Below are 72,089 nucleotides of genomic sequence, written 5' to 3' on the forward strand. Positions count from 1 at the left end.
GCATGTGGAACAAGCTATTTTCCATATATTTTCAATATCTATATTAGTTTTTATTGCAGTTTATATAGATAATTTAAATATCATTGAGGTTCCAGAAGAGTTAATGAAAATTGTATATATTTGAAATATAAATCATAAACCCTTTTGGCTTTGAGAGGGATACGAATGAAATTATTAATTCTGAAATATTATATCTTAAATGCAATTAGTATTTTAGATTTATATTACAGTTTTGTAAGAAATGTGCATGATTAAAGGAGAAATAAAATGGAGTACACATAACATCTACCAGAAGATAGAAACACAACATGAATATTTGTGAAATATTATTTTATTATCTCGAAACAAAATTACAGAAATTTGAGACTCTTCGCCTCATTCTTTAAATGATCTTTCTTTTCATAAATTTGCAAAGCATCCACGTCTAAAGGAGTAGGCAATCGAAAACAATAGTCAAGCAAGGATTTTAAATTCCTATTCTTTTACTTTATTGCTCCTACATTCATGTTAGACTCTAGAAGAAGTTGTTGAAGGATAGAAATTTTCTCGTTCAGTTTGTCAACCTCACAAGTTTTGAATTGTAGTCGCTGAGAAAACGCGACAATGGTTTATGAGTATCGGGTACCGAAACTTATAAGCTCGTAAATAGTATCATCATCTGACTTATTAGTCAGATTACTTTTGTATTGCATTATAGTACCTATGGTAAAAACATAAACAACTATTGAATGAGGTGTATAATACCTCATATATTAATCACGAGAAGATTGCTGGGTTATTGCAGAGTAAGAATGCAGACTAATTACAGAAAAGTAAAAAAAATAGAATGCGAATGAAGATGAGCTGAATATTTCTTTTATAAAGAAAATTATGAAAGCAAGACAAAAGTACATATGTTGATAGAAGATACACTAAACACAGATATCCTACAGTTATTTACTAGGTCGTGAAATTAAAGCCGCTTGCCCCTACTCTCTTAGAAGTTGGACTTTTTCAGATATCCGCGGCGAGATTCAATGAAGCTTGTCCTTATTCTCTAAGTATTTGGACTTCTTTAAATATCCGTTACTATTGATCCTGAAGATCACGGGCATACTGTTTTAGCGTCTTATTCTCCTTATTTAGTTTTTTGTTCTTACGACTCTTTGCAAAGAGTTTCAAACGCAATTAAGATATTTGATTATTGAATTGGTTGACCTTATTCATTTTAGTTAATAACATTCAAGACATGGTTATAACAGAGGTAAAATATTGAGAACTAAAAAATCTTGATTCTGAAACGACATCAGAATAACTCTTTCTAAAAAAATGAATCTCTGCTCCTATCATAAGAGCAACATTCTCAGGTGAGTAAAAGGAAGGACAAAGCATCTCTATTGCTTCATAGCATCTCTCGTGAATTATCTCTCTATAAGAGACAATAGATGTACTATCATAACTCTGCGGCACCTGACAGCTCTTCTGGAGCTGTAAAATCCTGCGGTGCTTGTCTGGTCTAAAAATGTGATCACCGTTTTTATTGAATATGGAGGTTGGTGGCTTAACTTTGATGAATTCTCCACTAATTATGTTATTCACAAGAATTCCAAAAGAGCACAATTCTAGAAGAGTAGTGAATTTAATGTTAAAAAAATCTTGAATCAATATGGCGAATTTGTTTACCAAAACATTACCAACTGCATCATTTAAAGAGTTAGTACACACTATTGAGATGCATAAATGCAAAAACATTTTACTATAAAGTCTTGAAACACTTTTATACGGACAAAACTCATCCCCTGAGTACTCCAATGGTTGTTCAATCACTTGATATGTAGAAAGACCCATTTCATCTTTGTGAAGACGATGAAAAAATTCTTGATTCTGAAGTACCTTATCTCAGTGCAATTGGAGCCCTGCTGTATCTTGTAAATTGCACTCGATCTAATATTGTATTTTCAGTCAATTTACTTGTAAGATATAGTTCCGCACCAACTCGAAGATATTGGAATGGTATTAAATTTGTCATTCGTTACCTCTGATGTACGATTGATATGAGATTATTTTATCAACATGGATCAAATCCACAATTAGTTGGATATGTGGATGCAAGTTATCTTTCAGATTCACAGAGAGATCATTGCAATTCATGAGAAGAAATGTGAAATTGATGTCAAGCAGATACGATCAAGTGATAATTTGGCAGATTTATTCATTAAGGCATTACTAACTGCAACATTTAAGAAAATTGTGCAGAACATTGGAATGCGAAGATTTCAAAACTTGTCATAATCCAATTTTCAGGGGGAGTAAATGTTTTGAAGACTAGTGCTGATTGTACTCTTTTTTCTTCGCTAAGGTTTTTTCCCATTGGGTTTTCGTTTACAAGGTTTTAATGAGGTAATCCTAAAGCGCTTAGCGGCATACATGAATACTGTACTATTTTTCCTTCACCATCGATTTTTTTTCCCATAAGGTTTTTCCTTGGTAAAGTTTTAACGAGGCGTATTCTTTATATATAGTCATCCAAAGGGAGAGTGTTATAAACCGACTTGTATAACCACCCTTAGGCGTCATAATTGACTGTTCTTAGCCATAAATTATGACCACCCTTAACCGTCAATTATGACTGTCCTTAACCGTCAATTATGATTTAAGCTATACATAAACTGTTTTTGTACTTCTATATATATGGATATCATTTACTTATATAAGTAAAAGGTCTTCGTTATTGAATTATAACACTCTCTCTTGTAATATCATTTTTCTTTTAGTTTCATAACAATATGAGTGTTTTAAGATTTTTAGATGTTGAACTGCACAAGATTACAATTGTTGTCTTTTGGTTGGTCAAGATGATGATAACCATAACCATAAGTTAATAAAGTCTTTCAGATTTTGCTACTCATCATTCTACACATCATACATCACACTTATTTTTATTTTTGATATTTTTAAAATTTTATTCTTCCTAAACTAATGAAATTTTTCTAAAATTGAATTTATTTTTAATTAAATTATATAATTAGTTAGTCGATTAAATTTATTTTCTTCTAAATTATACAAGAAGATCATGTTTTGGAGTTTTTAATTCAAATTCAAATATTAAAAAGAAAAAAAAAATAACTGTAAAATAAAATTATAGTAAAAAAGATGTAAGTATATCATTACCCTAGATAAAAACCCAATACTCGAGAACTGATTTCTATTTTTAAAATAACTCCACCTTAAATAAGAAACAAAGCCTTCAATATGCAGGGCTGCTAGTCTTGTGTGGGGTTGGGTGGTAGTATCGTCTTCCCCTAGTTTAGTTGTATTTGAGATGGTTAAGATTAGGGGTGAGCACTGATTCAATCGAAGTCGATATACCTTAAATCCGACTCCAACTCTAATTTATTGGAGCTGAGTAGGATTTACACATTGTAACTTGCTTATGATGATTGAAAAAAAAGAAAAGAAAAAAGAATAGAAACCAATCAAAATCCAAACAAAATTAAGAAAAATTACAAGAAGCAATCAATCGGGTTGAGGAATCTAGAGAATATCGCCTTCAACAAATGAGGAAACGACGACAAGGGATGCTTTAGATAAGTGACAGTGCGATGTTTTAGGGTGGCTTGAAATTGAGAAAGTGACAGTGCGATGTTTTAGGGTTTATTTAGAACAAATATGCAAAGAAAAATGATATACATACAATATTTTTTACAAACTGTTGTATAACTATGTTTTGAATGAGGAATATTTTCGTAAAATAACTATAAAAATAACATCCCTTTACATAAATATTTTTATTTTAAAATATAGTTGTATAAAAAGTTGTAAAAAGGATTGTACATGTATCACATTACTCATATATGTATATAGCATAAAGCTAGTATGCCGTTTGGGCAATTCCACTCAAGTGTACTGTTCGGTAATGTTTTTTTTTTTTAACTTAGTGATTAAAGAAATGATTTTAAGTGTATTTATATATATTTTTTATTTTTTAAAAATATTTAAATATATTAAACAAATGTGAAAAAAATTGAAAACAAAAATTGGCCTGGGCGGCATGCCTAGCAGTAAGAGTTGGGCGACACAATATCCCGACCTATGTATATAACATGTTATGGACTTTTAGGGCCATATGCTCATGAGTTATAACTCAAAAATTAAATTACATCATACAGACCTGTATGGTCCATAGCTAATATGTTAAGATTAGTAAGCATATTTATAGGATATACTCATAGATTATTAATTAATTAGACTTTTAAATTGTACCTATATGATTAATAGATTATGAAAATATTCCAATTACTGACTATACTTACTGAAAGCATATTAATGAACAAATATTTTTTGTAAAAACTTTAATTATAATTATCAGTATATCATTATTATATATATAACTCTTACCTATTACTCTAGAATGTCCAGTAAATTCAACTGTTAGTATTGATTATTAATAAATACTAACTCACTAATGTCTAATTAAATGCTATAATGCCATATTTTTACAATTTAGGTGTTATTAACTTATTATTTTAAACTTATTTCTATACTAATATTTAACTTATTTTTATAATAAACTGATACTATAGTGTCTAATTACATGTTATTATATCATAGTATTATAAATTATTTCTAGTGTCTTATTACATGTTACATGTTATTATACTATAGTATTACATTTTATTAACTCAATGTAATATTTTATACTAATATCTAACTTATTCTTATGAATAATGCTAGCTCCACCGCTCCCAACTCCCGCTAGGAGCTACCGCTAGCAATTGGTTTTTTTTATTTTTTTGGTTTTACTTCAAGATTAAGGAAGTGTTTTTTTAATGATATTATGTTTTTTTTTAAGAAAAATATTTACAAGTGTTAAAAAAATACATATAAAAAAAAGTAAAAAAAAAAAAAGAAACCAAAATAACTAGCATCCATGGCTCCCCGTTACAAATGTTGGCTGTAGTGCCACCCTATTCCTATTATAGACTTGTACTTTAATTAGATATTATTATGTTAGTTTCTACCTTAGTTCTTATCTAATTATATAATAGACTTAGTATTATATGGTATTATATATTAGTATACATTTTTTTTTTTTGATGGAAAATGCTTCAATGCATTCATTCATAATCGAAGTTACAACTGTGACTTATCAATACAGGAAACCAGACTATAAGTCAACTAACGCAAACTGCTCAGGAGCTTCCCCGTCAACAAATTACTTTGTGACGGACATTGTCTAAACTTCTACACCTTCTCTCCTAACAATAGTCAAAAGAGAAAGCGCTCTGTCAAAACAGAGCTAAACAACCTTTCTTCCAAAGAAGAAAGATACACCCACACTCCATCCTTCCAAGGAGGAGGAGTACATCCACACTCTCTCCTCTCCAAAGAGGAAGAGTACCAACACCTACCATCCTCCAAAGAGGAGTAGGACAAAAACCCACATTCCGACAAAAAGGAGTGGGACTCCAACCTATTTATTATTAACAACCTAAAACAGAACAACAGATTAAAAAACAAAAGCTAAAAAACTGATAATGGCTTGTATGCACGTGGGGGCCCAGCCCAAGCCCAGCCCAGCTTATGTGCACGTGGGGGCCCAGCCCAAGCCAACCCGTTAGGGTTGCATCGCCTGCTTCTCCCGCCGCCACCCCCGTTACCCATCCTACACATGAGCCGGCCGCTCCACCACGATGCATGGAGAGCACCACCGACCCAGGTGAAAGCATGGCAGCCGTGGGTAAGCAGCCCATAAAAACCACACGCCAAAAACCAGATCAGCAAGCTCCTTCGCCCCGGCCAAAACCTATACCAGGTTCATCCCCGTCACCATCGCCAGCCCATAACCACCGAAACCATCCTTCCACCACTTCGGCTAGACTAAACAGAAGCCGAAGACAAAATCAATCGAGCCGGCGAGAGGCTTATTCCAGACACCCAAACCAAAGACCATATCTAGCAGATCTAAATACCCAAAACGAAAAACAAAAACGAAACGGAAAATAAAAAACAAGGAGAACACTGCGACACCCGATTCCGGCCACCATCCCAAGGAGTGAATCGCCATGAGTTACATCCGGACTCCACCCCAAAACCCCTTTGAAACCTCCATGCAGCTCGGCATACCACCCGAAAAAACCCTCTGTTTTCCATGGTTAAAACAGAGATCCTTCACCCCACGGGAAATACCCAAAACTAACATGCAAAAATCCTCTCCAGGAAAAAAAATCCGATCAACTCACACCGTAATCCTCTGAGCAAACCCCACAGAAGACTATACCACACTAGTCAGGAGCATCACCCAACACAGAACCGAGAACCTCCACCCCCAAAAAAACCAATCTCCGCCCAGCTAGGTGTAAAAACGGAGAAGAGGCCTCGGGACGGAACACATCCTCTGGTGGAGGCCATAGGACACAGATTTTCATTTTAGAAGAAAAAGAAAAAGCAAAAAAAAAGGAAGGAAATGGTTGGAGGAGGAGGGAGGGAGGAGGCGAGCCCCTCCTCCCTCGGACGGTATTCAGCTTCTTTTGCCTAGAGAGAAGATGGAGATTCTCTCACTAGAAAAACTTGTGAATTAACTTTTTTACAACTCTATATATTAGTATACATGTTATTATATATTAGTACTATATGTTTTATACATTGGTTATTATACATTACTATTATATGTTATTATATTTTAGTTATTATACATTAATATTACGTGCTATTATAAATTTATATATTAGTATTTATGCATTAATATAACATGTTATTATACATTTGTATTACATGGTAGTAATAGTATGATGTTTATATATATTAAACTATTGTTAGTCAATATAGTCTATTTATATTATAGTATAAATATGTTTATAATATTTAGCTCATACTATTATTGAATTGAACTAATTTTATAAGTTATAGTTATATAAAATATATATGATGAATGTATAGATAAACACATATATTTCTATAATATATGTACAATATCAAAGTCGGAGTTGAAGGACAAAGTTAGTGTCAGAGTTGGAGCGAATGATGTTTGTTCAACATCTCAATTTATTACTATTCATAAAGAATTGGGTTAAACTTATGTCAACTCAACATCTAAATGTAGCCTACGAAGGTGCCAAAATTCATCGGTTAGTGTTTCCTAATACAGTGTCAAGTTCTCAATTTCCTTTAGATCTTGTGTATGCCAATGTTTGGGGTCCGTCTCCTACTATAATTTTAGTTGTTTTTAATATTTTGTTTCCTTTATAGACTATTTAATTCGTTATGCTTAGCTTTATCCCATTACTAATTAATAACTTTGATGTCTTTTTCGTTCTCTCAAATTTTGTGCTCATTGAAATTTTTATTCTTACTTAAAATCAAATTTTTGCGAACCGATAAAGATGGTGAATTTCATAAATTATTATTATTTGCAGTATAAGCATTGGCCAATATTGTCTACTATGTCAGGAATCAGGATATACATCAACAAAATGACACGGTTGAGGGTAAACGCATGCATCTCCTTGAGCATAAACACATGGCATAGTTGGCCATTGTCTATAGATCATTTTTGGTTGTTAATGCGCCCAAAATTGATTTTCGAGCCACAAATGTTTGCATCATCTCTCACGATGCAGTTCTATTTTCAGAAGTGTAGGAGGTTTTCAAAGAAGATAAGTTTGCTTTTTAGTTACGTATACTATCTTCATTCTATTCAAGTTTGTCTTCTAATAATTAAAAGAAAATCCTATCATTCCTGCTGCTGGGAGTTACTGTTGAGATTTATTTATTTAATAATTAAGGAAGTATTTTTTAATAATATTATAAATTTTTTATTTTTTAAAAATATTAAAAAAATGCACGTGAAAAAAAGTATAAAAAAAACAAAAACATACAAAATATACTAGCGAGAGTCCGAGAGCTCAAGATTTGGGTTCACTAATTTGTAACCACTCACGTGTCATTGGGCCGAATCAGGAATTTTTTCTTGGAGGGACCAACCGACGTAAATACAAGAGCATTTATGCACACATTGCTAAAGATATATTCAAAAGCTTTAAGTAAGGGTGCATTATTGAACTCAAATGCCTTTTTTTTATAAAATAAATCTTGAAAATGTATCTGCTTGATAGGTTCCAAAGAAAAAGAATAAAAAATATTGTCAAAAGAGACCAAATCTTCTTGGCTATTGAAATGTAAAAAAAATGATGAAATTTAATTAATGAAAAAAATAGGTGCAAGTATGGAAAAGTTGTTGTGAAAATTAAAGAAAAGGATCTTAGAAGATTGAAAAAACAAATGATGTTAAAGGCAAAGAAAGGGCGGAAAAAAACTTGTTAACAAATAAAAATATTTCAAATTGAGATTAATATGCTAAAAAGGAAAAATAATCTGATAAGGCTTGATATAGTTCGTTAGATTGTAAAATTACTTTTATTATAAAGTAATTTAATAGATCAGATGAAGCAACGTTAGTTTAAGAAATTATTTTATATAATTCATTTGTGGATATAGCAATATTTTTTTAAAAGTTTAGCAATTAACTCCATAGTATAAATGGAATTGTTGATGTCATCTCTCGTACATTTTTTGGCCAAGTCCTCAGTAGCTCTAGTCTTCAATTTTAGGCTGAGAGGGGAGAATGATCCATCTTTGACAGTGCAAAGGTTGAGCTGGGCCTGGATTAGTACTGTGTGGGCTCCCGGCTGATCTGGTGCGGCTATACGGCGTCGGTGTATATATCCAAGGCAGTGAACAATAGATAAATATAAGAAAAATAAAAAAGAGATAGACACGCAAACTTACGTGGTTTGGCATTAGGCCTATGTCCACAAGAACTCGGGTAGGGGAAAATATACTATAATAAGCTTGATTTATAGTCTCGCATGATCTCTCATCTTTATTGTACAATAAATTTTATAGGTCTCTCTTATTGTTCTTGACTCTATGGTTGAAACTCATGTCTGGAGGTTGAAGAAGTCTTCATGAGAAGTCTTGCCAATAAAACATATCAAAAAGTCCGCCAGAAGGCCTATTAAGTCGTAAGTCCCTTGCCTTTTATCTCTTGCCTTCCATTACTTCATGTCACATTACCCATCCTTTATGTTTTCTCCCCTCTTTTCCTCCTTACATCACCTTACTTTCTCTTCCTTTTTTGTCCCTTTTCATTTTCCATTCTTTTGTCCTCTAGTGATGGCCCTTTTATGGGCTAGACCTTGAGAATCATTTTGGACCCTGTGATATTTTACCCTTAACAGGAACAACCAGGGCAACCTAAAGCTTAAACATGGAACACAAATGAAGCATATTATATATATATATATATATATGTTATAAAAAGGCAACAAACAATTGGTCAAAGTGAGCACATTTTGAGTTGTGGTTGTTTTTCTCATGAAATCAATCCTACATGGTCTGAAACATTATAAGGTATTGTCCCGAAATCACATTCTGAGCAGTCTGCAAGCAAAGCTTTTGCAACCATGAGAAAACCCATAAAGAAAGTAGTGTCATGATTTTGTATAGGTATGGTGCATAGAAGTATCAACTTGGCCGAGGGGACAGCAACTTGACGGCGGCTTAACTTGCTTAGGCGACGATGATTGGCGCTTCATGAACTGAGGAGACAACGACCATGGCAGCCGAACTTTACAGCAAGTGGTCATGGCTGAAGAGGAGTGAGAAATAATTTTGTAAATGATCATAGAAATCGAGAGAATTTATGGGATGATAGCGACTTTTTCATCAACTTCCTGAACCATTCTCACAGTACCACCGGCTATTATGACAGCCTAAACAGCACCGAGCTGGATTGCCATATGTCACTGCAACCATTCAAGTTCTTAACTTCTTAAATCTCAGTTGCGCCTATATAAGAATGCACTGTCAAAATCGTAGGGTTCTGGTGTTTCCACGTCATCTTCTGGCTTATCTGATGACCCCACCCTAACCTTTATTAGCCTTCATGCCATCTACCACCTTCTTCCCAACAAACACTTCAGTTCATCCGGATAACTATCCTCTATTACTTCTGCATCTGAGTCTTCCTCAAGACAAATGCGTATGCAAATAATTATACTCGAGTTACTTTTTGGTCTAGAAAAGATTTTCACAGTTTTAGAATAGAAGAAGTAACTTGAAACCTACATTTAAAAAAAAAAAAAAAAAACCTACTTTTAACGGCTTTATTATTTTTCAAAAATAGTACACAGAACTTATATATTCTAAAACTGTATATAGCATTATTGTAATATCTAATGCAACATTATTAGCCCTGCACTTCAATAATTACGCCATCTAAACAAGCAAGAGACAGCAAAATTAGCTAATTTTCACCAATTTCACAATGAATGAACAATATTATTACACTTAGAAGAAATATAAAATGCAACTACAGCATAAAAAAACTGAAGGGGGGAAAAACCCAAATGGAAAAAGGTTAAAAAAAAAAAAAAAAAAAAAAGGAAAAGAATTGAACACCCAGCATGATGTTGCCAATTCCTACTCTACAATTTTCTTGAGAAAGAGTGCTGATGCAGCTGCTGACAGGTGGTTCAAGCAGAAGCTTGTTCAGATGCATCAGCAGCAGCAGCTCTCTTCTTGGCGAAGTACTCTTCGGCACGTGCTAAGTTCTTGGCAACTGATGGCTTTACCCACTTCTTTCGGCCAGGAAGCACAGTGAGGGAACAGCCAGCAGCCTCAAGCTTCTCCTTAGCTGCCACTGAAAAGGCACGGGCCTTTATGTTCAGCTTCATTCTTACTTCCCCATCACCTAGAACCTGAAACCAAGAGGAAACATATGCAGAAGCCATAAATTCTCATCTATTATTAGAGTGAATCTTGCATCACGGTAACCCACGATTGGTAGGTTCTTTGCCAGCACAAATGATGCAATAGTGATGTTGTTGTCTTTGAGTAGAGGAGAGTGATTCTTGAAATTGTGCAACTGAATTTGCCAACATGATGAAAACTAGGCAGGAGGCATGACAGATACTGTAGATGTATAAATATTAATAGTTTAGCTGTATACACCCAGTCTACTTGGTTAAACGTATTGATCTTAATATATTTTTACTTAAAAAAAAATATTAATAGTTTAGCTGATGAGAGTCGGGGCTATTTGAGCACACAACTAGTATCTAGCACATCTACTCCCACCACCCATAACTACCAGCCCACTCAAATCTACCAGGTAATTATCAAAACAAACACCTCAAAGATGGCCACCAAAGGGGGTTGTTGAAGAACTCAGACCTTTGGGTAAGTGCATCAACTCTCACATGCTAGCAAAAAATAATCAAATCCAGTCATGCCAGCTAAAAAAGGTGTCAAATAACTGATAGGGTTAATCAAGAGAAAGAAAAGCTGTTTCCCTTTAAAATCCCAATCTCAGGGGTAAACGAAAGTTATACATTAACAGGTAAAATGTGGGATACAAAGAACAGATAAATTACAGGGCTTCCCTAGAGAGAGTGATACCTACCATAGGAGCGTCATAATCTTTAGTCTCTTTGAACTTAGTAAATTCCATGAATTAAACATGAAAGGGTGGTTTAAGTAATGTCCTATATTATTGTTGATCAGTTGGATAGCCAAATGGCCTACACCTCATTTGTCAGATCCTAATGCTATAGATTGCAAATTATTGTCTATAAATCCAGAAGATTTTAAGTCTTGAAACTCGTAGATACAAAAGAATGTTCTACATCTGGTCAAAAAGAAATTACATTTGGTAGAGGACAACTTGAAGTGCACCAATATATGAAATGCTATCCTAGTGCCCTTTCTGAATCAACCGAGCCCTATCCCAACCAGGTGGTACTCTATGGATTGCAGTACAATCTATAAAGGTGTAGTAATATCATTTTAAAAATTCCTCTCAACATAGCATCGATACTCCATAAAAGCAAGTCTGTTAGTTGGAGGGCAGCAGCCCGCAGTATAGTATGATTGAGAATAGTTGTCACATAGGAAAATCTATTCTCTTGCTTGTGTTTTTCAAAATTATACAGCAAAGGAAAAACCCACACAATTTTTCATAAATTTTTGGAAGGCTAGTCAGAACAAAAGATGGTAGAAGTTTGGGGTGGGCTCTAACTCAAATGAAGTCGGAATCTATAATGCCGAACTTGGACTCTGAACAGGGTTGTGTCAGTTTTGGTCTCCAACTCCAACTTCAAGTAGGATCTAACTCTGCCTTTGCTCCCCATGCTCGGTGTCAGAGTACAGTTGGAGTTGGTGAATGGAGATCAATATAATACTGATCCCAGAATAATAAAAATGATAAATTCTATTAAAACAAACAAAATAAAAATATGGAAACCAAACATCAGAAGCCAGAATTTTTACTCATTTGCTTGTACATAGAGAAAAGGTACTCTCATGGGTTCCACCAACACAAGGTAAAGTTAACCTTAATTTTGATGGTGCTTTATTCCGTTCTTCTGGTACTGTGGGTCTTGGAGTGAGAGTGTGCAACAAAAAGAGTGAGGTTTTGCCAGCTATGTGTCGAAAAGAGGTTGTTATGTTTGAAGTTGATGACGCTGAAGCTATGGCTGCACCGAGGTCTACAGATGGTTTTACATCTGGGTTTTTCAGCTTTGATTCTGGAAGGGGATTCTTTGGGGGTTATTGATGCTATTTACTCTCGGGGATCTGATTTATCCAGTCAGAATTCTTTGATTCTGCAAATACAACTTCTCCTTCGTTGGCTAATGGATCATGAAGTTTCTCTTGTAGGCCATGAAGGGAATGAGGCGGCTCACTTGTTGGCAAGACATGCACGAATGATAGATGATACCGTACAATGGTATCAATGTCTAGATTTTCTGCTTTCTAGAGTCTTGTTAGATGCTGCTGTGTAAGTTGTCTTTTGTACACTTTCTTTGGTTATGAACGAAGTATTTTCCATTATAACATATATATATATCAGAAGCCAGAATCAGAGTGATACTTGATTACCAGAAAAAGGAAAATATAAACTGATTAAATTGAATGGAAAGAACTCCAGTGATAGGGCTTGAACAAAATTGAAGAGAGATTTGCCACAAGAATGAGGCTAGGGAGAGAAGCCAACCACGAGAGCCATATCAGTAGCCATTAAACTGAGCCAAAGCAGTGGTGTTGAGGATGGAGTGCAAGGAAGTGTGAGAGAGAGGGCAAGAGTCTGCTGCATGAGAAATAAGTGTGGCTAACGAATAAGGGATTTAGGCAGTGAGTTAAAACAAGAGATTGTGAGAGAAAAAGAACAATGATTAAAAAGTCAAATGGCACCGTTTTGACTTTTGAGGGTGAGTAAAAAGGCGTGCAGTAATGGGGTGAGGGAGTCTCGAAACCTTAAACTCAGTAATATAAGAACTTACAGATAGACCAGATGTGCTGAACATCATATAGATTAAAAAAATGGTTCTTTTGATTAAAACATGAAATGAATTGATTTTAAAAAATAAAAATGGTGTCAGAGTCACATTTTTTTTGGCCTTGATTGGACGACTCGGATTCTAATATTTTTAAAATTCTCAACTTAAACTTGATCTCCAAAAATTATGGTTATGATCAAAGTGGAGTCAAAGGTGAAAGATTTAAAGTCAGAGTTCGAGATTTTAACACAACCCTAGTAGAATTTCACTTTATGGGAAAGACAAACTCTATACAAATACTTTTTGAGTGTTGGAGAGGTCTTCGGGGTAACATCCATATTGCTGCTGTGTGCAAAATTATTCCTCTTTGTATTATGTGGTGTCTTGAGATGGATAGAAACAGTTGATGCTTTGAACATCGGGAATGTTCCTTGGATGAGCTTAGGAGATTCTTTTTCAACACACTTTTTTTCTTGGGCTTCTGTTATCGATTATAATGGGGTTAGTTTTCATGATTTGCTTGCATCCATTACTAGTTCCTAGTTGTCGTTAGGTGTATTCTTTGTATGCTTCCTGTGTACTTGGGCTATGCCTACTTTTCTTTCAATTAAATTTTTATCTTAACTATTAAAAGAAGAAACTATATACAAAAAATATAAGTATAATTTGTACCTTTAGAGGGAGTTTCCGTTCTCTTCCTGATGGATTAATTAAACCCTTCTTCTTCAATGTCTCCAAAGACACCTCTTCTCCTTCTTGAAACCCAGCGGCTTCTATGTCCTTTAAATTAACTGGGACATACTTAGGTAAACCAGCATGCATACCTTGTTAAAAAAAATAGAGAAAAGAGAAATACATCAATGAGACGTTATACTTATGCAATCACGCTCACCCACACACATGGAATTGTATTTCTAAACAAAAAAAAATGTTATCACCCCACTCCTAAGGATAAGAAAAGAAAAGGGATGGTAGCATCACACAGATTTCAACGACAGTTGACCAAAGAATAAAGTCTCACTGCCTTCTTAGAGAAAGATGGCATCACACCAGATAAAAGAAGACTTATCTCGGTAAATTTTGTTCTCAATTCAATATACCTCTCTTAGAGGCCTTCCACTGGTTTTCTAGTATTCTAAATCAGAGAACTGGTTGAACTAAACTTTCTGACCTGACCAAAGACTTGTAATCCTAATAAAATAAGAGACAAACAAATGAACTGAAAAAGACTCCTAATTCTAGAGATAACAAGCTGTACTAATATAAACAAATAAAGATAAAACAACAATGCATCATAAAAGATTCCATTTTCAAGTAAAATCACTTTCCATTTTGCGTTATCAATGCTATTACTTTTTTTTATGGCCATAATTCATATTTTGTGGCTGGACCATAGGAATCTCAGTATATGTAAAGTAATGTGAAGGCACGTTACATAATTGTCATATTGCATGGGAAGGTCTTTCTTCTAAGGTTCTGCATATATTCTCAGTACACTTACTAAGGGGTGAAGGCATATTACATGTACAATGGGAAGCTAATTGAGAATAAAGCAGCATAACATGGTGGAAAATGACACCCTGTTTAATGAATGGTATTACTGCCTTGAACATCACTAAGTTGAAAATATCAAAGTTTTGAATTCCGTTCCGGTGACCGTTTCGGTTGAGGCACTGGAACGGAATATTTCGATACCCGTACATTTCGGTGTACCATTTCAGGATAGACATTATATAGATAAATTATATTTTTTTTGATAAGTTATATAGATAAATTATATATATATATATATTTATATATAACTATATTCCAAAATAAAATCACTACAACTACAAGTCTAAAAATCATACATACAAACTTAAAAGATGCCTGGATTCATCATTGCTCATAGAGTAAATATGACATGAATCCAGTAAACAGTCCTAACAAAATTGCCCTTCTAAACTATCCCATCCACGGCAATTCCATTATTCCACTGTAGAAGATAAATGCAATAGATCAATTAAGGCAACAAGGCATGCCTCATGTAACTTTATCATCGCATAAACTACCTTCTTAGATAGTGATGATAAATACAACGAAAATGATGATAAAGAAATTCAGGAATAAACAAGGCCAACTTTGCGCTAAAAATTCACAACATTTAATCTTAAAGACTCTACAGATCAGATATTTGTTTATTGTGGCATTATTGGCATCAAATGATTACTCAGGATAAGAGGTTTCCACCAAAGTATATTGGTTATGCATAATTAACATAGAACTCTGAACTGTCATTCTGATCAGCTGCTTCATTTTCATTACTGCAGAAGTAATTTCACAAATAATATGAGATCAATTGCTTCATTTTCATTCTGCTCCTGGATTTTTATACAACAATAATCTAATATCTGCATTGAAGTGAAAGGGGATCTACGTTTCTAAAAGTTACGGTAGAGGAAAGGCAGAGGAACACGAGGGAGCTGCGACGTTGTGGAGGTGGCATTGTCACATAGACGCCGATTTTCGGTCACTGGAGATTGGTGAAGTGGGAGAAATAAGAAAACCTAGGTCTTGATATGTTTCTTAGTTTCTGAGATGTTTGAAATGGGAGGGTGAGATCGCAGAAATCATAAAAGAAATGAGAGAAAAATATGAGATGAGGCAAATTACGGATATGCCATGGGTTTCTAGACAAAAAACCATCAGTATTTAAATTTTGGACCGAAATAGTCATTTCGGCCTGAATGGCCCGAAGCACACTGGAACGACCGGAATTGAACCCCGTACGAAATGTTCAGCGCCACCATTCCAGCTACTGTTCCGGAACGGCAAATTCCGGCCTGGAATGGAACAGTTTTCAAAACTTTGGTTGAAATGAAAGCTTAAGGCACAAAGTTCCCTGGGAGAGGGTACTTGTGAACTGACATTTCAGAAACAACATGGTAGACTATTTTTTCCATCTCTATAGCTGGGTTAGAACTCAACTTATCACCAAACAAAGAAATTAAACGTATCCCTTTCGGCCATAGCATTAATTGGAACCCACCAACAAAAAAAACCACCAGGCCTGTACCCATGTTAATGAGACTAGGCACAATGTGTAATACAGAAAGATAGCCCATGAATCTTTTGTACTTAGCAATCTCTATTCTCCAACTATATCGGTTCCTCAAAGCAGCAAAGTTTTCTCTCACTAAAACACAAATTACTCATCAAGACAACACGAGGAGATACAAAATATGTAATCCACAAAACACTTCTAGTTCACTCCTACAAAGCTCTGATTGTATCTACAAAGAAGGATGGGAAATAAAAGGATAACGAAATAAAAGGCTTCTCCCCTTACGGATTAGCCTGAAAGAGAACTAAATCAAGGGTAGAAGTTGAATTGTAAGCCTGCCATTCATGAGAAGTGGTCAAGATTCGCGACACAATCGGTTTTACCAAAGCCCAATACAATACAACAATTCCCCCATCCACGCCAAGTTTGCCAACACAGCATGGAGTTTTCTGTAACTCCAAAATGTCGTAGTACTAGACACCCAAGGACGGATTTTTTATTTTCAAAACTTACAATGCAACATAATTCTACCTAATTTTACACACGCAAATATACCAAATTTAAAACACTAACATGAGCCCAACATTGATTTCAATCAAAACACGAAAATTCAACCATAAAAACCAGCAGAAGCAGCCATTATACCTCCCGCAATTCCCTTCAACTTGGGTATTCTCCGATATAGCGGCATTTGGCCACCCTCAAACCCCTTCCTTACTCCGGGCCCGGACCTCGATTTCTGACCCCTCATACCGAACCCGCAGCTGTTCCCTTGCCCTGCCGATATACCTCTCCCCTTTCTCTTCGCTTTCTTCCTCGACCCCGGCTGCGGGCCCAGATTGTCAAGCCGGAACCGAACGCTGGACAAAGGAGCCTGCGCAACAAAAGCATCTGCCTGGTTGAGAACAATTAATGGTCGCCTTTCTCTGCTCCTGAGGTTTAGCTTGAGCGATTGGAACCGACATGGACTTGGCCTCAACTTCGTAAAACTTCCCTACAACAGACAGCAGAACGACTATTGCGGAGGAATAAACAATGGAAATAGCTTCACAGACAGACAGACAGAAAGAAAGAAAACCTTGAAAGAGGAGGGAGGCAGTGTTGTTGATAGACAGAGGAGAGCTGCCATGGAAGATAGGTGTGTGACGTTGGTTGCGTTCCTCAGTCTCAGTGCGAAGGCACGGTTTAAACGGATATGGGTAAGGGTAAGGGGAAGGGGAAGGCTCTACGGTCGATACGTATACCTTCTTCGTATCTTCCAATGATATCAAGCCACGTTGTGTGGCAAACTTCTTCACATAAAAATAAAAATAAAAAAGCAGAAATAAGCCAACGTCGTCGTTCTGTACCCCAGCTACATCTTTGGGTTCTAACTTTTTTTTTTTTTTTCTTTCCTTCTTCCAAAGATTGAAAATTACTTCATTTATATACCTTCACTTATGATGGAGAAAACCTTATTACTACCAAACACCTTAAAACCAAACAAAGAATAATTAAAGCAAAACATCTCAAAATTGCTAAAACAATTAAATTCTAATGCTTGGAAGACCAATCTTGTCTAAACAAATCATGCTTTTTTAACTTTAGTGGTAAAGAGTCAATTGTAGTAAATCATCTATTAAGAATCTCCTCTCCCATCCTAACAAGAAAATTTGCCAAACTATTCCATTCTCTGAATTGATGCTCGATGGTAAAATGAAGGCCATGTAAAGAAATCATCAACTCATTCCAAAAGTCCCATAGGTACCAACCCATGCACTTTTGATTTTTTTATCCAGCTAACCAAAAGCCTAGGGTCGCATTCGATCGTAACCTATAGGAAACCCATCTCTTTGGAAACTCCAATACTAACTATTAAGTCTCACAGTTCCACTTCATTGTTAGTATCATGCCCAAAACATGTAGAGAAAACGCTTATAAAATTCCCTCCATGGTCTCGTAAAATATCCCTCCACCACAATCACCAGGATTACCACAACAGCTTCCATCCACATTTGGTTTAATCTAATTTTCTCCAAAAAATGAGCTTTGGTCTTCTCTTTGAATAATTAATAAAAGGCACCTCGAGTGTTGATAGAATGGACTCATTAGTAGAGGAAATAGACAATTTTTGAATCATAAGTGAAGAGATTTACGTAGCCATACCTTCACCATCAACCACACACCCATTGCCGACTCCTACACTCCCACCATCTGAGCTTTACATCTCCTTAACCATAATCGCCAAGTAATGAGAGACGATAATATGCCAATTAAACTTCCATGATGACTTGATTTTTTTGCATAAGAAACCCACAACCTTATCGTCGCCCACCATGTTGAACCCTCAAAACTAGGAAAACCAAGTGTGATTGATGCCAATGCCTAGACCTAAGACACAATATCGCTTGACCTTAACACATGTTACACCGACTCTTCTTCCCGTTTTAAACAGTAGTCACAACGAGATGCAAGTGGAATACCCAACGATTGGACTCGAGTATCCACTGCTAGTGCACCAAACTTGGCTTTCCACATATAACTGGATATTTTCTTTGGCAACAACGGATTCCAAATCCAGTCCAAAACAGGCTGCTCAACTCTCTTTATGTGAATTAAGTCCCAAGCATTGCTTCAAAAAAATTTTCCATCAACTGCAGGATTCCAGATGGTAATATCCTCTCCCTCTTTGCCAGTAACTATTTGTTGCATAATTTTCCTAGCCTTTTCAAGACCAACCAACTTCATAAGCTTACGTTCATCCCAAGAGCCATCAACCCATACATCTTTAATTTTGAGTCCCACAACTCTCGGCTCAAAGTTGCTGCATAGGGGCCCACTTTTTATTTTTTTTAGGAAGAGCCAGTAGCCACACAACGGCTCCGTCCCAAATTTATTAATAAGCTCTTATTTATGACGGATGAATACCATAGTTACAAGTGAAGTATCTGGGAGATTACAATTAGGCAAATCAAACTCTCCCAAACACAAACCAACCAAAACATAAAGAAGGAAAACAATAAAACAAAACAATAAAACACAAGTCTAAACAGGCCTATGTAATAAAACCAAAGAACTCTAAACAAGCCTAACGAAACCTAACATCCAAACAATAGCAAATTAACGTCTAATAGCTAGCAATTCGGACTTATCAATACAAAGAATGCCCTTTAATAATCTCGGTAACTCATGTAAGTCTTCATAGTTAACATTATTGCCACTTTTGCCTAGCTTAACCAAGAAATCTGTCGCTTGATTACTCGCATGTAATTGATAAACAATCCGAACATTCATCTCTTGCATCTCTTTAATACACTCATCCCAAAAGTCCTATAAATACCATAGGGTGCACTTACTTGCTCTAAACCAGTCCATAATGATTTTAGAATCACTCTCAACAATTACATTAAAGTATGATAGCCTCTTGAAAAGCAGCATGCCATCAAACAAAACCCTCAACTCTGCTCTATTTTTGGAGCCAATACCGTAGTGATTGGAAAATGCTTCTTTGCAATCACCATTAGCATCTCTCAAAATACCACCATCCCCTAATGAACCTGGGTTACTTCGAGCACTTTCGTCACAATTTATTTTAACTCATCCACAAGGAGGTTTAATCCACCGCACTAGCCTGCATTTCCGGACAGTTGCAACGTTGGGTGATTCCAAATTAAATTCCTTCAACAAGCGAACATCCTGAGTAGAAAAATTTTTGAGCACCTTCAATTTTGTAGCTAGGATTTTAAGCCACATTTGACCGACCTCCATACTTGTTTTGCACTAGCTTTCAACCCCTCTATTCTAGCTTCCCCTCTATTCTAGCTTTACATCTACTATTCCATAGACACCATGTAATGATGCATAGAAACATACCAATTAAATTACCAGATAACAAAGCCTTCTTTGCCGCTAGCATCCATGTTGAGATTCTAGCCTTCCAAGTATAAAAAAGCAAGCATGGCACATTCAACAATTTACTCACACGATCCCATATCTGAGTAGCAATATTTCCATTGGCCAAGACATGATCAATGGATTTCCTTCCTTACGAACAACAGCAATCACAAGCCAACGCTAGTGATATCCCCTTCTCCTGCACTCTTTCATTCATTGCAAGACTATTAAACCAAGCTCTCCAATTACATATGGATATTTTATAGGCATAATTCTTTTCCAGAACCAGTCATGCCACAACACAATCTCTTGTTGTTTCCGAAAAACCTCCCAGGGAGAAGCTGTAGTGAACTTACCATCAGGAAATGGCTTCTAGATACAAATATCTAAACCATCACGCCCATTAATTCTAGTTTGAATAATTTCTTCCATGATCTCATCCCCCACAAGATCCCTCAAAATCTCAATATTCCAATTATTATCCACGCAACATTCTTTAATCTGAAGTTTTTTATTAGGATCATAAGTAATCCTAACTGAGAGAGGCTCTGATGCCAACCATCTGTCATATCAAAAGAATTAATTTTCGCTTCTCAGTAGAACCTGGACATTCTCCATGACTTCCGGACCACAAGCCATAACTAATCTCCAAAATTGTGAATCAGAAGCTTTCCTAGTACAAGACATAGGGTGGCCATCTTGTAGATACTTAGATTTGAAAAAATCTGCCCACAAATCTTCAGACGTCAGAATCTTGTAAGCAAATTTCATGTGGAGTGATTTTTGAACTTCTTGTAAATCTCTCAAACCCAAACCTCATTACTTAGTAGGCTTGCAAATTTTTGACCAGGCTTGCCAATGCAATTTCCTCTTACCCTCATTTTCACCCTAGAAAAAAATTGGCCATAATAGAGTTTATCCAATCTATGGTGGTCTTCGGTATATTGACCACAGATAAAATATGAATAGGCATACTAGATAAAACATGCCTCAGTAATATCATACGAGTACCCTGGGAAAGCAAACTGCCCTTCCAGCTTGCCACCTTTTTCCTAATTTTCTCAACAAGTGGCTCAACAGTACGAGAAACCAATCTGCCAGTAACCAGAAGTGCACCCAAATAAGTCACCGGAAATTTTGCTTCCTTAAAACCTATACTCCTTAACAACTCACGTTTTCAAGGTGGGTTACTAAGATTAGAAGGAAAAATTGCTGAATTTTCTTTACTGATTTCCTAGCCCGACCATCTTTCATACATCACAAGAGTGTCAATAAGTCCCTTCATAGACATTTTTTGGCCATTAGCAAAAATTAAAAGACCATCAGCATAAAGTAAGGGTGAAATCAATGGCACCCCCATGGATGAGTGAATTTTCCAATCCGACCTACCTCAAAATTATTTCTAAGTAACCTTGTCAAAAGTTCTTCCATAATAATGAACAAGTAGGCTGATAGGGGATCGCCTTACCTCAGACCCCGGGCTAATTGGAAAAAATCTCTAGACAAAGCATTTTGTTCTCTTCTTCCGTAATAACATGATCAAGGATATCGCCTAAATTGTCCTACTCCATATCAATGGAAGTAGTGAGGAAATTTCAGAAATATTGTGCAGCTCCTTGGTGTACTTCTTTAGCATTACTACTAAATGGAAGAGTTTTGTGTTTTAATCCCCTTCAATCAGCCACTTCTTTTTAGCTATTTGACCTAAACAAATAGCCTCTCTTTTCTCCCAAGCATTAATTTCAAGTCTAGTCACCATGTAATCCTCTTCGACATAACCCAATTGTAGCTAGTTTTCTAAATTTTCTAGCCTCTCCTCGAAAGCTTTTAAGTTACTATCAACATGTTCGAACACATTCTTATTCCAAGCTTTTAAAGCAAGTTTAGTTCTCTTGAGTCTAATAGCTAATTTCACCAATCTAGAACTCGTATATGGTTGATGCCATGCTTCTTGAACACAAGACAAAAAATTCTCACGAAGACACCACATATTCTGAAAACGGAAAGGGGCCATACCATAAGCTACAAATGGCCTCTCTGAATTCACAATCATGGGACAATGATCGGAAGATTTACGACTCAAATACTTTAAATGAGCCAACGCGTATTAAGCTAAAAAACCATTATTAATCACCGCTCTATCCAACTTTGCCTAGCTCCTAGGCACTCCTTCATGCCCATTACACCAAGACTAGCTTGTCCACTACTCGAGAGATGAAAAAGCCCACACTTGTCTAGGCAGTCAGTAAATTCATATATAGAAATTAATGGTCTCAGATGACCACCAATTCTTTCAGAATCCATACGAATAGTATTAAAATCACCTAATACCATCCAAGGGCAATCATTCATTTGGCTATGTCCCAAATCAGCCCATAGCGCCCTTCTTTCCGCATACGTACATTTGGCATAGACAAAGGTGAGAAGCACTCTTTGATTAGCCAACATCAGCCAACCAGTGATCATTTGGGCAGTGCAAGACAACACCTGAAAAACATCCGAAACCTTCCAAAATATCCAAAGAATTTAAAGACAAAAAATTATCCATTGTAGTCATACAGTTTTCTCTAGCAAAGGGTCCAGCAATCGCATAAATCGAAACATTATTCTTCATGAGTAACGACTTCAATCTCTTCTTTGAACTCCCCAACACTCTAACATTCCAATATAAAATTGTGTCTATCATAAATTTAGTTTCTGAGAATGGGTGTGAACCCTTTGAGACTTCCTCACTGTTCTATCTCCATTATTATTATTATTTCCAAAAGTCGAAAGAGCAACTCCATCAGAATCACATGCTTTTTCTTCACCCTTCAATCTCGTAACTTCTCATTCTGCCTGATCCGAAGAGAAACCCAAAGCTAATTTCTCTTTCTGTTTTTCAACATCATCATCAATTTTTTGCGTCAAGTCCGAATTCCCAACTAACACTAGAGATTTCTCAATAGGCACATGTGTTTGCACTGTTTTCGGAACCACCTCCAATTGCTCATCACGCCAAACTTCCTCACACTCTTCATCACTATATATCTTCCTTTTGGTTATCTACAAAATTTTGAACACCTTGATTTAGCTCATTTTCTTTCTTGGCATCACCAGGAATAATGACTTCCTCATTGTTTTCTACAAGCACAAAATTATTCTGCTTGTCATAGTTTTCTTCTAAAATGTTTGGCAATTTTTCATTGGCCAAAACCATATTTTCCTCTGTATCGAGCCCATCCTTAGACCTGGAAGCTTCCCCCCTTATGGTTTTATTTTTCCGCTGCCAAACTTTTGTCTTTTCTTTCTGTTTCCCTTCTTCTTTACGTCCCTCCTCGACCCTACAAATAGCTGTAGTATGTCCTTGTTGATGGCATTTCGCACAATAGAAACCTGGCTTCTCATAGCTACCCAAAATGTCAAAACCGCCCAGAATAGGAAACCGTAAGACACGGTCTTGCCAACATAGACTCAAAATTTGAAAATGGCAAAAATCTCTCAAATCGTCAAATCACATAAGGGCCCACTTTTCAACCACCTATCATACTAGAAAGATGATCCGCTGTTCTTAACTATCACTTGAACATTGTCAACCACGTCTGGTAGCACATGAAGAACTGATTTCCAGAAACAGGACGTAGTAGTACTTAGTTTGGCAATCACCACATGTCCCTATTTGACATATTTAGCCTGGAAGAAACTAATCCATAGATTATCAACCGTCAAAAGTCTCCAAGCGAATTTCATGTGTAAGGATCGTAGTACTTCTAAAAAGGTTCTAAGACCTAGGCCACTCTCTTTGACTGGTTTGCATAAACGGTCTAAGGTGCACCATTTTCTTTTCAGTTTACCTCCAATCTCCCCTCAAAGAAAAGTAGACAAGACAACATTAATTTTTTTAAAGACCACCATAGGCACATGGAGAATAGCCAAGAGATAAGTAGCCATGCTTGAGAGGATGTGCTTAAGAAGAACAAGTTGAGCACTTTGAGAAACTAACCTTAATTTCCAGTTGGCGACTTTATTTCGTATCTTTGTTATTAGAGGCTCTAAATCTTGGGATGTTAGACGGCCTGACACTAGGAGAACTCCCAAATATGTCACTGGAAATTTCCTCTCCACAAACCCTGTCAATCTCATTAAACTCTATTGTCTTGATATATCAATTTTCTTCAAAAAGAAAAGAGCCGAATTGTCTTTATTTATTAACTGGCCTGACCATTTCTCATAAATCGCCAAAATATTAACAAGTCTCCACACTGAGTTTTTCTTGCCATTAACAAATACTAGGAGATCATAGGCATAGAGAATATGGGACACCAAAGGCGCACCCACTAGATGTGAAAAGCAACGTATTCAACCTTCCTCAAAATTCTTTTGTAGAAGTCTTGACAACACTTCTTCCATAAGAATAAATACATAAGATGACAAAGTTTCACCTTGCCTTAATCCCTAGGAATGTTGAAAAATTTTTTTATACGTCCCATTCATCATTATGGAAAACCATGAAATTGTCACACAGCTCATCACCAACTTGCAAAAATGATAAGAAAAATCAAACTTGTCCAGAACCCAAGCCAAGAAAGACTAATCAATACGATCATATATTTTGGCCATATCATTCTTTAGCATAACATTTATGCCCTTCACTTTCTTATTTAAGGTTTGTACTAATTCTTGGGATAAATTAATGTTATAAAAAATACTTTGACTCATTATGAAGACTCCTTGTTCAGGCAAAATCAAACAGGGTAAGAACCGAGTCATACATTGAACCAATATCTTTGAAAAAAATCTTATACACCATAAAACAAAGACTAATTAGTCTGAACTTGTCAAAGCTCTTTGGTTTCTCGATTTTTGGGATCAAAACAAAGTATGAAGATGTATAAAGCGAGGTAGAGGAGTACCCAAGAAAATATCCACAACAACCTCCTTAATAAACTCCCAACAATGTAAATAAAAAGCTGAGCCGAACCCATCAGGATCCAGCGCACTCTCCTTCGAAATTGATTTCAAAGCAGCCTGAACCTCTTCAATTGTTGGAGTACGGACAAGTTTGAGATTTTCAACTATCGATATTTCTTCAGCCAGCAACTTGGATAAATCCCCTTGTACAACAGAATTTGGTGACGTGAGAAAACCCTGGAAATAATTTGTAGTAGCCTTATGAACTTGCTCTGGTGTCTCCAATAACTTGCCATCTTCAAGAATCATCTGAGTAATTAGTTTTTTACTTTTTTGGTTAACACTAGCATGAAAAAAACTAGTGTTTTGGTCACTCTCTGGCAGCCATTTCTTCTTGGCCAACTATGATAAACGAGTTTCTTCCTTGTGCTCTGAAGTATCCAGCTCAATTTTAGTGGTAAGATAATCACACTCAACATTCAAATCATATTTTGGTTGTGACTGATTTTCTAATATCTCCAACCTCTTCCCCAACATCTTTATATTCTACCCCGCATGCCCAAAAAAATTACAATTATAGGCACGCAGTGCGGTCTTCACCTTCTTCAATTTGTCCGCCAATTTTAACAAACCATAAGTTAGGACCAGTTCACTCCAAATCTCTTCAACACATTGCCAAAAACCTGCATGAGAGCACCACATATTCTGAAATTGAAAAAGGATGAGGACCATGCTTACTTACCGCCATTTTTTGAAAGCTAATGATCATAGGAGAATGATTTGAAGACTTCTGCTCCAAATATTCAAAGTACACCATCGGGAAGAAATTTGCAAAAGAAGAATTTATGAGAGCCCGGTCTAACTGAGCCCAGCTTCTCATGCGACCTTCATGTCCATTACACCATGACATTCTCTGTCTCACCATGGGAAGATCTAGTAAACCACAAGAGTCCAAATAGTCATTGAAATTTGCCATGGAAGATAAAGGTCTTGGATTCCCACCAATTCTCTCCCTATCCTCTCTTATGATATTGAAATCCCCAACTACTATCCATGAATCAGATATACATACTTCTTGTAAACTATGCTATAGCTCACGCTGCTCCACTTGATTGCACTTAGCGTAAACAAAAGTGACTATAATTTTTTCTGCACCATTCCTGAACCAAATTGTGATCCTTTGATTAGACACATGGACCACCTCAAATTCACAAGAGGCACGCCAAAAAACCCATAACTTACCATCTATCTCTGAATTGCTATAGAAAGATTGAAGACTTAGAGATACACGTAAATGCTCCATTTTATTAATTTTTGAAAAAGGTTCTAAAATAGCCACAATCGCCACCTTGTTTTTTTTTTTAACCAAATGACACAATCTTCTCTTGGAACGACCTAAATCTCACACATTCCACACCAACATGGTTCCTATAATATATTAAATTTAGAAGGATGGGATAAAACCTGTTGGGACTACCTCGCAAATTGTTTCTTACCACTTAGTTATGTTGAAACAGTATCTTGCTTCTTAGGATCTGACTCATAGCATTTCTCCTTAGCAAGCAGTTGAAGTCCAATTTTTTCTTCATTGTTTGAGTGCACATCAGGTTGCCTTTCTTCTGATACAATTTCCTCAACAAGAATATCATTGGATCGACATTCTAATGCCAATAATTCAGAAACCAGTGCTGTATGACCTTTATCAAAGGCATCAACAATGTTCTCTCCTCCTAAAAATTCCAAACTAACAACCTGTAAACCATTTGAAAAGATTACACCAGCAAGACCCCCTTGTGTCTCCATGGATGTAACATGTCTTATTTCCTGGTTAACATTCTGTCTTGCCTTATCCAGATTTTCAGTATGTTCAATAAGACTTGCATGACCTACCTTAATCATATCACTGCTCAGCCTCCCAGACAACTTGTCCACATGCAAATCAAAATCACAATAGCTCTCATAATTCATTCTTTGTGTTGCAAGCCATGCAACAATAGTTTGAACGGTTGAATTTAGTGTTGGGGGAGGTGAGGGATAGGATGGATCGACAAGATGTAGTGATTAGAAATTTGTAAAAGGGGTGAGATAGGAGGAGACGTGAGCCTAACGTTGAAAATAAGTATGAAAACGAAGAAAAAGATGAGGATGAGGAAGACGTAGCATCTGAGGTTGGCATGGGGGAAATGGGCAGACCTAGAGAAGATAGGCATGGAAGAGGATTTAGGAGAAATCCAAGGAGTCAAGATGGGGTAGATAGGCACCTTGGGAACATCAAAATGAAAATATAATCTTTCCAAGGTGGAAATGACCTTGAAACCTATTTAGAGTGAGAGAAGAAATTAGAATTGATTTTTGATTTTCACAATTATTCAGAGGAGAAGAAGGTGAAGTTGGTGGTAATTGAATTAACTGATTATGCAATTATTTGGTAGGATCAATTAGTGACTAATAGGAGGAGGAATGATGAGAGGCCTGTAGAAACATGGGGCGAGTTTTCAATTTGATTGTGGGTTCAAGAGATTTCAATCCCATGGGTTCATATCACAATGCTTGCTTAAATGACTTCAATCTTGAAACCCCATCCATCGAGGGCCCCAATGGTGCCTAAGGTGGGGCAAGAGAGCCGCCATAGCCAAATCCTAGGCCTTGCCAAAGGAGAAGATTCCAAAAAGGAAAGTCTGAGAAACATGGAGCGTTTTTAAAAAGTCAGAGAGCATTTCAAAGCGAGATGATTGGTCGACCTAGACTTTAGCTATAATTAATTTAGTGGAGAAATCCCACCATGGATGTATTTGATAAACAAACTTCAAATATTGTTTCTCAATAGTAACAATTTCTCTTTGGGTTCCAACTTGTAAAGAGCAAAAAGCATTGCAAGACTAAAGATATATTTGAATGTTGAGATAATCTCAAATGATTTGTGAATGGTAATAAAAATGTAGTGAATAGTTTGTAAATAGTTGTGTGGTCGGTGCAAAACTGCAAGTACACAGTATCATAGTTTTATAATAAAGTGATAAGAAGAGTATCGTCCTCAGGGATTGGTACCTTACTTTTGCCAAATACCAAAATTATACTAATCTCAATTTTATCTAGAGGAATCACTAAGATTTTTGTAGTTGCCAATTAAACTAAGATCAACTCAGAAAGTAATACGCAAATGAAATAAAACTGACGTTCGAAGATCAAATTAATGGGAAAGAAAACTTCTAGGAAATCGATTTCACCTCATTCTTCACTATGCTTTTCTCATCCAGCTAACTTAATTTAATTCTTTTTGTTCATTAGCAAATCTCTAATCCATTCAACAACCTCTTTCGATAGTCAATTGGAAATTATTCTCGTTCATCAATTCACACAAGAATATGCAAATTTATAAAGCAAGAAAGCAATAAAACCAATGATTTAATTACTACATAGGTTTATACAAGTGTTTCGATCTCTATACTTACCTATGCTGAAATATTCAAGATCTACCCTATGATTCCCTCTTTCGATAGCAAAACACAAGATTAAATATCATCTAATCAATGGCCAGTTAATTAGAAGCAATAAACTCAAAATAAATCAGATAAACAAAGAGAGAATTGCCTTAAATTAGCATAGACAATCAAGTATAGTTCAGAAATAGGTTACATCGTTTTCCTAGAATGAATAAAATTTAGCTCATGCTAGAAATGGAATTCAACATAAACGAATTCACCATAATTGTTCTGAGAAGATTGGAAGAAAATAAACGCTGAAAAATACTCCTCGAGCTCACTGTCGAGCAGCCAAGGAAACGATTCAATGCTTTTCTCCCGTCTGTGCTAGTGTATGATTCCAACGTACATGCAAGAATTGGAATTCCCTTTCCAAAACAATTGAATCGAATCCTTCTAGCTGTCTTTTTCAGTCCCAAAAGGTGTTCTCCAGTCAAAACGTATGACCATAGAGTGAAAAATCCATTTTATATCATCTGACGGCGGAAGACCCTAGATCTGTCAAAATACTTTGTTCGCTCGAGCGGCCAATGTCTCCGCTCGAGTGATTTTGGTTTTTCAGCAACCCGCTCTAGCTCCCTGTCGAGCTGCAGTCGAGCGTTTGAATCTGCCTGAATTCGCTCGAGCGGCCAAAAGCCTCCGCTCGAGCGAACTTGTAAAATCTGCAATACAAAATTTTTGCAAGTCATCAAATACCCCCAAACTTACAACTTTGTTTGTCCTCAAACAAAAGAAAAGCAAATGATAGTTTAGGCAATATCAACTCGACCCGACAGAGAAGTATCATCACTCACCAAACTTTTATGAATTTAGATTTCATCTCTAGTATCTTACTCTTTTAACATCAAAGATAGTAAGAAAATCAATCAAAAATTTGCAATTTGTCAAGCAAAAGTTAGGCGTTTACTTCAACCTAAAGCTAAGACCTTGAGTGTGTGTGTGATATAGTCAATTTAACCTCAAACCACCTGCAAACTCAGATAAAAGTAGAACAACCAAAATCAGAAAAATTCTCTTAAAACTTAACCCCATAAGTCCAATTTTTAGAAATCCTCTCCACTAATGTAGTCAACACCAAAATCAGAGATCAAGAGGTCTTTAATAAGGTTGTAATGATAGGCCACAGGGTGAGGGTTAAGAAAGAACTGGATATGAAAAATCAAAGCAAACTGGGAAAATACTTAGTGAAAAGAACACTAAAAGAGATATCCACATGATTCAAATCATAGCTCTTTCTTGACAATATGCTCATACTTGTGGCATTATTATTGCTGTCATCACTGATGCAATACCAACAATTCCCTTAATAAAATCTGAGGTAATTCACACTCCATTTAACGACTTCTTTTTCTTTTTCTTTTCTTTTTCTTTTTCTTTTTTTTTCCTTATTATTATTTTTTTTTCAGTCACTTCCTTTCTTCTTCTTCTTCTTCTTTGATCAAACAGAGCAAACATAATACGGTTCATCATTAAACCAATTTTCTCTTTTAAATGTACTCTCCACCAAAGTATTTTTCCAAACTATCAAAGGTAGATTCATTGTGTTTTAGGCTTAGAGCGGGCATGGTTTATGTAGTTCAAAGAACAAATAAAGGCTTATGAAGGCTCAAGGGGGTTGACTATGGAAACACACCATGTAATAATGGCATGATATTAAGGACGACTGGAAAAGCTTTTTGGTTATGCCAAAGAAATGCCTAGATCATTTCTCTAATATTTGGTCTCAACTAGGATTTCGCCTCAAGGACCCATCAACGGATTCTAGAGTAAAGCAAAATCGAACTTCCATCTTTCAATTAATTCAACTTCTTCTCTTCATAAGCAAAATGGAATAAGAGAAAAACGACCATGTGCTCAATTATGTTCAAGGTCAAAGATTTAAACCAAAGTACCCACAAAACTCCACTTGACATAAAAGAAATTTTTGAAAATTTTTCTCAAAACCATCTTCAATCACAAATTTCAGAGTCATAGAGAATTCAATCTTACTATAATGCATGCTTAGTAAGAGAATCAAACAACCCATCAACAACCCAAGACTTAGAAAACAAGAGGATCAAATAACTATAGGAGTTTACACCCCCAAACTTAAACTAAACAATGTCCTCATTGTAATGCAAAAGTAACAAGGATTGAAGAAATAAAAGGAACTTCCCTGGTTGCATGATGAATCTTCCGTAGTTTAAAATTTTTTTTTTCAGTTCTTTATTCATGCTAAATAAACCTGCATCAAAAACTAATTTATTAAAACTAAATAAATAAAGATAATAAAATAAATGAAAGAATGAAAAAAAGATCTATGGGTTGCCTCCCATAAGCGCTTATTTTAAAGTCTACAGCCAGACTTTTCAATCATCATCAATTAGGATCTCCAAGAGGAATAAATGCATAGTTCCTCTCCATTTGTTCTCCATAGTAGTGCTTCAATCTCTGACCATTAACTCTGAAAATATTCCCTGTCTTGTCCTTCAAATCTACTGCTCCAAAAGAGAAAACCTCATGAATTGTATAAGGACCTGTCCATCTTGATTTTAACTTTCCTGGGAAGAGTTTGAGTCGTGAATTGAAGAGTAAAACTTGTTGTCCTGGAGCAAACTCTCGCCTAAGAATCTGTTTGTCATGCCACTTCTTCCTCCTTTCTTTATAGATCTTTGCATTTTCATATGCATCATTCCGGAACTCTTCCATCTCATTCAATTGAAGAAGTCGCTTTTCACCTACTGCCTTCAAATCAAAGTTAAACTTTTTTACAGCCCAATAAGCTTTATGCTCCAACTCCACAGGAAGATGACATGTCTTTCCAAACACTAATCGGTATGGAGACATCCCGATAGGTGTTTTAAAGGCTGTACGGTATGCCCACAAAGCATCATCAAGCTTCTTCGCCTAATCCTTTCTATTGGTTTTGACCGTCTTTTCAAGGATGTTCTTGATTTCTCTATTTGAAATTTCAGCTTGGCCATTAGTTTGAGATGGTAAGCAAGTGCTATCTTGTGCTTTACACCATATTTAGAAAGAAGATTTTCAAACAACTTGTTGCAAAAGTGAGTCCTTTCATCACTAATAATAGCTCGTGGAGTGCCAAATCTTGTGAATATATGCTTGTGCATAAATTTGAGCACTACCTTTGCATCATTTGTTGTTGTAGCAATTGCTTCCACCCATTTTGACACATAGTCAACTGCTAATAAGATATAAGCAAAACCAAAAGAAGGAGGAAAAGGCCCCATAAAATCTATTCCCCAAACATCAAACAACTCAACTTCTAAGATACCTTTCAGTGGTAACTCATGACGCCTTGAAATATTTCCCATTCGTTGGCACCGGTCACAAGTTTTCACCAAAGTGTAACTATCAAGAAAAATAGAAGGCCAAAAGAACCCACTTTGAAGTACCTTAGCTGCTATACGGGTGGCTCCAAAGTGTCCTCCATATGATGATGAATGGCAATGATGGAGGATGTCTTGCATCTCTTCTTCTGGCACACATCTTCTAATGATTTGATCAGGGCATCTTTTGAACAATAAAGGCTCATCCCAAAGATAATAATTCACATCATGCAAAAACTTCTTACGTTGATGGTAAGTAAGATCAGGTGGTAAAACTTTACAAGCTAGGTAGTTAACAATACCAGCATACCACGGAAGCTTGATCTCACATGCAAACAACTGCTCATCAGGGAATGCCTCTTGGACCACTGACTCTGGTCTTTCTTCCTCTTGCTCTAACCGAGAGAGATGGTCAGCCACTAAATTCTCACTTCCTTTCTTGTCTCGAATCTCCAAATCAAATTCTTGAAGAAGTAGGATCCAACGAATTAGCCTAGGCTTAGCATCCTTCTTGCCAAACAAATAGCGAAGTGCTGCATGATTAGTGAACACTATCACCTTTGTACCAATGAGGCAGGACCGAAATTTGTCACAAGCAAACACCACAGCAAGCATCTCCTTCTCAGTTGTTGTATAATTCAATTGAGCTTCATTCAATGTCTGGCTTGCATAATAGATGGCTCTAAACATCTTGTCTCGCCTTTGCCCCAACACTGCTCCAATTGCAAAGTCACTTGCATCGCACATAACTTCAAAAGGTTGACTTCAATCAGGCACAATCACAATTGGTGCTGAAATTAGTTTCTCCTTGAGTGCATTGAAGGCCTGCAAACAAACACCATCAAAGTCAAATGCAGAATTTTTCTCAAGAAGATTACATAAAGGTTTAGAGAGTTTAGAAAAATCATTGATAAATCTTCTATAAAATCCCGCATGTCCCAGAAAACTTCTGATTCTCTTCACATTCTTTGGAGGTGGTAGTTTCTCTATGGTTGCAATTTTGGCTCGATCCACCTCAATTCCTTTAGATGACACTCTATGGCCAAGCACGATCCCTTCTTGAACCATGAAATGACACTTCTCCCAGTTCAGGACTAGATTCTTATCTTCACATCTCTGCAAAACAAGAGCTAAGTTATGCAAACAATGATCAAAAGATGTACCAAAAACTGAAAAATTATCCATGAAAACTTCCATTATATCTTCCACCATATCAGAAAAGATAGCCATCATGCAACGTTGAAATGTCGGAGGGGCGTTGCACAATCCAAAGGGCATCCTCCTAAAAGCAAACGTTCCATAGGGACATGTGAATGTAATTTTCTCTTGATCTTTAGGAGCTATAGTAATCTGATTATACCCTGAATAACCATCCAAAAAACAATAGTAGGAGTACCCAGCCAATCGATCCAACATTTGATCAATGAAGGGAAGTGGAAAATGATCCTTCCTTGTTGCTTTATTCAACTTGTGGTAATCCATGCATACACGCCATCCCGTGACCGTTCTTGTAGGAATGAACTCATTATTGTCATTTTTCACCACCGTCATTCTATCCTTCTTTGGTACAACTTGCACTGGACTTACCCATGAGCTGTCTGAAATAGCATAAATGATTCCAGCATTAAGGAGTTTCAAAATTTCAGCTCTCACTACTTCCTTCATTGCTAGATTTAATCTTCTTTGGTGCTCGATCGTTGTCTTGTAAAGCTCCTCCATTAAAATCTTGTGCATACAAATGGAGGGACTTATTTCTTTTATGTCAGAAATAGTCCATCCCAAGGCTGTTCTATGCTCTCTCAATACATGCAGCAACTTTTCCTCTTCTTCGGGTGTGAGTGATGTAGCAACAATCACTGGAAAGGTATCACTATCCCCCAAGAACGCATAGCAAAGATGTTCAGGTAATTGCTTCAACTCCGGAGTTGTATTTTTCTGCATCTTTTCTTTAGCATTTTCAGATTCAGCCTTTGGTACCACTGGCTCTATCTTCCCCACTTCATTACTAAGTGATGTAACCTGCTGCAATGCTCCCAAAGCAAAAACACAGTGGAGAAATTCTTCACTAACAAAAGGCAAGTCAGATTAAAAAACAGCAGAATTATTAAAATCAAAAGCATGAGATGAAGTGGTGATACAGAGTTCTAGGTGATCGGATGGCATATCTTCTTGAAAGGCCTCTTCTACATATTGCTTAATGATATCTACTCGAAAGCAAGTACTTGGGTCTTCTGGAAATTTCATGGCTTGGTAGATGTTGAACATAACTTCTTCCTTATTAACTCGCAATGTCAATTCACCCTTTTGAACATCAATCAAAGCCCTTCCCGTAGCCAAGAATGGTTGGCCAAGAATTAGTGGGACTTCTTCATCTTCTTCCATGTCCAACACCACAAAATCAGCAGGAAAAATAAATTTATCCACCTTAACCAATACGTCTTCTATGATTCCACGTGGATACTTGATGGATCGATCCGCTAGTTGCAAGGAAATTGTTGTGTGCTTCATCTCTCCAAGTCCTAATTTCCTGCATATAGAAAGTGACATAAGATTAATGCTACCACCAAGATCACATAAAACCCTATCAAAAAATGAATTCCCAATAGTGCAAGGCAAAGTGAAACTCCCCGGATCTTTTAATTTTTGAGGCAATTTCTTTTGAAGAATGGCACTGCATTCTTCAGAAAGTTTCACTGTTTCAAACTCCTCCAATCTTCTCTTCTTGGAAATGATGTCCTTCAGGAATTTGACATAGTTTGGCATTTGTTCCAAGGCATCTGCAAAAAGAATATTTATGTGAATTTTCTTAAAAATATCCAAAAACTTAAAAAATTGCTTATCTAATTTTTGCTCTTGAAAACGCTGAGGGTAAAGAAGTGGAGGAGCGAGAATAGGAGGATTGTCAGGAAATGAAATTGCTGGGGGCAAGTCAGTTTCATTGACAATCTCCTCTTCTTCTACTTGATCTTTGCTTTGGCCATTGTTCGCAGCGGTAGGGGTGGACTTGCTCTCCTTTAATGGTGACCTCTCAATTTCTTTTCCACTCCTAAGTGTGATAGCCTTGCATTGTTCCTTTGGATTCACTTCAGTGTTGCTAGGAAAAGCTCCTCTTTGTTGGGCATTGATGGTCGTGGCTAGTTGCCCAATTTGCACTTCAAGATTCTTCATAGTGGCTCCCATGTTGCTACAATGAGTCTCAATGTTGTCCAACCATGAATCAGTCTTTTTAAACCTTGCATTAGTCTCCTGAACAAAGGAAACTATGGCATCCTCAAGTGACATCTTCTTCTCGCTTGGTTGGCTATCAAATCCTGGAGGATGTTGAGGTTGCAACACATTCTTTGTACTTCCATATGACAAATTCTCATGATTTCTAAGTCCTGGATGATAGTAATTTGGCATAGGATTACCACGATAGTTGTAGTTTCGATTGTTGATGTATTGAACCTGTTCTTGACTCGCTTCATTACTTGGAACTGTTATACTTGTAGATGCAACATATTCTGTATTTTGTGGTATCCTTTGTGTTGTCAAGGCTGAAATCTGATGAGATAGAGTAGTTACTTGAGCTAAAAGGGCTGCTATCGACTCCAAGTCATGAATTCCAGCAACCTTCTTAGCCAAAGTCCTCTCAGTTGGCCATTGATAGTTGTTTGAGGCCATCTCTTCCAAAAGGGCAATAGCACCCTCAGCTGTTTTCGACATCAAAGTGCCACCAGAAGCAACATCAACTATAGTTCGAGTTTGCCCATTAACCCGTCATAGAACATCTGAACTTGCAACCAATCTAGCAATCCATGTTGTGGGCAATGTTGAACCAAGTCTTTATACCTTTCCCACACTTCATAGAGTGACTCAAAATCATTTTGCTTGAACTGGCCAATCTCACTCCTAAGTTGGGCTGTTTTTGCAGGAGGAAAGAATTTAGCAAGAAACCTCTCTGCCATGTCCTGCCAACTAATGATGCTTCCCAGTTGTAGAGATTGTAGCCAACCTCTAGCCTTGTCCCTCAAAGAAAAAGGAAACAATTCCAGTCTAATGGTGTCTTCAGGAACACCATTGATCTTCACAGTGTCGCAAATCTCCAAGAACATTGCCAAATGAATATTGGGATCATCCAGTGGCGATCCGCTGAATTGAGCCTGCTGCACCATGCTAATCAAAGCTAGTTTGAGCTCAAAGTTGTTGGCATTAATTGTCTGGCACATTATGCTCGAGTAATTTCCATTTACAACTGGTCGTACATAGTCCTTTAAGGTGCGTGGTAGTGCTTCACGTTCTTCTTCAGCCATGGCTAGTATCTTATTTCTTCTTAGTGATCTAAGAGTTCTTTCAATCTCCGGATCAATAGGAATAATATCACAAGATCTAGCATGGCGCATCCAACGTCAAAAACACACCTGTAGAACAAATTAAAATAAAATTCTAAATTAAAACCAAGACTACTTTGTATCGATATTGACAAAAAGAATAAGAATAAACCAATCCCCGACAACGGTGCCAAAAACTTGATCGGTGCAAAACTGCAAGTGCACAGTATCGTAGTTTTATAATAAAGTGATAAGAAGAGTATCCTCCTCAGGGATTGGTACCTTACTTTTGCCAAATACCAAAATTATACTAATCTCAATTTTATCTAGAGGAATCACTAAGATTTTTGTAGCTGCCAATTAAACTAAGATCAACTTAGAAAGTAATACGTAAATGAAATAAAACTGACGTTCGAAGATCAAATTAATGGGAAAGAAAACTTCTAGGAAATCGATTTCACCTAATTCTTCACTATGCTTTTCTCATCCAGCTAACTTAATTTAATTCTTTTTGTTCATTAGCAAATCTCTAATCCATCCAACAACCTCTTTCGATAGTCAATTAGAAATTATTCTCGTTCATCAATTCACACAAGAATATGCAAATTAATAAAGCAAGAAAGCAATAAAATCAATGATTTAATTACTACATAGGTTCATACAAGTCTTTCGATCTCTATACTTATCTATGCTGAAATATTCAAGATCTACCCTATGATTCCCTCTTTCGATAGCAAAACACAAGATTAAATATCATCTAATCAATGGCCAGTTAATTAGAAGCAATAAACTCAAAATAAATCAGATAAACAAAGAGAGAATTGCCTTAAATTAGCATAGACAATCAAGCATAGTTCAGAAATAGGTTACATCGTTTTCCTAGAATGAATAAAATTTAGCTCATGCTAGAAATCGAATTCAACATAAACAAATTCACCATAATTGTTCTGAGAAGATTGGAAGAAAATAAACGCTGAAAAATACTCCTCGAGCTCACTGTCGAGCGGCTAAGGAAAAGATTCAATGCTTTTCTCCCGTCTGTGCTCGTGTATGATTCCAACGTACGTGCAAGAATTAGAATTCCCTCTCCAAAACAATTGAATTGAATCCTTCTAGCTGTCTTTTTCAGTCCCAAAAGGTGTTCTCCAGTCAAAACGTATGGCCATAGAGTGAAAAATCCATTTTATATCGTCTGAAGGCGGAAGACCATAGATCTGTCAAAATACGATGTCCGCTCGAGCGGGGTGTCGAGCGCACGTCGAGCATTCGACTCTGCCTGATTTTGCTCGAGCGTCCAATCAAGCGCACATCGAGAGTTCGACTCTGCCTGATTTCGCTCGAGCGGCCAATGTCTCCGCTCGAGCGATCTTGGTTTTTCAGCAACCCGCTCGAGCTCCCTGTCGAGCGGCAGTCGAGCGTTTGAATCTGTCTGAATTTGCTCGAGTGGCCAAAAGCCTCCGCTCGAGCGAACTTGTAAAATCTGCAATACGAAATTTTTGCAAGTCATCATTGTGTAAATTTAGAATTAATACAATCATTTTGTTAGAGATGAATACAACCATTTTATTGTTGTAAAGATTTGGGTTAAAATAAATTTGTTTACACGCCGTTTGAACATGATTTGTTATAATTTTTTCTTTATAACCCAGTAAAAATGTAGATAAAAATATAAACAAATAAAAGTCGGCAATATCATTTCATCATAGTAGGATAAAAGTGTAATAGAAATATGATATGTAGAATTTTCCTCTCATATAGAGTATGATAAATTATTAAATTTATTGAGTTAATGCAACTGGACTCAAATGCAAAATTCAAGTTTCAAGCCTGTTTATAGCATCAGCATTGGTTTAGCCTTTTAGGTAAGGTTTGACTAATATACCACTTTTTGGCTCTGACCATCTAATCAAAATTTAAACCTTGCATTAGATTAACCATCTCACTCTTTATAATTTAAATTATTATTATTTTATCAAAATTTTAATGCATAATGATGTTATTTTCATAATTTCCAAAAATCTATACAAGAGTGAGTCACTTTTAGGGGTGTGCATCCGGATCGAATTTTTTGATGATATTTAAACCCTATATTATGCTTTTCATATGAAATTGGGCATCAATAGTCTTGTAAATTGATGATATTTATTCTTCATATATAATTGATCATGTACGCGTTATAAAGTCGTGGATATTTCTCCTAAACATATTATTTGACATATACTTCATTGAATCAATAAAAATTATTTTTTACAAAAGTCTTAGTTTTTGAAGAGAAGAGTCAGTGAGAGAAGTCATTTTTATTTATGAAAATGAAAATCTTTGAAAAAAAAAAATCTTTTAACTCAATTCAATTAAATGGTATATTTCTCTATTAAGAAGAGAAGTGCTACATCTATAAAGAGATTACATAAAAATAAACTCACAAACTAACATTATTTTATATGATACGTTATATCTATTTTACAATATAAATATGTTTACAATCTAATGTACAATATCACCACACTTCAGTTTGTAGGTTTATTTTTATAAAATCTCTTTATGATTAAAACATTTTTGTATCTGTTAGGGACTAAATTGATTGGGTCCAGCTCTTTGAAAACCTATCACTAATAATAAGAGAAGAGATAAAGTCAACAGTTAAGACAAAAAAGAGATAAATCAAAACAAGTTGGCACAGACTCCTAAAAAAAAGGCTTCACAAGGCAAGTTGAATTTTATCACTCCAGGAAAGAAAACAGTTCTCTATAAAAGTGTAGATCTCTACAAATCAATGACGGACTATCAACAAGCTCGGGATGACTTCTCTATGCCTAAACTAAATTTCTCTATTATATTGAGCGACATGTGAGACCATGAGATATTGTAAAATTACCAATCATAGTGAATTTATCATTCAAACAACTTGTAGATATAGGCTTTTATGCAGAACCATATAAATTTCCGTGTCTCCATTTATTTATTTCTATTTGCTTATTTATTATTATTTTATAGATGAACGTAAAGAGCATCGTATGGAAGCCCAAATCACCATCATGGCCCGAATTTAGGCATTAACACTATCATTAGTAATAGAGGCTTGGCTTGCCATCAGCTCCCGCCACCATTACCGAAGGTTGCTATAGGAGTTGCTTGACGCCAACACCACAACGTGCTGGCCTGCCCATCCCAATTATGAGCTTATGGAGCCACCCACAGCCAGGCCATGCACCTCTGGCCTTTTATGCAGTCGTCACAGTGTTCCTTGCCATTTCCTCATCGCCTAGCTGCATCATAGTGTTCTTGTTGTTCCATCGTCACCAAGCACAGTTCTATACAAGCTCCTGTGACAACCATGAGTTGCAGAGTTATGATAGTCATCACCTAGCTCACCAACTTCTTCTGTCAATGACGTGGTGGTTCCTGAACATGATGACGTCCCTCGCAATTAAGCAACACGGACGCTTTACCAGTTGGGAAAGCTCTTTGCCAACATTGTGGAAACTTTGCACATCTTGGATGCTTCATTGCCACCCTCACCAACCTTGTACATCTTAGATGCCTCATCGCCCACAGAGACAACCTTAGACAACCCACGTTGGCTATCAACCAAGAGTAGAGTAGGCGAGCAAAAACACACGGACAGACACTTGACAACAAACAACCTTAGTCAAGGAATAGTTGAATACAGTGACCAAATTAGTTACTCTTGTTTATCTATTTGAAACTTGCTATTTTATTTTTACTAATGAAATTGATTTTTGGAATATTTGTCCCACAAAGCTCCTCTAGGTTCCACGAGAAACCTAGTATCTACATGCCTTGGGAAGTGATGGGTAGTGAAGGAAAGTTGAGGGGGAGAAGCAATAGATCGGTAGGGAGATGTCGAGCAAAAGAGAGAGTGTGACGCCCCCAAATCCCCACGCCCGAACACGGGGAAATTGAGACGTCCGGATGGTGACAACCCGGGTCACCATCCCATCGACGGGTGCCGAGTGTGTGCAAGGCAACAGATGTGTACAGAGAAACACGCAGCGGATAACGAAAGTCATAACTAAGTACCAGAATTTTTCTTAACGCAATACAAGCTGTTTAAAACGTACATAGATAAAGTATTACAAAACACAAATACAGTTTTAACAAATGTAAACGATAGCATCAGCAACCCAGCGGAGCCGCATCCTCGGGCTCAGCCTCCTCCTCTTCGTCCTCTAACTCTGCACCAAAAGCTACGGAACCAAAAATGGTACCGCAGGTAAGTAAAACCCAAACACTACCAGATAAAAACACATAAAACTCAAACAAGATGCATGATACATGCCCAATGCACAAAGCCCATAAAATACAAGTTTTCCACACACGCCAAAAACCCATTTGGCCCAAAACACATCCTTTCCGAAAAACACGCCAAAAGTCACATTTGGCCGCCAAAAGTCCATTTGGCCCAATATCTCGCCAGAAGTCCATCCGGCCCAATATCTCGCCAGAAGTCCATCTGGCCCACGCCAAAAGTCCCATTTGGCCTCACAAACCATTAACCAATTTTAACCGCGTGCACCATGACCTCCCCTAGGGGTCATCCGCACACCCTGGCTCCAGTGCCACACCGCAGAGTACCACCGCGCGTGCGACACCCAACAAGCGATGCCCAGTTCCGCGCCCCGCGCGTGCGTAGCCAAGCATCCTCTAGCCTTGGCCAGCGAAGGGCCACGGAGTCGGTGAGTAGGGCGATGCTCGGTTCCGCGCCCGGCGCGTTCGTAGCCAAGCATCCCCTAGCCCCCGCTCCCGTCATCGCTCTCGACAACTCAGGGGACATCACTCAGTTTATTCCGCTCCCGAGTGACCAGAGGAGCTCCACCGAGATAATAACCCATCCCGGCTTGGGCTCGTGATACACACGCACCCGTAAAACCACTCACGCCAATACACAGGCTTTTCACACAATTCCACAAACACACGTGCATGCACCATGCAATGCCATAACAATGCATAATAAAATAATCCAACAATCATAAATCAAATAAACAGGCAACTCCGTCCTCCATCCATCCGACCCCCGAAACTCCTCGGACTCAGTCCGGAATCAACAACCAACAACAGTAAATAATTGAATGAGCAATATATATTAAAATCTGAAAATAGGGTTTGGAAAATACTTACAGCGCTAAATGACAATTTTAGAAAACAAGCGGCGTCGCAAACGGCGCCGGAAAAGCAACGTCACAGTGAAAATTCACTGTGGCCGTGGGTTTGAAAAACCCACTTTTGAACGGGGACAGACTAGGACACGAGATTGATAGGGAATGGTCTAGGGATGGTTGTGAAGCTATTGGAAGTGGTGGTTGGCCGTGGGTGGCGGCGGAATCGCCGGAAATGGTCGGATTACCCAAAACGGAAAGCTAGCTCGTAGGAGCTGTTCCGGTGGTCGTTGGAGGCCGGAAATGGGTGGGTTAGGACGGCAAGGAGTCGGTGATGAAGTGGTGAAGAAGTGGTGGCCGGAGGTGGAGCGACGGCGGCGGATCGGAGCAAAATCCGTGCGCCCTTCTTGGAGCTTTTCCGGCCAAACGGCCGGCCGGTTGGGGGTGGGCTTTGGAGGGGTGGTGCACCAGAGGGAGGGGAAGAGAATGGGACCGGTGGAGGGTCAAACGGTGGCCGGACGGCGGCGGTCTGGGCTGTTGAAGGGACGCCGGCGTGAGGGAGAGGGAGGAGAGAGAGAGAGAGCTCGGGGGGGGTTCGGACGCGAGGAAGAAAGAAAAGAAAAAAGAAAAAGAAGAAAAAAGAAAAAGAAAGGAAAAAGAAAAGAAGAAGGAAAAAGAAAGAGGAAAAAGAAAAAGAAAGGAAAAAAGAAAAGAAGTGTAGGGAAAAGAGGAGATCTAATCCTCATCCGGAAAACAAAACTAAACCGCCAAAAAGAGATTAAAACCACAAAACAACTAAAAGAAATAAAACACAACATCAAATAAATTAAATTAAATTAAAAACCAATTTTAAAACGCAAATAAATTAAAATAAATAACTGATATATTAATTAAAATAAAAACAACCATTTAAGCGAAAATACACTTAAAAGCGGGTCATCACAGAGAGGATCTAAAGGTGAAGCCGAGAGGAAGGAGGGGTTCCTCACCAGTGAGGTGCAACGGCGTGGTCATAATACTGTCGATGGCAGGGGTACTGGCTTGCAGAGAGGCTTGCTGCAGAGTGATGGGAGGGTACGATGTAGCTAGGTTGGGAGGGGGGGTGGGAGGAAAAGAGGGAAAGAAATCAGGGGGGAGGGGGAATTAGGGTTTAGGCAATGTAATCCTAGCCTTACACATGTGACACTTTTAATCTAAGGGTGAACATTTATTTAAATGGATAGCTTGGAACCACGAAGTGAATGATAATCAGGCAAAAAGGAAATACAATAAATTTTAAAACAAAATGTTTTATCTTAATTCAAAAATAATATTTTCTATTATAAAATAAAATGATAAGTTTATTGAATATTTCTTAGGAGAATATATAATTAGAATAGAGTCATCCAAATAAGGATAGTTTTTAACAAAAAATAAATTAATGAATATTAAATAATATTCTTTGAAGAATATAATCATTTAAATAAAATGATTTTTTAAAACTATATTTGGGACCCTAAAATATAAATGGGTTTACTTGAAAATTAAACTTTGTCCAATAACACTAAAATACCTCATTTAAAATAATTTTGGACTTTTAAAATATTTTGAACATTTTGAAATACTTAAGTCAATTTAAAAATCATCCGCTAAATTTAAAATAAATATTTTAGATTTAAAAAACAATTATTTTTACAAAAATGTTACTCATTAGTACTATGCCACACATCAAAATGTGATTTGCTCTTTTTATCCTTGATGTGTAAATATATATATTTAGACATTAATATATGTATTTTAAATATGACAAAAATAACAAATCACATATTGATATATAATGTAAAATATAATAAATATAATTTCTCTTTCTTCTATAATTCATTAGGCCTACTTTTTAAAGTTATTGTTTTTTAGAAAAAAAAAAACTATGTGAAATTAAAAATCGTTTTAATCCATAGATCTATTTTTTTTTTTTAAAAAATCTTATCTATTCCATTTATAAAAACTTTGTACTTAATAATTTCCTTATATTTTTTTCCTTCTAAATTAATGCTAACTGTTCATAAAATTGTAATAACATAAGTAAATCTTAAAAAAATTAATTCAAATTTGGAGTTATTTCCTTTAATTTTTGGTTTAATAGGTAATCTGAAATTAATAACACTATTTTAGGTACATTTAAAATCTGTAGTGTAGTATAGTTTGTTTAAAATCTGTAATCTGAAATTAATAATTATATGATTAAATTATTTGAAACTTAGAACTCACTACAAGAAAATAAGCTTTTTTCAGCGTTTTTCTAATTGCTGCAAATAAAATCGCTGTATATGATTCTTATTTACAGCGATTTTTATATCTCTCATGATAATCGTGTTATAATTGAAAGGAATAAGATATTTATTTTATTGCAGCGACTGTTGGTATTATAGCGGCAACTATTGGCGCTGCAGATAAAAAATATTTAGCGCAGCGATTTATTATTTCGGGAAAAAATGAGGCGCCAAACTTCTACTTTACTTTATTTCCCCCCATCACTTTTCCCCCCAAACAGATCCGGCCAAGACACTCCCCAAATCATTCCCCCGACCCATGTTCGGCAAAACCGAATCTCTGGAGCGATTCTTTGCAAATCCCCTGCATTTTCCATCCGTCCAAACGCTCGGCTTGAAGGCCTCACAACACACACACGTCCACGGACTTCTTTGCATTTTCGGAGTTGAATTTTCCCACATTGAAGGGGTACGTAACCTATGGTAAAATTTCATGCATGGGGGGGTGCTGTAGATGTTCCAGCGGCTCTCGGGGTAGAAGCTTCATGATCTCTAGTTCCATGAACACCTAAACCTGCTGTATTGGGCTGTATTTATGGGGAGAACTTGAAATTTACACATGTATTTCCTGTTAGCTTGACTCCGAAACATAGTAGTTAAAATTCCCTTCCATTAATGCACCAAGCTAATGTATTGATGACCAGAAAAGATTGTAACAATGTTGTATTGGATTTCTGAATTTATATTATATTGAAAATGTTATGGTTGTTAAAAGGCAAATATGCTTCTATCTTGAAATATGGGTCTGAGTTGGATTGAATTAGGTACCAGACAGTACGTAACAATTACGTACTGGGTATGTCTTAAAACAAGGTCATTCTCGGCGTTGAATGAGGCGTTGCGAAAAAAATTTGGCTTTGGGATATTATTTGCAACGTTTTACATCCCGCTGGAAATAATATGTGGCTTCCCTGTTATTAGATTTTGTAACGTTGCTAAAAAAATATTCTCAACGTTATATTAAAACGCTACCAATAATAAATGAATATTTGCAGCGTTCGAACAGGCTTTTACAGCGTTTTATAGCGCTGTTAATAAACTTATTTGCAGCGTAATTTTAAAAGGCTATTAATAATGTACTGATAGTGGCAGTGTTACTTGATAGCACTGCAAATAATCCAGTTTATTTGCAGCGAATTTAGTGTTATTTGCGACATTGAAGCAACGCTGGAGAATGTTTTTCTCAGCGTTTAATGGCCACAGGCAGACTGATATTACCAGTGTTTTTATGGATTATTTGCAGCGTGAGAAAACGCTGTAAATAGTAGAATATCTGCAGCGTTTTTAGTCTATTGCTAGAATAATTTATAAGCGAGTATACAATTGCGACTAACATCCGGCGTATCAAAAAACGCTGTGAATAATTATTACCAGCGTTTTTTGAGGTTATTTGCGACTATTAGTGGCGCTGGAAAAGAAGTATTTTCTTGTAGTGACTGTTGTTTGTAAGTTTAAAATGATCACATTATATATTTATTTTCGAAGTAACAAATATACAACATATATATGCATCCAATTATGACTATTAAAATTAAGAATGATAATTTTATTACTAGAGTTATAAATTTTTATGAGTTAAGAAATTATAGTTCTTTAATAATTTAAATCTTCATATTTATTAAATATCTTATAGTCTCGAGGGAAAGTTTTCGTAGTTCATTTACATCAAATCTTATATTACATGTCATCTGCCAATTGCAATAAATGAACTAGATATGAACACAATGACAATCATTTTGTTAATTTCAGATGCCGAACTCATCTAGAAGTAGATGATGGTAGTTGATGTATATAAGCAACTGCTTTTTCTTTTTTCTTTTTAATTAATAGCATAAGAAATAATGGGTTTTACAGCTTTTGATCTGTTGGAACACACACACACACACACATATATATATATATATATATATATATATATCAGGTAAACTAATTACTGAATAAAACCTTTCACATTAATTATATTATAATTACAAAAAACTTTATTATCTCCATTTAATTAATAGAGGAAAATGTACTATATTTAACACTTTACTTCTTTATATCTTTTAATTATTTCATACAAGATCATCTACTATATCTACAAAATATTAGAACAAAAGTTTCATCAAAAACAAAATGGATCATCTATCTTGGCACAAAAATAAATCAACTTGGACAAATGCGTCAGAATAAATTGAACTTCCTCTCCATCAGGTAGGATAGTTCAACCAAATTCCAACCTGGAAACCCGGGTACACCCAGATTGGAACTCGGACCAGGTTATCCCGGGTCAGACCCGGGCCGAAACTCGGATGAATCCGATTTTTTAAAAACCCAGATTCCGGGTTTCGGGTTGAACCCCCCCTTTTTTTTAATTTTTTTAATTTTAATTTTAATTTTAATTTTTAAGGCATGCAGCTTGGATAAACAGGGAAGTAAGACATACATGTTCTGGTCATTCCACTTTTATTCTCTTGAACAAATCAAACTCACTCAAACTTTCTTAATCGATGATCTGGGTACAGGTTTTATGCTTAATTGGTATTAGCACACCTCCTTCGTAAAACTGTGAAATAATCCTTTTAAAATTGGTTTTTTTTTTTAACGGTCTGAACCAAAAAAAAGGGGAAATATTAATATTTTTCCACCACTTCAATGATTTTATCTTGTCAACCCTGTTTAAATCGAGTACCAACTCTTAAAAATAAAATCTAGCATACTAATTGATCAAGCAAATATAAATCCCCAAAAAATATAAAAACAATTGAAGTAAGAAAATTTAGCAGCGCTGTAGACTTCAATTACCTTCCCCATCAGTTTCAACTTATATAAAATATACTCAGCATCACTGTGAAGAAAGAAAATTGCAATGTGTGAGCAAATAAATAAATAGTACCTTAGCTATGCACACAAAATTAGTCCAATGAAGACCTATTTGAAACAAAATTAGGCCTGATGGCAGGCCCGTCAGTGAAACAACGGCATAAAATTTTGGAATCTATTGTTATGAAAATTTCTAGTTATGTAATTATATGCATAAATAGAACACTGACTTATATAAATCTATGACTTTTCTTAACTTTTTATTAGGTTTGTATAAACTTCTATAAATTTATGACATTTTTTAAGTTTGTTTAATTTTTCTACTGACATTTTCATTTGTCATTTACATATTTAGACATTCGTTTTATTTTATCATGATCTCATTTCTCTCTTTAATGTGACATCCCATTTTTACGTGTATTTTCACTGAAGGAGTATTTTAATTTAATTAATATATTGGTTCTTTTATTTTAAATTATTGTATTTTAATTAGTTTTATTTTAGTTTGATGTGGTGTTTAATTTATTTTAGTTGTTTTATGGTTTTTAAAATTGTTTTCGTCGGATCAGTTTTTGGACTCCAGAGATGAGGACTGGACCTCATTTTCTTTTCTCTTTTTCTTTTCCCTTTTTCCTTTTTTCTTTTTCCTTTTCTTCTTTTCTTCTTTTTTTTTTTTCTTTTCTTCTTCTTCTTTTTCCTTCTTCTCCCGCGCGAGCTGCTCTCTCTCTCTCTCTCTCTCTCTCTCTCTCTCTCTCTCTCTCTCTTTCTCTCTGCTTCCGGTTGCTTGTGCCGTCCAGACCCGCCGCTCGCCGGCGACGTGGCCGGCACCACCCACCCAGAAAAATCCCCCTCTAAACGGCACACCCCCTCACCAAAAATCAGCCCCATCCGTGCTGCCGTTAACCTCCTAGAGCCCATCTAAGCCGCACGGCTTTTGGCCATTTCTGGCGCCGTCGCTCCACCTCTGGCCACCACCTCTTCACCATTTCATCCCCTACCTCTTGTCGTCCTAACCTACCCATTTTCGGCCCCGATTTGTTGCTGGAGCAGCTCCCACGAGCTGAACTCCGATTTGCTTCTTTGTCGCTTCCACCGTCATTTCCACCGCCACCCACGGCCAAAACTCACTTCCATTAGCTTCATAAACATATCTAGACCATTTTCTATCAATTCCAAGTCTTGGTTTGTCCCCGTTAGAAAGTGGGTATTTTACAACCCACGACCACAGTATATTTTACATTGTTACGTTGCTTTTTCTCTGCCGTTTGTAACTCTTTGATCCTTCAAAAATTATCATATAGTGCTGTAAGTATTTTTCAAACTCTACTTTAGATTTAAATATATTTTTACTCTTACAATAAATTATCTGACTGGTTGGTTGATTCCAGACTGAGTCCGAGGAGTCGGGGGTCAGATGGATTGAGGACGGAGTTGCTTGGTTTTGTTGTTTTTGTGATTGGTTGGATGTTTTGTATCTTGAGGTGTGCATTGCATGTATGTACATGTGTTGGAACTTGAAAACTGGGGTTTCAAGCGAGAAATGTTTTTGGTTTATGTGAACGATTGGATTGACTGGCTTGAGTCAGAGGCACGTGTAGGGATGGTGGTAAACAGGGACGGTGGTGGAATCCTGCCTATAGTTTCCGCCTACGGTGCACGCGGCGTAGGGATGGTGGTAGAATCTCGCCTACGGTGCACGCGTAGGGACGGTGGTGAGCAGGGATGGTGGTAGAGTCCCGCCTGCAATTCCTGCCTACAGTGCTCTGATGGTTTGGTTTTTGGGCCATTGTCGGGGATAATGGCGAGGTTATGTTTAAAGGATATGTTTTGGGCCAAAATGAGATTTTGGCGTGCGTGGAAAAATGTGGTTTTATGGGATATGTGCATTTGCATTCTTTCATGCATATTGTTTGAGTTTAATATGTTTTATCTTGTGGCGTTTGGATCTTTACTTACCTGCGGCACCATTTTGGTACCGTTGATTTTGATGCAGAGGTCGAGGAGGAGGAGGAGGTTGAGCCTGAAGAGGCGGCTCCGCCGGAGTATTGATTTGGAGTTTATGCTTTGTAGTTTGGTTTGAAACAATATTTGTAACTTGTAATATTTTATTATGTATGTTTTGAACAGGTTTGTATTAAACATAGAAAAATTCTGGTACTTAGTTATATGACTTTATTATCTGCTGTGTGTTTTCTTTTGTACACTTGTTGCATGTACACACACTTGGCACTTGGCGATAGGGTGGTGACCTGTGTTGTCATCATCCCGACGTCTCGATTTCCCCGTGTCCGTAAGTGGGATTTGGGGGCGTCATAGGTGGTATCAGAGCGGTTCGGCTTTGGGTAAAACCACATGTCCCGTAGGTGTAGTACCAGAAAGTTTTTAAAGTTATGATTTGAAATTTATTTTAATTAAAGTTTGCTATTTGATTTGTTTTATTTGATTTGAATTTATTTGAGTTAACTTGTTTGTATTTATTTATTTAGTTTTTTTATTGCATGCTAGTATATTTTATTTTCTTATTATGTGGTTTCGGCTTTGGTTTTGGTTTTATGTTGTTGGTTTTATTCGTTTCCTAAAGGGGGTCAAAGGTTGTGTTGTGGCAGGAAGATGTTTAGGCCAAGAAAGTCTACTCAAGAGCCTCAGGACAATACGTTAAGAGATGATGCCATAGCCCAAGTGCTAAGGCAAATGACTGAGTTTATGCAGCATAATTTTAAGCTACAACAAGGAGGGCCTAGTGGAGTGGTACAAGCTGGATGCACATATGAGCACTTTGTCATATGAGCGCTTTGTAGCGCATAGAACGCTTTGTAGCGCATAGAACTCCACCCTTCACAGGAGAAGAGGATCCACTTCGGGCTGGAAAGTGGGTTAGAGATTTAGAAAGAACTTTTGAAGTATGTGGCTGCACTGGGGCGCAACAAGTACTTTATGCCAGTTATCTATTGCAAGGCACGGCTTCTGAATGGTGGGATACAAAAAGAGTAATGTTGGAGTCAGAATTGGAGTCTTTTGCCGCTATGTCCTGGCAGCGCTTTAAGAAAGAATTTAATGACCGATTCTTTCCCGCTTCCATGAAGCGGCAAAAAGCAAGAGAGTTCACAAGCTTGGTCCAAGGGAGTATGACCGTGGAACAGTACGCTCGAAGATTTATAGAGCTTGGGCGATTTGCTCCCCACCTCATCACCACGGAGGAGATGCAGGCCGAGCATTTTCAGGAATGTTTGCGACCAGATATACGCAAAATGGTAGTTTGTCATTGGATTACAACTTTTCAGGAATTAGTTGGTTTGGCCACTCTAGCAGAGCGTGAGGTTAGTTTGAATGTGGGCTCCCTTCTAGGTCAGAAGAGGATGAACATTGATGGTGATGGAAGCAGTTCTGGATCACCACAAAAGTTTATGCAGAGGACAGGAATCAGATCGTTGATAGCCCCTGGTGTGCGTATGGGAGGCCCAGTTCCAGTTTGTGGCAAATGTAATAGAGCTCACAGAGGCGAGTGTCGTCTGGGTAGTAACCAATGTTTTGAATGAGGTTAGACGGGGCATTTTGCTCGTGACTGCCCTAGTCGAGTTCAAGAAAGCCGTGGAGCTCGTCGCAGTGGTAGAACTAACAAGAGGCAATTAGCTCGGGCTCGAATGTACGCAGAGACTCTTGGTACCATTGGAGGCGAGGTTACGGAGACTCAGAATGCTGGAGTCATGGCAGGTATGGGTCTAATCTAATCTTTCGTGATGAACGCTTTGTGTGGTTTGTTTTTTTTTTTTTTATATTATCGAGGCTTGGAGAGAATGGCATGATCTGGGTGATCTTTTAGGGAAGTAGAATAATTGAGTTCTTTAGTTCCGTGGAGTTTATGAAATGGTCTATAACGTAGTAGGTTGTAAGTTCAACAAATTTCAAGGATAGATTTTATGAAGTTTCAGCAAAGTTTCAAGGTTTTGCAGATTTTAGGAAATGATTGGTTATTATTTAAGATTTTAGATTTTGAAAGTTTAGGGAGTCGATTGTTTTATTATTAGATATAAGTTCATTGACCTAACGGATTTTGGGGGAAGGAGTTTTGCATAATTTAAGGTTGTAGGGTCGCAAATTTGAAAGACTGATTTTTAATGAGATTGAAGTTTTTAGTTTCGCAAGATTGGTGTGCTAGTATGATTTATTTTGGAGATTGATTAGGATGCAACATTAAAATGGGGTTAGCCATTGGGATGATGATTTGAAACAACTGTTGTGTTTACCTTGAGAATTAATTGCGACTTGAAGTCATAGGAATTTAAATTTGTGAGGCTATACTTTTCTTTGGAGATCAAGTATCCAGTTGGGAGAATTAGGGATATTGTTAAATTAACTTGAAAAGAGATTGTCAGGTCACCATGTGTGTTGTATGAAAAAAAATAAAAAATAAAAATCTTGGAAGTTGAAACTTATGCATCAACGGTGGGTAGTATAATCATATGTATGAAGTAATAAAGCATTAGGATCCATGAGTGTTGTTTAATAGTTTTTGATGGATTGAAGATTTAAACAGTATGGCCTGTCTTGAGAGTTATTTGTGAAGTGCTATCGAAGGAATTAATTGTACTAAAACTAGAGTTTTTGAGAGTACAAGTAGGTGGGTGAGTCACCAAGAGCGTTTCGATTATGTCTAGGTGAAGTCAATGGTAGTTTATAGTGAGTTAGTTATTGTAAGATTAGATGTTATTCAAAATATAGATAATGAGCTTGAAGTGTGGGATATTGGATAGAGGTTATAGGCACTTTTGTCGGTTGGCCGGGAAGGACTTGGGCCTTTTGGATATGTTCCTTATCTTTAGAAGAGATGGGTGTATTTTGGGATGATGTTATGTGTTTTCAATTTGGGGCCTGGAGGTTGATTAGTACTGATTTCTGTCATCAATCAATGGATGTATTTTTGCAGAATGTTGATTTTTGATTATGGCAGCGATGACCAACTGAGGAATGAGTGGAGATTTGTGATTTTTGGAGGTATATTATTTTCTATGGAAATGTGGTAAAGGTTTTCTTGTGATTAGGTGTGGATTGAGCTTGTACTTGATGATGTTAATTTATGAGGATATAACCTTTATGTATTTTGACGAGTTATCAGAGTGAGCGCGAAAGCATGATTTTTGGAGATACTTAAAAATTCAAATTTTGTGTTGATTTTGAGGAATTAGTAGTGATTCGAAGTTTTAATGGGAGATTAATCTTTTGGTCGTGCAAATTTTGTTTATTGATGGTTAACTTTGGAAGTGACTATTAGGTTCACAAGTTGGAATAGGATGAAAGTTTGGAAGGTAAAACAGAGATGTCGTTGATATTAGCAATTTATGGTGTGAAGATTATAACTATTAGAATTTGTTGGGAGTTGTCAATGATATGTATCTCTCAATTATGTTCAGAGTTGTATCCTGTATCTTATTTTGGTGCTGATGTTTGACCTCACAAATTTCGAGGATGAAATTTTTTTTAAGGGGGGAGGATGTGACATCCTGTTTTTACGTGTATTTTCACTGAATGAGTATTTTAATTTAATTAATATATTGGTTCTTTTATTTTAAATTATTGTATTTTAATTGGTTTTATTTTAGTTTGATGTGGTGTTTAATTTATTTTAGTTGTTTTATGGTTTTTAAAATTATTTTCGTCGGATCAGTTTTTGGACTCCGGAGGTGAGGACTGGACATTATTTTCTTTCTCCATCTTTTCTTTTCTCTTTTTCTTTTCCCTTTTTCCTTTTTTCTTTTTCCTTTTCTTCTTTTCTTCTTTTTTTTTTCCTTTCCTTCTTCTCCCACGCGAGCTGCTCTCTCTCTCTTTCTCTCTGTTGCCGGTTGCTTGTGCCGCCCAGACCCGCCGCGTGCCGGCGACGTGGCCGGCACCACCCATCCAGAAAAATCTCCCTCTGGCCGGCGCACCTCCCCACAAAAAATCAGCCTCATCTGTGCTGTCGTTAACCCCCTAGAGCCCATCCAAGCCGCACGGCTGTTGGCCATTTTCGGCGCCGTCGCTCCACCTCCGGCCACCACCTCTTCACCATTTCATCCCCTACCTCTTGCCGTCCTAACCCACCCATTTTCAGCCCCGATCCATTGCCGAAGTAGCTCCCATGAACTCAACTCCGATTTGCTCCTTTTTTGCTTCCACCACCATTTCCACCGCCACCCACGGCCAAAACTCACTTTCATTAGCTTCATAAATATCTCTAGACCATTCCCTATCAATTCCAAGTCTTGGTTTGTCCCTGTTTGAAAGTGGGTATTTTACAACCCACGACCATAGTGTATTTTACACTGTTACGTTACTTTTTCTCCGCCGTTTGCAGCTCTTTGATCCTTCAAAAATTATCATATAGCGCTGTAAGTATTTTCCAAACTCTACTTTAGATTTAAATAATTTTTGCTCTTACAATAAATTATTTGACTGGTTGGTTAATTTCAGACTGAGTCCGAGGAGTCAGGGGTCGGATGGATTAAGGACGGAGTTGCTTGATTTTGTTGTTTTTGTGATTGGTTGGATGTTTTGTATCTTGAGGTGTGCATTGCATGTATGTACAAGTGTTGGAATTTGAAAATTGGGCTTTCAAGCGAGAAATGTTTTTGGTATATGTGAACGATTGGATTGACTGGCTTGAGTAAGAGGCACATGTAGGGATGGTGGTAAATAGGGACGGTGGTGGAATCCTACCTGTGGTTCCCGCCTACGGTGCACGCGGCATAGGGATGGTGGTAAGCAGGGACGGTGGTAGAATCCTGCCTACGGTGCACGTGTAGGGATGGTGGTGAGCAGGGATGGTGGTAGAATCCCACCTGCGATTCCCGCCTACAGTGCTCTGATGGTTTGGTTTTTGGGCCATTATCGGGGATAATTGCGAGGTTATGTTTAAAGGATATGTTTTGAGCCAAAATGGGATTTTGGCGTTCGTGGAAAAATGTGGTTTTATGGGATATGTGCATTTGCATTCTTTCATGCATATTGTTTGAGTTTAATATGTTTTTATCTTGTGGCATTTAGATCTTTACTTACCTGCGGCACCATTTTGGTACCGTAGATTTTGATGCAGAGGTCGAGGAGGAGGAGGAGGCTGAGCTCGAGGAGGCGACTCTGCTGGAGTATTGATTTAGAGTTTATGCTTTGTAGTTTGGTTTGAAACAATATTTGTAACTTATAATATTTTATTATGTATGTTTTGAACGGGTTTGTATTAAACATAGAAAAATTCTGGTACTTAGTTATTTGACTTTATTTATCCGCTGTGTGTTTTCTTTTGCACACTTGTTGTATGTACACACACTTGGCACTTGGCAATAGGGTGGTGTTGTCATCATCCCGACGTCTCGATTTCCCCGTGTCCGTAAGTGGGATTTGGGGGCGTCACATTTAAACCTCCCATAAGTCGAATAGCTAGGTTGGTATATATTGATAATTTATGGTGAACATGAATATTGTTAATTACCAAAGGATAATTACAAAAGAGTTTTGCTACATACAAACAAAGTCGCGTACTAATCTGTATACCAATACTGATTCCTTCATACTTAAAATTTTCATTAGCATTGTTTTCAATAAAATCTACTTTTTGACCAATCACAATAGATTGGTCTACATATTAGTGTATAACTGTGCTTGCAACTAGATTTTTTCATTACAAAAACTACTTGTACTTGTTTTGTGTGGGGCCTCCTTTAAGAAGTACTATAGTCTATATATATGATCAGGGACAGGTGAACAAAAGTAGAGTGGTCCATGAATCTACTGATTATATATATCTATAAATGGTGGCTGTTGATTGTATATATTACCTCATTGGCGTTCATCAAAATGTTCCCAATTTTTTTTTTTTTTGAGAAATAAATAAAGAAAGTCCAATGTAGTACTAAAAACTACTGGCTCCAATATACTCTTTTGCAATCAAAATGGTATTTAAATTAGAATAATGACCTGATTTAAAGTGAATAGAAAGTTAGAGAATATATATATATATATACACAAGTTGAATTATAAGTCAATTGATAAAAGAGTTTAACTCTAATTTGCCTTTCATGATCGTTACATATATATTTTTTAGTTCTCACTAACATTATATAAAAAATATTTTGCAATCTGGGATGTTTGATGATGACACATCTTGTCTCTTACTAAAAGCATTTATATATCTACAATAAGAGATAAGCTCATAGGATAAGTACATATAATATATATGTACAATATAGTATGTTTTATGTTAACATCGTGTTTCGTACACCTTTGGGTCAGTTTCAGCAATTCGAGTCATCGGTATTGCATTTACACACTTAGAGAAAATACAGAGAGTTGGGGGAGCTTGGTGGAGGCCGGAGAGTCTCTGGTGCTTAATTTAGTATCTCCTTAATAGTTTGTGCAAGAGTATCAAGGAGTCAGAGAGTTTTTCATATCCGGGGATTGACTTTTATACTAGGTTTCTGAGGGAGGGACAACCCATACCCTGCGTGAGGGAGCATATGTCCCCTCAACTGTTCACCTATTTAGAATCCTTTAATCCAGTGTGGCTTTTGGGATGACATAATTAATGCAGTGTGGCTTTTTGACCTATTTATCTTGCGGGTGCACATTGTCAAGCCTCTCCATGCTTGATATCAAAAGATCAAGGGTTCCTTGTATTTTTTGCCCACCTGCCTGCGCAGGTCCTCAAGTTCTAGGTGTCGGAGGGGAGTATTGGAGCGATGAGCCCCCTTCCATCTCTGCCCTCAAATTTTCCCACATGATTGTGGTCATGGGTTAGCTTCAACTTTTGGGTTGTGCGGCTTTAGCAGAGTTTTTCTTGTATGGGTTGGCCTTCTAGGATTTTAGTAGGGGGGAAAAATCCCCTTACATTTTGCATTACACATAACAATTTTCTAAACATGAATTTTCACCCTTTCAAACTAAATTGTTAGGATTGGCATCCTATTATTGAATATAATTGTTCACCAGAAGAACCAAAATTATTTGAGTTGGGTAGTTATAGTTCATTAGATTAGATGTGATTGAGGTACATGCATAAATAACACATTAATTAGTTATAATTTGTTAAGTGAATTATTTCTAATGATAAATGTGTTTTTTTCTTTCCGCTATTTCATTTAATATCTTAACCAAGACTCGAAAACATGGTTCAATTTAGGGTGATTTGGTCAATTCAAATTGTATCAGTAAAAAATCGAACCGATTTTAGTGAACTCTTTGAATCATTCACCAAACCACTTCAATCAGTTAATTTAGGCCAATTTGAGTCGATTCCAACTTATTCAAAATTGTACATATTTTTTAAGTTGTCTAATATTAATTGAGTTTATTTTAATCTTGTATAAAAATATGATAGGACTAAATATACATTAACTTTTTCATTATTGTATTCAACATGTAGTTCTTTATTATTTTTAGTTGAACTAAACAATTAGGAGATGAATGAGTATTTTGTATCAAATTTGTGGTTGTGCATAAAATACTACATTTGCTATGTGCTTAGATTTATATTTATTGAAACTATTTAGATTCATATCATTTTTTATTTTATTGAAACAAGTCAATAAATTAATATTTTATACTCTTCTTTATATGATTTTGAATAATTTTTTATCAACATTAAAATAATCGATTCAAAATTGTAATGAATCGCTCGATTCATTGCATCAGTCCTTACATGATTGTTGATCTTAACTACCATATGATAGAATGATTATCGATGTCATTGAAATTAATGAATTTCTCATATTTAGTGATCTGTAATCACTGATCTCAATCTTGAGAGAGTAATAAATTTAAATAACAAGTATTAATATCTCATTATATTAAGCGGTTGAGATTGAGAATTGTGGGAGACTTACGCTTAATATCACATTAAATTTTGTAGTAGATCACATATATCCCTTGAAGTAGTTAGCATATATAAATCTAAGTTTAGACCTTAGTAAATTTGTTAATAAATTTTTATCCTTGGACATATATATATATATATTTGAGAAATGATATTTGCAATTATGAATATGCAAGCGTTGCGCAATTTCTTGGAAAAAAATAAGTAAATACGGGATTCACATGAAAAAAAATCTAATTTTTTAATAGTGAACCTCTTTCTTTTTCAAAACGATTGTGCAACACTTACATACTCTACAACTATATCTATTATTACTCTTTCATTTTATCTTTAATACACTATAGCCAAGGCTATAACGTACCCATCACGACTGCGTCTTCTCTTTTGTCACTACGTATCAACCGATAAATATTCATTAATTTCAAGCCTTTTAGAGCTAGGCTTGTTATCTCCTTTAACTAAAGGTATTCAATCAGCGGAGATTGAGAGAAAATATAAAGAGTGGCCACCCTGTTCTGATCCTGGTCTGTAAAACGTTGAAGAAGATCATGCTAACTAGGTGACTATGACTTTTTCTACTCGAGCTTTTTTTTCCTTAACATGCTATATATTATACGTACATAAAGAGACAATGCAAAGAAAGTCTTTGATCATTTTTATTTATGAATGCATGACACCTAAGTGGCAAGAAAGTGAAAAATTGATTGGCATGATATAAATTATCAACGGAAAAAACCTAATTAAGATGGGCTAATGCAAATGAATTATATATATCTGGTTTGAAAACAAGCTGAACATTTTGTTGGATCTTGTTGGGCCCAAGCCCATTGGCCAGGCGAGGGAAAAGCCATGAGAGTTTAAAGGTTTGACAAGAGGGTCCACCCATGTGGTAACAATTAAAAGGCTGGCAACTATAGTGAAGCTCTGAACAACCCCATCATCACCCTTGTCTCTAAGCTTCCTCGTCGACAGCATGCCTATGTGCTACCCAAACCGGCAACATCGTGAAGCTCTATTGCACCAGGCCATTGCCATGCTCCTCTGCTGCTGGTAAGTACTTCATTTCATCTACCTCTCCTCCCAGTTGTTCTCTGTTGTATTGTACTATTGGAGTCCCTTGTCGTCACCATTCTAGCTTCGTCATGCCGGCCACCCTTTCCAAGCATTTTGTTTAGCCCCTTTGCCACATTTGTTACATGTCTCTGAGCACATTGTTTCTAGTCCTCGGTCTCTACTCCTGTCCTCACCTCTATCCCTATGTTGCAGCACGCCACTAAGCCCATAAGTCTCCCCGCTTGTCTCTTTTTTCTCTCCATCTGTGTCCCTCTTACTCTCACTCTCACTTGGTTTCCCACCCTCTATCCTTGTTTAGGATACTCCTCTCCATGTTGCCTAGCTATGCCACTCACAAAGCACCAGCTTTGGAGCATCGATGTTTTCTAGAAAGTTTTCCCCTATAGACAGTGGTAAGTGATGCTCGATATCTACCTCTAAAAAAGATTGATTTTGGATTTGATAAATTTGTGTGTTGATTAATTTCCCTTTTTAACTACCTTTGAGTTGTTGATAATCTGATGGAAGAAAATTTTGCTTGCCGTTCATTAATTCCTCTTGGAGAGGAAATAATATTTGGAGAGGCCCTAGTGGACCTGGGATATTAGCCAGGCCATGGCCCATCTCACTATACAACCTCAGATCAATTTCGGGGGCTCGACCTACCTTCAATATCAATTGGATAACCTTCTCAAAGTAATATTGGATAAAATCCGTTGCTATTTGAATTAAATATAAGATGAGCCCCTCATCTTGAGGTTTGAATTTTGAATGGCAGATGAGCTTGATATCACATAATAAACAGAACATTTCATGGACTTAATATAAAGGAAGAACTTAGGTACGTAACGGGGATCTGATTGATTGGTATTCAAGAGAGTCTATTTGATCACTAACTTAGGCATCAGAGGCATTCCCTCGAACCCCCTAAGCCGTCTTACTCTTTCATTGCAGGTGATCATGTGTTGGTGGCGATGCATCACGTCCAAAGTAGTTGGTGATGTTTGCGGGATTTTCTTTTTGTCCTACAACTAGTGTGCTTTTCACATACCCACCACAACTCGATTGCGGGCAACTAGAGATCAAGAAGTGTCGTCAAGAAATATGGAGGGAAGACTTACAGAAATGGAAGAAGCAATGAAAAAAATTCATTGCAGAGTTGGAGGGACTACAGAAGGAAAATGAAGTCCTGAGGTCAGAAAAGGATCCATCAGGAGAGGACCAAGGGGAAAGAGTGGAGACAGAGGTGCATGGTTCTGGCATAGGGAAGACCCCCTAGGAAAATGAAGAGATGAAGAAAATGCATCATGATTTGCGGAGCTTAATAGATAAGTACAAAGAAATGGTGAAGAAGATAGGGACGCCTTCCATGTTCGACCAGTTATTATTTAGCACCAATCTATCGTTTTGGACGGAGATTATGGTAGTACTCTTGCCGCTGAAGTTCAAAGTCCCTTCTATAGATCTATATGATAGCTCAAAAGATCCTGTGGAGCACTTAAAGACCTTCAAAACTCACATGACGCTTCATAGATTTCCCTGAGAGATTGCATGCAGGGTTTTTCCTCTAACCTTAAGGGGTACAATGTGAGGATGGTTTGGTACATTACAACCAGGATCCATAAATAGTTTCGATGAGTTGGGTCGATAGTGTTTTATGCAGTTTATGGCGAGTAGAAGACCAGTTGTGTATTTGTTAACAGTCAAACAGTGAGAAGATGAATGCTTGAAAGCATATCTCACATGTTTTAATATTATGAGGAGGACTATAGATGTTATGCGAATTCATGGATAGGGCTGACGACTTTGTCAACGTGAAAGATACACTTATCGCCCTAATCGACTGATCATAAAGGTAAGAAGAACAAGTGTTAAAGGGGAGTCAGAAAAAAGATCAAGATGGAGGACAAAAAGCAATAAGGGATCACCATGAACCAAGGCAAGATGGGAACGTAAAGAGACACAATGGCGGTTACATACACTACTCCAGTGTGCATAACCGAGACAAAGCGAAGGAGGAAAGGCAAGATGATGACAACAGACTGGGAAATATTGTACCTACCTAAAACGAATGGGCATAAAATCGAGGACTGCCACAATCTGAAGTGAAAAATTGATGACATGAGAGATAGCGGCAAGTTGGAATGACTGGTTGCCAAGAACGCCACCCCCATCGCAGTGTGTAAGCGATTGAAAACCCAAGCGAAAAACTTGACAGAGCGAGAACACTAGGCAATGAGGCTCCCCAAAGAGAGGAAGGAGGTCGCAGGAACCTCGAGATCGGTGACCAATGATGTAGATGACCGAAGAGACCCTCTCCAGGGGAGATACATACAGTTACTGGAGGATACGCTAGGGGTGATCCAACCTCCTTAGGAAGAAAGACGTATACAAGATGGGCAAGATATGAAGAAGTTCACGATGTGGATAGACATGTCAAACAACCCCGGCTACAGGTATCTCCCACAATATATTTTAGTGATGAGGATTGCTGAGGGGTTCTATACCCTCACGACGATGCATTGGTGGTAACAATGTTGGTGGTGAATTACACCATGAGGAGAAAACTGATTGATAACAAAAGTTCAATGAATATCCTATTTTGGGTTGCTTTTAGCGAGATGGGAATTAGTGTAGATTAGCCACGACCTGCACCGACTACATTAAAAGGGTTCATTGGGGACGCGATTCAGCCCATGAGGTCCATTGCATTGTTGGTATCCGTGGGTACAGATCCCCATGTTGTCACTACTATGACATAATTTTTAGTAGTAAGAACTTAATCAATATACAATGCAATTATTAGTCGGCACACATTGAATACATTAAAGGTGGTCACTTCGACACATCATCTTAAGATAAAATTCCCAATGAAGATAGGAGTGGGTGAGGTGCGCGATGAGTAGGTCTTGGCTCGAGAATGCTATGTACAAGAACTTAGACAGGGAGAAAGAAAAGTAAATATAGTAGACTCAGGAGAAGTGGTGGACGTGACCTTTCCACCACCACCCCAAGTATTGATGACAGAAGCAAAAACAAAGGATGAAGATGCCTTGAAATAAGGAGAAGCAGATGAACCTCTGGAGCTTGTCACTTTTGATTTGGCTCACCCAGAGAGTTATGTGAAGATAGGGACAAGGTTGACCAAAAAAGAGAGGCATCAATTGACCAACCTCCTCCTAGAGCATAAAGACATATCTGCATGGAGTCGTAAGAATATGCCCAGAATAGGCGAGGAGATCATCGAGCACAGGTTGCATGTAGATTTGAAAGTGCATCCAATCAAACAAAAGAAGAGGAACTTTAGCACCAAGAAGTATGAAGCAATCGTAGAGGAAGTAGATAGGTTGTTGGCGACTGGGTTCATCAGAGAAGCACAATATCTAGAGTGGTTGTCAAATGTAGTATTATTGAAGAAATTCAATGGAAATGATGAATGTGCATAGATTTCACATATCTCAACAAAGCCTGCCTAAATGACAATGTTTCACTCTTGCAGATAGATTTGATGGTAGATGCAATAGCAGGGCATAAAGTGATGAGCTTTATGGACGCCTATTTAGGATATAACCAGATTAGGATGAATGAAGCTGACTAGGAGAAGAATGCTTTCATAACAGACCACGGGCTATATTGCTACAAAGTGATGGCTTTTGGCTTGAAGAATGCTGGGGTAACATACCAGAGGTTAGTAAACAAGATGCTCAAAAATTAGATCGGGAGGAAAATGGAAGTATACATCGATGATTTGCTAATAAAAAGTATGGAGTTTATCCAGCATGTAAAAGAACTCAAGGAAGCATTCCAAGTTTTGCGATGATATCAGATGAAACTCAACTCGACCAGGTGTACTTTTAGAGTATTGTCAGGGAAGTTCCTTGCGTTTATGGTGTTGGAAAGAGGTATTGAAGCCAATCTCAAGAAGCTGTGGGCGATTATCGAGATGAAATCACCCATGAATTTCAACGAGGTGCAAAAGCTAGCGGGAAAAATAGCGGCCCTCAAGAGGTTTGTGTCCTGGTTAACAGACAAGTGCCTCCTTTTCTTTTAGGTGCTTAAGAAAGCTCAGGACTAGGATATCAATTGTGAAGAAGCATTTACACAGCTGAAGGAATATCTGACTCACCCATCATTACTCAGCAAAACCAAGCAAGGAGAACCTTTGTCATTGTATCTGGTCGTGACCCCAGACGCCGTATCAACGACATTAGTAAGGGAAGAAGGGAAGGAAAAGAAGTTGGTATACTATGTACATAGGAACCTTAGAGGAGCTGAGGCTAGATATTTGAAGATTGAGTTAATTGCCTTCGCCATAGTAATAGCAGCAAGGTAACTACAACCTTACTTTCAAGCCCATCTGGTGAGGGTGGTTACCTTGTTGCCTCTACATAAGATACTGTAGAAGCTTGACACCTCGGGATGACTAGTCAAGTGGTCTATTGAGCTAAGTATGTATGACATCAGTTAGGTACCTAAAAGTGCCATGAAAAGGCAAGTATTGGCTGACTTCGTAGTAGAATTTTCCAATTTCTGAGAAGAGGTCTCCAAGCCACCCGAGAAGAAGACATGGCAAGTATATGTGGATGGGTCACCTTGCTGAGCAAGAGGACGTGTTGGCGTGTATATGGTGTCAAATGATGGGGAAGAATCATGCCACACCGTACGATTAAATTTCAAGGTGACTAACAACAAAGCTGTATATGAAGTGGTGCTCGTGGGGTTAGCAATAGCAAAGGCATCTGGAGGCGAAGAGATAGAGATGAAAGCCAATTCACAGGTAGTAGTTGCACAGATCACATGGGAGTATTTGACAAAATGAGTTAAATTGATAAAATACCTTCATTAGGTTCAAGAAAGTCGTAAGTGCCTTAAAATATTTTCAAATTGAGAGTATACCTTAAGGAGATAATTTTAAGGCTGATCGGATAACATGAGCAGCATCAGCAAAGTAAGAAGATGCCTTGCCATGGAAGGTTAACCTTAAAATGGTAGACACTTTGGCCTTAGAGGAGGAGGCTTTGCAGATTGGAGAAAGTACGCCAGGATGGGTTGATAGTATAGTCAAATATTTGGAGACAGGGGACCTTCCCCTCTCTTGGGAGGAGGCAAAGAAGATTTAAAATAGGACGGCCAGGTTCACTATAAAGGAAGGGATATGGTATAGACGAGATTTTTCAAATCCATTGTTGAGGTGCATAATGAAGGAAGATGTAGATTATGTGATGAGGGAAATACATGAGGGTCCAATGCCAACTGCATGCACCAGTCCCACGCGTGCCTCTCGAGGAGCTAAGATCTATAAATTCACCATGGCCATTTGTCCAATGGGGAATAGACCTGATGGGTCCTATGCCTCCAAGCAAAGGGGGAAGCAAATTCATCATCGCAGCTGTCCACTACTTCACGAAGTCGGCGGAGGCTAAGGCGATGGCGACAATAATGGCCCAAAGTGTAACAAAATTCCTGTGGAAGGTTGTGGTATGCGGATTTGGAATACCTAATTGCATCATATCTGACAACGGCAAGCAGTTTGATTTTGAATACTATCGCCAATGGTGTGTGGAGTTAGGAATCAAAGTTAAGTATTCTTCCCTAGGACATTCACAGGCAAACGGACAGGTTGAGGCAACCAAGAAAACCATCATTGGGATATTAAAGAAAAACATAGGCAAGAAGAAAGGACTGTGGGTGGATGAACTCTCAGAGATTTGGGCTTATAGAACGACACTCAAAACTTCAAGAAACACCTTTTGGTTTGGCCTATGGGAGTGAAGTCATGGTTCCAGTAGAAGTGGGATTGCCAAGCCACATGAGAGAAAGTTTTGGCCTAGAAACAAACAAGGCAAGATTAGAAGAAAGCCTAGATTTACTAGAGAAAGCAAGAGCAGATGCAGAAGCCAGAGTAGTAGCTTCTAAAATGAAAGCGGAGAAGTATTTCAATAAACGAGTAAGGCCCAGATCCTTCAAGATTAGCAATATGGTTTTGAAGGAAATAGGTATCATCACAATAGAAGAAAGGAAATTGGGCCCACGGTGGGAAGGCCCTTACGTGGTAACAACAAGTCACAGGCTGGGATGTTAAAATCTCAAGGACACCACTATGTGGGAGCTACCTCATCCTTGGAATGCAAAGCACCTGAAAAGATACTACATTTAAAGAAGAGATATGTAAATTCTTACAGCTTGTTGATTTGTTTATTAAATAACGAATGCTTGCATATGCTTTTCCTTCCTTTTTTATTGCTCAATTTTATTTATTTAAGTTTTCTTCACAAAACTTTTTCACCAAAGCGTGGTCCAAGAACTCTTCCACTAACTTTACTTTAAGGTTACATGGTCGAGGTGATCTCCCGTTACACTCTCTCGAAGAGTTGCGAAGTCGAGAGACTCTCCCGCCAAACTCTTCTCGCTAATAGTGATGTGGTCGAGGAACTCTCCCATGAACTTTACTTTAAGGTTACACGGTCGAGGTGATCTCCTGTTACACCTCTCGCCAAGAGTTGGGCGGTTGATGGACTCTCCTTGGAACTCTTCTCACCAAAAGTTAAGTGGTTGAGGAACTGTCCAACTAACTTTAAGGTTACACGGTCAAGGTGATCTTCAGTTACACCTCTTTGCCAAGAGTTAGGCGGTTGAGGGAGTCTCCTACCAAACTCTTCTCGTTGAAAGTGATGTTATTGAGGAACTGTCCCATTAACTTTATTTTGAGGTACACGGTCGAGGTGATCTCCCATTACAACTATTGCCAAGAGTTGCACGGTCAACGGACTCTCTCGCCAAAAGTTATGTGGTTAAGGAACTCTCCTACTAACTTTACTTTAAGGTTTACATGGTCAAGGTGATCTCTCGTTAAACCTCTGGTCAATAAATGGGTGGTCGAGGCACTCTCTTGACAAACTCTTGTGATGACCCGCTTTTACGTGTATTTTCACTGAAAGGTTGTTTTTAATTTAATTATATATTAGCTCTTTTATTTTAAATTATTGTATTTTATTTGACGTGGTGTTTAATTTATTTTAGTCGTTTTACGGTTTTTAAAATCGTTTTCGGTGGATCAGTTTTTGGTTTCCGGAGTGAGGACTGGATCTCGTTTCTTTCCCTTATCTTCTCTTTTTCCCTTTTTTCTTTTCTTTTTCTTTTTTCTTTTTCTTTCTCTTTTTTCTTTCCTTTTCTTTCTTTTTTCTTCTTTTTTTTTCTTCCCGGTTTTTCCCTCCCGCTCGTTCGAACTCTCTCTCTCCTCTCCCATTCGCCGTTTAGCCCAGCCACCTCGATCCATCGCCGTTCGACCGACGTGGCCAACACAGCCATGTCGTTCAGTCCCCCTCCGGCCGGTGATCACCTCCACCGAATCCCAGCTCCATCCGTCAGGCCAATCACCACCTAGAGCCATTTCTTTCCGCATGGCCTTTTGCCAATTCCGGCTCTGTCGTGCCACCTCCGGCCACCACCTCTTCACAGCATCTTCCTCTACCTCTTGCCGACCTAACCCACCTAATTTTAGCCCCGATCCGTTACCGGAGCAGCTCCCACGAGCTCATCTCCGTTCAGCCCATTTTTGGCCTTCCACTGCCACCCACGGCCAAAACTCACTTCTTTTAGCTTCATAAACATCTCAAGGTCATTCCCTATCAATTTCGTGTCTTGGTTTGTCCCCGTTCGAAAGTGGGTAATTTATTACCCACGGCCACAGTGTAAAATATACTATTACGTTGCTTTTTCTCCATCGTTTGCAACGCCGCGAGCTTTCAAAAAATACCGTATAGTGCCGTAAGTATTTTCCAAACTCTACTTTTAGATTTAAATATATTTTGCTCGTACAATAAATTACCTGTTGGTTGATTGATTACAGACTGAGTCCGAGGAGTTCGGGGGTCGGATGGATTGAGGATGAAGTTGCTTGATTTGTTGATTTGTGGTTGGTTGGTTGTTTTATGCCTTGAGATTGCATTTACATGGTGCATGCACGTGCATTTTATTTAATTAAGAAAAATCCTGTTTTATTGGCGTAAATGGATTTTCGAGTGCGTGTGTATCACGACCCCAACCCGAGATGGGGTATTATCTGGGTGGAGCTCCTCTGTTCACTCGGGAGCGTAATATACTGAGTGATGTCCCCTGAGTTGTTGCTGGGCGACAACGGGAGCGGGCGAGATGGTAACGCTCTTTGTACCGACTCTGTGACCCTTCGCTGGCGAGGGCTAGACGATGCTTGGCTACGAATGTGCGGGGCGCGGAACTAGGCATCGCTCGTTTAGGTGTCACACGAGTGGTCGTTACCTGCGGTGTGGCACAGGAGCCAGGATGTGTGGATGACCCCTAGGGGAGGTTATGGTGCATACGGGTTAATTGGTTATTGGATATGAGTTGGATTTGGGCCAAATGAGAATTTTGGCGTGAGTTGGAAAGTAATGCATTTTTTTGGGGCCAAATGGGATTTTGGCGTGCGTGGAAAAATGTGTTTTTATGAGTTATGTACATTGCATTCTTTCATGCATATTGTTTGAGTTAATATGTTTTTATCTAGTGATGTTTGGATTTTACTTACCTACGGCACCATTTTTGGTACCGTAGATTTTGGTGCAGAGTTCGAGGAGGAGGAGGAGGCTGAGCCCGAGGATGCGGCTCCGCCGGAGTTCTGAGTTAGAGTTTATGCTTTGTATTTGGCTTTGAAACTATATTTGTAGTTTGTAATATTTTAATATGTATGATTTGAACAGCTTTGTATTAAACTAAGAAAAATTCTGGTACTTTAGTTTATGACTTTGCTATCTGCTGCGTGTTTCTTCGTGCACATTTGTTGCTTACACACACACTTGGCACTCGTCGATAGGGTGGTGACCTGTGATGTCATCATTCGGACATCTCGATTTCCTCGTGTCTGTGCGTGGGGACTTGGGGGCGTTACAACTCTTCTCGCCGAAAGTGACGTGGTTGAGGAACTCTTCCACTAACTTTATTTCAAGGCTGCACAGTCGAGGTGATCTCTTGTTACATCTCTCACCAAGAGTTGTGTAGTTTGATCTTCCATTACACTTTTCGCCAAGAGTTGTGTGCTCAAGGGACTCTCCCACTAACTTTATTTTAAGGTTACACGGTTGAGGTGCTCTCCCATTACACATCTCGCCCAGAGTTGTGCAGTCAAGGGACTCTCCTGCCAAACTCTTCTCGCCCCCATCTGTGTAGTAGAGGGAATTTTTTGCCTAGTCGACTTGTTGTAAACACTAACAGGCAATGATTGCCATCTCGAATATATATTTCAGAATGAAAAGAAGAAGGGAAAGAATAGACACTTTAAAAAAAGGTTGAACTATCTCAAGATATCTCAAAAGTAGTTAATAATGTTACATATTAGTTTGTTTACTTGGTGATCACACACACACACACACACGCACACACACGCACGCACACACACACACACACACACACACACACACACACACACACACACACATACATACGTAAGAAAAGTCCTCAAGTTGGGCAAGGGGCAATGAATGCACGGGTATGACATCACAATCGAAGGAGTCAAGTACATGATAAGCAGCAGCACAGCTCTAAAGACTTCCAATCTAAGGTACGCAAGTCCAGTTGAGGATTGCGAAGAGGAAGTTCATGGAGTTGTTTGATCCCGAGTTTAAAGCCTAGACCCCAAGCTCGCATCTGAACATTGGGGGCTTCCTCCAGTTGAGGGAGAATACAAGCAAGCTCATATTGTGAATTCCTCAAGGCAATATTCAGCTCCATCAATTTCTTCTTCAAGAGTGCCAGATTTTTCTTGGCAGTCTCAACAATCTCACTTAGTTGAATATACTGGCAGTCGCTATCCTTAAGGTGGCTTTTCACCTCGGCCAGTTTCTTCTCAGCTTGGATTTTCTCCCCCTCCTTAATGCTCAATTTTTTGTTGAGCTCTCACCGCCCATCTTCAATAGAAACCAGGCGAGAAGCATAATTAGACTTGGACATCTTTAGCTCTTCAAGCTCTAGCTTCACTTGATCAAGACCAGCGGCCAAGTCATCTTGATCTTTTAGGGTGACTTCTGATTGAACAGCCAAGATGTCCCATTCACCTAAGGTGGCTTCTGCCTGAGTCGCCAGATCATCCCATTCTTTTGCAATGACTTCCACTTTGGGCAGCCAATTTGTCCCTTTCCTTTACAACCACCTCTGCCCGAGCAGCCACATCATCTCGCTCTTTCATGGCTGCCTCTATCCAACTTAGGCGAATGTCAAGATCATCTCAATCCCTCTCGATCGCCACCACTTCTTAGCGATAATGATTAGCATCTGCTATAGAACTTGCTAGCTCTTCCCAGAGCGAGTCCACTTGAGAGCGGAGAGAAACCAAATCACCCTTAGCGGTGAGGGAATGAGCCTTGATTTTAGCTAGCTTGCCTGCCATTGAGTCCTTCTTAGCATGAGCCACGTGGTTGGTACTATGAGCTTGACTCATAAAGGATTGCATGGATTGATTCTCTTTTTCTAGTTGCAAACAATCGTTTACCAATTTAACTACTAGGCAATCAAGCCCCTGAATAAAAAAGAAATAAGTTCTTAATTTTTAGAAAAATACTCTTACATGCAAAAGGACAAAATAAACACAAGGAAATTACCGGTGAAAAGCTTTTCCTGATATGTTGAATAGTGGAGTGGAAAACTTCCTTGCGGCAAGCACGTAGGGATGATGAGGAACTTGATAAGTGAGAGCCAGAAAAACCTCAGATCTGGAATTCTGAAGGAAACATTTGCAAAACCCCCATGGGTAGGAGCTTCCTCAGTTGATTTTGGTGGAACAAAAGAAGAAATGCTTGTAGGTACGTTGATATTTGGACTTGAAAGCACTTTAGTATCATCATTCTGGGAAGGAGACACCCGATTAATTAGAGGATTCTCCTTAGGGAAAGTCAATGGAGGTTCTCCACCTCCTATGGGAGAAATACTAAAGGATGAAGAAGGAATCGAGACCTTACTTCTGCTGGCAAGAGACATAGCTAGGAAAATGAAGGGCAAATCGGGGGTAACTCAACCAGATCAGACACCGCTACTATTTCCTCGACATGTTCGACCTGAGGAGACCTCGCAGGAATGTCAAAGGATGAAAAAGTTACAGGTGTGGATGAAGGCACCGTAAGCAGGTTAGGTTCAGTAGGACAATGTCATCGTCCTCCTCCAAATGGGTGTCGTCGCCTTCTTGATGTGCAATAATGGTCGATACAACTAGGGACTAAGTGGCCTTGCCATTATTACCCTCGACGATGATCTTAGTAGTAGGTTCGGTAGCAAATTCAGAGGCTATCATAGCCTCAAGATCCTCCTCGGCCATAGCCATCGCATCATCGAGGGAAAGGGTTAGTGGTGCCACAAAGGTGGTCAGTCTGCTTGACTATTGATAGAGTGATAATAATATATTAAATAAGCATAAAGTTGAGGAAATTTTAGATTAAAAACATGTTACATGCTTATATAATACATTAAATAGAAGTAAGAAAGGTTGAAGCACAACTAAAATAAAAAGAATGCTTTTTTTTTTTCCCTATATGATCAAGTCACACTCAAGGACACAGTAGCACATTTCAAAAATACTCTAAGTGTTTCACTAATATCCTTGGCTCTCGCTCTTTTCTGTTTTCAATTCCAGCCCTAGCCTCTAGTGATGAACCGTATGGAACAGGAAGGTATAACCAACCACTCATGGAAGATTTGGGAAAGGAAGTGGAGGAGAGGCATAAGGACAAGGATAAAGAGAGGATTCAGAGAGTAGACACACAGAGGAAAAGCTTTTATTTTCAGAGCCAATTTTGAAGATTTTCATTCCTTTCTAAAAATCGTAGTCTGTTATGCTTTGTTTAGGATTTTTTTATTGCTTAAAAATATACTATGTGTGAGTAATTTCCTAAAGCTAGGCTCATGAGTCCTTTGAATGGGTTGTGTTTCCTTAAGATTTCTCATCCTGTTTAGCAAAGTGGTATGCATAGAGGTTTCTACCATCTGTTTTATGATACTGTTTTCAGGGTTTGCTTACTCACCCTTGGTTCATCATTGACTGAAAGGGCATAGTGGATTCTTTGGTTGGGTAAGATCCTAGTTTCTATTAGCACACTTAATGATAGTTTGGTATTAATCTGTTAGTGGTTATGTTAGAAATTATATTGTGCATGCATGAATCATTTACATCATTCGAACACTTTATTCTTGACTGAAATAGTGTTTGAAGGAAATCGAGAAGTCCTAACCCCTTTTATGAAATCAATCTATGAAAGGGAACCCGCAGCCTAGGTGTTTGACAAAAGTTTTCTTAGACATTAAAAATTGTTTTAAGGTTCTTTTTGAAAATCACCAAGTAAGATACTTTGAAAGTACCCTAGGCGATTCAACAGAGTAGATACATTATTCCAATTGAAAGAAAATAGAATTAAGAAAAATATCATTTTCTTTCTTATGTGTACTAAATCAAACTCAATAGCTGAGTGCTTGTTTTCATTATTTGAACCCTTTTCCTCATCAATCTTTCTAAGTTTTTAAGCAATAAGTACATCCTCACTTTGACTGCAAAACATCTCAGTTCAGTTCTTCAAAGCTTTAATCCCTATGAATTCGATAGTGGGACTCTCCTTAGAAACAACCTTACACCTTCTGCACTTGAGAGGCATTTTAATTGGAAAGACAATTGCTCCCAAGGAGCAACTGACTTAGCACTACCACTCGCCTGAGGTGGAGGCGAGGAATAGCATCTCTCTGAACTAGACTCTTCTTAACTTTACTAGACAAAGTACTAGCCTTCTTACTCTTCTTCTTTTTCCTACTAGCACCAGGTTAAGACTTCCTGAGGGTCAAAATAATGTTTGAAAAACATGACTTAGGATTATTTTGAACCCAAATAGGCACCACATTTATATGAGCCACTAAAATTGCAAAGGTTCCCCTCCAAACACCTGAACTCGTGAAACGACAGGAATTCATTGGTTGTCAAGTTGGGGTACTCATCACCCGTGGGCTCCAAACCCATCACCATAAAACACAACAAGCCATTAGGATCCTTCAAGCATTGGGCACCAATTGGGCCAGGGTGAGTCCTAGGATGTCTAATATGTCTCAGACTGGCTGTATGAAGGTCACACAGAGCCCCATTGTGAACATTGCAAAGTAAAGAGCTACAGAAACGACCATACCTCTTACGTCGATAACTCATTGTCCTTGGAGAGGAGCCCTCAGAAGTGCATAATTTGGGATGTTAAAGTTATTTCTTGCATTCTCCAGTTTGCGAGAAGACAATTCGAGGACCATTGGTGGCCCAGGAATATGGACGGCAAAATGTCCCCTCCTCCCCCACTATTGCAAGAATTTCAATAGTTCAATGGGAAGAATCATGGGGTGGTGAAGAAATAGGCCCCCTAGAAGTAGCCAGAGCCTTACCCTTAGAAGAAGGAAAAGCCATTGAAGGAGATTGGGAGTTCATAGGACAGAAACGACGTCGATAAAGTAGTAGAAAAGGAAGCAAGAACCCAAGAATGACAAGAAAATAAACAAGAGGAGAGAAAAAGACTTGAAAAGGAAAAAGAATAAAAATGTGAGTCCATAAGCCCTAAATATAAGCGATGGTTGAGGTATGAAAGGGCATGAATATGAAACGATGCCTTGATAGTAGTACTAAATTCATGAAATGACGACATGATTTTAAGTCCCATCACACTACGTGTAATGAGACTTCACAGGGTAATTGGAGAGAACATAATGTCTGGAAAGGCACCAGTGGACCTGGGCTGTTAGCCAGGCCCATGGCCCATCTCACTATACAAACTCAGATCAATTTCGGGGGCCCAACCCTTTTCAATATTGATTGGATAACCTTCTCAAAGTAATATTGGATAAAAGCAGTTGTTGTTTGAATTAAATATAAGATAAGCTCCTCCTCTTAAGGTTTGAATTTTGAATGGCAAATGAGTTCGATATCAAATAATAAATAGAACATTTCATGAACTCTATATAAAGAAAGAACCCAGGTACGTAACAGGGATCTGATTGATTAGTATTCAACAGAGTTTATTCAGTCACTAACTTAGGCATCAAAGGTGTTCTCTCAAACCCCTTAAATCGTCTTACTGTTTGGTTGTAGGTGGTCGTGTGTCGGTGACGGTGAAACATGTCCAAAATACCTTTGTTTCATATATTGTGAAATTACTGTTGATGGACTCTGTGTTTTGGTATTATGCCTTTGTTTTGCGGGTGGAGATTGATTGGGTGTTTTGGTCATTACTTTGGTATTGAACCCATGTGGTAAGTTGCTCTCTAAACTAATCTTGAAAATGAATGTTGTTGGATTTGTGAATTGTGAATCTATGGTGTCGGTTCTCTATGATGGGAGTTGTGAATCTATGGAGTTGGTTCGTTGTTGTGAGCATGTGCCTCTGTTATGGGAGGTGTGAACCTCTGGTGTTGGTTCTCTATTGTGGTCGTGTGCCTCTATGGAAGAGTTGTGAATTTCTATGTTGGTTTTATGTTCGATGTAAATAGTACTACAAATCTCTTGTTTTAATTCTTGTTGTTGTCAAGTTATGTTGTTAGGATTTTCCCCTCATTCATACTATTTTATAGTCGAAATTTCTCACCTTTGCACTGGTTTACAACTTGTGAATGCATACTTGAAATTTCCCCATGTGCACTATTTTTCATCATGTAATTGTTGCTATATTTCTTTTTATTGGGCAGATTATAACATATAAAATATTT

General features: G+C 37.7%; 1 protein-coding gene and 1 non-coding gene across 2 annotated transcripts; one reads left to right on the forward strand and one right to left on the reverse strand.

Moving 5' to 3' along the window:
- Positions 1-10,258: 10,258 nt before the first annotated feature.
- On the reverse strand, positions 10,259-17,607 carry LOC122299457 (50S ribosomal protein L15, chloroplastic). Its single transcript, XM_043109769.1, has 4 exons — positions 17,441-17,607; positions 17,008-17,356; positions 13,992-14,143; positions 10,259-10,739 (listed from the first exon to the last, which is right to left on the reverse strand). Exons 1-4 carry the CDS (start codon positions 17,489-17,491, stop codon positions 10,515-10,517), a joined length of 777 nt encoding a protein of 258 aa, XP_042965703.1. The 5' UTR covers positions 17,492-17,607; the 3' UTR covers positions 10,259-10,514.
- An 18,121-nt stretch (positions 17,608-35,728) lies between these two features.
- LOC122299958 lies at positions 35,729-35,835 on the forward strand. Its single transcript, XR_006239810.1, has one exon. It is a non-coding gene; the product is annotated as a small nucleolar RNA R71 (small nucleolar RNA).
- The last annotated feature ends 36,254 nt before the right edge of the window (positions 35,836-72,089 follow it).

This window comes from Carya illinoinensis, chromosome 16 (assembly GCF_018687715.1).
Source record: "Carya illinoinensis cultivar Pawnee chromosome 16, C.illinoinensisPawnee_v1, whole genome shotgun sequence".
In the NCBI taxonomy this organism is placed as follows: domain Eukaryota; kingdom Viridiplantae; phylum Streptophyta; class Magnoliopsida; order Fagales; family Juglandaceae; genus Carya; species Carya illinoinensis.

Excerpts from the sequence above, each read along its gene's own strand:
- LOC122299457 (XM_043109769.1), bottom strand. The coding sequence starts at position 17,491 with ATGGCAGCTCTCCTCTGTCTATCAACAACACTGCCTCCCTCCTCTTTC. Across the intron at positions 17,357-17,440 it reads TGCCTCCCTCCTCTTTCAAG|GGAAGTTTTACGAAGTTGAG; the intron begins GTTTTCTTTCTT and ends TGTCTGTTGTAG. Across the intron at positions 14,144-17,007 it reads GTTGAAGGGAATTGCGGGAG|GTATGCATGCTGGTTTACCT; the intron begins GTATAATGGCTG and ends TTTTTTAACAAG.